This window comes from Magnolia sinica, chromosome 14 (assembly GCF_029962835.1).
Source record: "Magnolia sinica isolate HGM2019 chromosome 14, MsV1, whole genome shotgun sequence".
NCBI lineage: Eukaryota > Viridiplantae > Streptophyta > Magnoliopsida > Magnoliales > Magnoliaceae > Magnolia > Magnolia sinica.
Window position 1 is genome coordinate 57,675,530 of NC_080586.1, and position 72,089 is coordinate 57,747,618.

At 38.6% G+C, this 72,089-nt stretch overlaps 2 protein-coding genes and 1 long non-coding RNA gene across 18 annotated transcripts; 1 reads left to right on the plus strand and 2 right to left on the minus strand.

Annotated features, from left to right (window-relative positions):
* Window positions 1-14,033: 14,033 nt before the first annotated feature.
* LOC131225799 (vacuolar sorting protein 3-like) lies at window positions 14,034-15,008 on the minus strand. The gene is made up of 3 exons (XM_058221393.1): window positions 14,897-15,008; window positions 14,382-14,654; window positions 14,034-14,274 (listed from the first exon to the last, which is right to left on the minus strand). Exons 1-3 carry the CDS (start codon window positions 14,969-14,971, stop codon window positions 14,119-14,121), a joined length of 504 nt encoding a protein of 167 aa, XP_058077376.1. The 5' UTR covers window positions 14,972-15,008; the 3' UTR covers window positions 14,034-14,118.
* Window positions 15,009-28,054: 13,046 nt separating this feature from the next.
* Window positions 28,055-33,936, minus strand: LOC131225801 (structural maintenance of chromosomes protein 2-2-like). 16 transcript variants are annotated; one of them, XM_058221394.1, is made up of 8 exons: window positions 33,128-33,936; window positions 32,994-33,023; window positions 32,808-32,908; window positions 32,332-32,499; window positions 32,188-32,229; window positions 31,783-31,876; window positions 31,590-31,678; window positions 28,055-28,435 (listed from the first exon to the last, which is right to left on the minus strand). In XM_058221394.1, exons 1-5 carry the CDS (start codon window positions 33,234-33,236, stop codon window positions 32,203-32,205), a joined length of 435 nt encoding a protein of 144 aa, XP_058077377.1. In that variant the 5' UTR covers window positions 33,237-33,936; the 3' UTR covers window positions 28,055-28,435; window positions 31,590-31,678; window positions 31,783-31,876; window positions 32,188-32,202. The 16 variants fall into 16 exon arrangements, 3 of the variants coding, with proteins under 3 accessions (XP_058077377.1, XP_058077379.1, XP_058077378.1); XR_009161542.1 differs by lacking the exons at window positions 32,188-32,229; window positions 32,994-33,023 and adding an exon at window positions 32,574-32,721 and having other exon boundaries at window positions 33,128-33,246; XR_009161540.1 differs by lacking the exons at window positions 32,188-32,229; window positions 32,994-33,023 and adding an exon at window positions 32,574-32,721 and having other exon boundaries at window positions 32,808-32,927; window positions 33,128-33,217.
* Window positions 33,937-39,305: 5,369 nt separating this feature from the next.
* Window positions 39,306-40,403, plus strand: LOC131226182 (uncharacterized). The gene is made up of 3 exons (XR_009161673.1): window positions 39,306-39,439; window positions 39,892-39,977; window positions 40,143-40,403. It is a non-coding gene; the product is annotated as an uncharacterized LOC131226182 (long non-coding RNA).
* The last annotated feature ends 31,686 nt before the right edge of the window (window positions 40,404-72,089 follow it).

Below are 72,089 nucleotides of genomic sequence, written 5' to 3' on the forward strand. Positions count from 1 at the left end.
ACACGTAGTGACCAACTCGACCTGCTCTGCCTCAGTGCAGTGCAACGGCTTCAGCATCTTAGAGATGCGGTCAAGCCAATACTCAGCCTCCTCGGGTCTGTGAGTACCCGCAAATGTAGGAGGTCGGAAGCGCTGAAATTGCTCAAACAAGCCACTAGCACCCACGTTTTTAGCAGGGTGCACAGTTGGTGCAGGTGGAACTGCGCTCATATTCTGGGCAAGGGCCCCTGCGATGGTAGTCTATATCTGCTGCTGCTACTACATAGGGAGCATCATCTGCTCCAGCCTATCAGGAGGAGAAGCTGCCTGAGGTACGTGAGGTGTTGAAGTAGACGCACGGTTCTGCTCAGGAACTAATGGTGCAAAAGGAGTTGGCCCATTAGTGGGGCCAGTGGCCGGCTGAGAATCCAACATAGTCTCGTGAGTCGGGCCCAAACTGGGGTTCGAATGGCTATCGCTTAGGGGAGGTGCCCCGTCAATCGAGTTGCTAAGTGTAAGACGTGTCATACTCCATGTGGTCTTAGGTAGCATTCCGTATATACAACATAGGGTACAACACATGTGAGATTTAGCATACAACACTCAATTTCTCAAGCATTCTACGTAGCTAAAAGGTTTTAGCAACGAAAGTTTTCGTCGCTAAATTCGTCGCTAAAAGACCGACGTCGAAGCGTTTTATCAGCGAAGAATTCGAATCGTCGCTAAATGCAAGCTTTTTAACGACGAAAATTTTCGTCGCTAAAAAAACTGTACAAGACTTTTAGCAGCGAAAATTTTCACTGCTAAAAATAAATTACAAAACTTTTAGCGACGAAAGTTTTCGTCGCTAAAAAAACTGTACAAGACTTTTAGCAACGAAAATTTTCGCTACTAAAAAAATCGTTCCATTTTTAGCGACGAAAATTTTCGTCACGAAAGAACTGTTCAAGACTTTTAGTAGCGAAAATTTTCGCTCCTAAAAAATCGTTTCACTTTTATCAACGAAAGTTTTCGTCGCTAAAAAAACTGTACAAGACTTTTAGCAGCGAAAATTTTCGCTACTAAAAATATTGTTCTACTTTTAGCGATGAAAATGTTCGTCGCTAAAAAAACTGTACAAGACTTTTAACAGCAAAAATATTCGCTACTAAAAATATTGTTCTACTTTTAGCGACGAAAATGTTCGCCGCTAAAAAAATTGTACAAGACTTTTAGCAGCGAAAAGTTTCGCAGCTAAAAAATCAATTACAAAACTTTTAGCTACGAAAATTTTCGTCGCTAAAAGTCTCTTTTTAAAAAATTATTCTAGCTCAAAATTTCACACAAAATTCCTGATATACACCTCTTAACAATATATTTCATCATATTCATCCTGATATACACCTGTTATATAATATGTTTCATCATATTCACATTCACATCCATCTAAACCCAAACAAGAAAATCCATCCAAACATAAAACTACATTCATCCAAACACAAACAATTTTATCCGCATCACACTCATTCACGCATAAATACATATAAGTTTAACATAATAAACAAATATACAAAAAATCATCGTCTTCTTCCTATTTCGACAACTTCCTTACCATCTACTTTCTAGTCAAGTTCCATAGCCATGTACACTTGTTTCCTTGTCCTTGCATCTTAACATCATTGCCATCTTTCTCTTTTATCTACACCACCCAACATTTGGAAGGATCATACATGTATTCACTGAAGAAGATATGCTCAAAGATTGCAGGGTCATCCAGAGATGGAAGATCATGCTTCTTTCTAGCTTCACACTTCCCTTCTATCATCTCTACTAGCACACTGAGTGTTTCTGCACTGTAATACACCTGTCAATTGAACTGAAAATCATGTGACATCATTTCTACTAGTCACTGGAAACAGGCATATGATTTGTGACTCCATAACATGTCTGTGGGTTCTCTATGAACTCTAATCACAAAGTGATACCCAAAAACCTGACACACTTGGTGGTCAAACTACAACTCAATGCCAACATGGACTAGCACATCAGCCACTTTTGTTGTAACAGGAATTGTTTGATAACCATGATGAAGAAGAATACTTTCCAACAAAGAGCTACCAGTTAACAGCTAAGAAACTCACCTCCATCGTGACGTGGCAAGCCAAAAGTTGATAAGGCATGTACTTCTAGCCACTGCAAAAAGAAAAAATGAAAAACTGAGTTGTGGCTTTTGGGTTTTCTCAATGACATCATATCTTTTATTCAAGTCACAATAGAAAATAAAATTCAAATCTTTCAAGGCCTGATTGAGTTTCATCGACTTAATGCAAAGATAATCTACAAGCTCAAAACAGAGCTAATCACAGGTTCACCAGGCTAGAAATAATCCATTGATCTAAATGCATCTTTTACGCTGCATTTTGAAACACACCTGAGTTGGATTGCAATTGTTCAGTTCAATTAGGTGGCAATGATTGAACTGTATCGACGGTTAGTGTTATTCATAATGGAGTACAAATTGCAATTACATTCCTTTCTAGTTGAACTTGGAGTAATGATCACACAATACAAATACTATGATAGTTTCAAATTGGTCATTTCAGCTTCACTGAAATGATTATTGCATTTCTAGATGATAGCATGTCCACACACAACCATAGCCTTGCATATACTCTCACCTTGAGCTGTCCTCAAACTATCCATACATATTAACTTTGGAATTCACTTTTAGTTGAAGAAATTGAATGTTAATCTATATGCAAATAGAGATCATCATAGTTCCAACACTTATGTTCCTTGAATGAAAAGAAAAAACCATTAAATATCATTCAAAATATAGAACATGAAAGCAATGAAACACAAGTTCTTCTACAATATTTGGTGGTAATGTCAGTTGTATTAACAACATGCCTGCACTGCAAAAGTTCAATACAAACATTCTACAACAGAAATAACTTTTGTTTTTAAGTTGAGACTATGAGAAACTCTGATATGACTGTGGTACTATCAACATGATCAAGAGATATGGGAGCCAATGGAATTTAAAAGATATACCGTAGTTACTAGAAACCATATCATTAATGAAGTATATAACATAAGTGCTTGTTTTTCACAACAGCAAAACTTCATATGGTTGTTAACATTACTGAGAACAGAAGTTCTTAAAAGTTTAGGAGAGCTCCAATAAAGAAAAGCTCGAAGACATGACAAACTCAATCTTCCTTCAGTGAGCAGATAAGCAACAATTGCGATTCCTTTATCTTAGCGATAGATTGCACCACCGAACTACGAAGAATTATGATAAGATCTACATGTAAGAATTTTTCTTTCTTCCTCTTTCTACAAGAGTGTTTCATAGTGACCATAAGTTTTGGATTAAAACTATATCATTAATGAAGTATATAAGCCACTAAGTTTCAACAGGCTTTAAGCCAGGATTGACTTTACTTCATTGGATATTGCATCTTTACTTTCAAATAAATGAATTCATTGTAATGTAAATCAATTGGGCACAAATCAAACCCTGTAGTGATCAAGAATTCCATTGGGTGGCTAGTAGAATTCCACTAGGCACAAATCAAACCCTATAGTCCTTTCCTATCAATTGGGCACAAATCAAACCCTATAAATCAATTGCTCTCCTAGATTACCACCATTACAATTTGTGAGGCAGCAAACTGTCCAAACTTCATCATTGATTATCCTTCAATTTTTGCGATTGTTCCTTTTAATAGAATAATTTATGGAAAACATTAAGGCCCTTCCAATCTAAACCTCACATCATTTGCATAGAATAAAGGCAATAGATTTCAACCTAAGGAATCTTGTGGGAGTTGCGTAAGTTTATTGTTTTTGTAAGGTATGTAGGTATTTTTCTGAGCCAAGGTTACAATCACATCTCCCAAACAGGAAAGGGACCGATTGATATGCTGTGCTTATTTTAGCCTATCTCCTGTTACTTTCTGATTTATCCACCCTCTCACTTCCTGCATTTTCTAACCATTTAGTGTCACCATGCTGATAAAGTTCTTCACTAAATAGTAAATTTCACAACAATCATCATCAGGACAGGAACAAAACAAATTCATAGAGAAGTTACTTATTGAAATTACCAACCTTCATAGAGAAGAAGTATGGGAATAATTGTTGCAATAACAAATTCATAGAGAAGTTACTTCCGAAGCTCACAATTGCTGCATCAACAAATGCAGATTTCAATATATATAATACAAAGCCTGCACCAAGAATATCAAATATCAAAATACTATCAAACAGATCCCAAACCAATTTCCAAAGAAATGTAACTTTAATTCAATGAAATCATCAATGAAAATAGAGAATTCTGCATGAAAAAACACTAAAAAAGAAATGAACCTTTTTCTATGGCACTTTCTTTGCACCAAGGCCACATCTCTTCTGGTAAGCTTTCACGTCAAATTAATGTGTATGATAACCATCAGTAATTTTTCAGCAATGATCCAGAATAAGAAAGAAAGAACCAACATACAGAGGTGAAAGAGAAGGAATAAACATACACAAGTGTAAGACATGCAAAGTTGTAGGGTCTCTCCAATTACAGCTAGCAAATGTCTTCTTTGCACACACAACACAATTCGATAATGATATTCAGACAATCACTGTAAGAGTCTCTCCAATTATAGCTACAAGAACATTTGTGTCTAGGTCCCATAAAGTGACAATATCCTCTGCAGCAATATAGCTAGAACAGAGCCATCGCCAGAAAATACAGCAGTTGTCATTGACCTTTTCTTGCATGGAAATCAAGTTCTCAATCAGAACATGGACTAGAGCAGTCCAATCTCTGTCATTTTTGGCTCATTGCTCACCAATGTAGTGACAACCGGTGCACAGTCCCAATCACTATAAATAAATAGAAAACGAGATGCAAAAATCTTATTTAAGGCATGCATTTGTAAAACTAAAGCTTTTACATATATTCCAACCATCCACAGTCAAAAGAAAAGAAAAAAAATTGCTAAATTTATGAAGTGACACATTTCATTACAGAGATTATCTGAAAATAAACAATTATAAATAAATAGAACATGAGATGTGAATATCTGAGCTAAGGCATGCATGTGTAGATCTAATGATTCTATATGCAAATCCTCTAGCTTCTTTTCCAGCTTCACTGTTACCTCTTGAGTCTGCAGCACTAGACGCAGATAGTGACTGAGAACTGACTTCTTAGTAGCCTTGATACATAAATCAATCAAGCAAAACTCAATGACCCAAAATTGAATAAGCCGTATTTTCAAAGCACAATTTGACATGCCCGTGCAGCAAATGTTTATAAAAAGATCAATCATTGAAACCTTAGAAATGAGTTGTATATTCACATTTTGAACTTTATCTTGGCAGATACAACTGTACAAGCAAAATAAATTCAGATCAGTGCAACCGCTTTTAGTGTACTATGAAGTCAGATTCTAAGGTTTTTTTTTTTTTTTGAGTGGTCGCTAGTAGCTACTAAGAATTCAAAGAGTGAAGTTTTGTATGAAAGACATATATATATATATATATATATATAACAAAGACACAAAAAAACTATAATAAAAAAAAAAACGGATAGAAATTAGAAAGAAAAAGAAAAAAATCAGATCTTGGAAATTAAGATTCTTGCCCCAACATGTTTGTTATCCCAACCAAAGGGATTGTCGGTCTCATCAGCTCCAAGTGTCTAACCATTCCCTTGAATGTATATAAAAGAGAAGTTAAACATAAAAAAAAAAGGAAAAACAAACCTGATAGCCAGATTAACAAGCTTCACAGCATACCATATGTGCGATTAATCTATTTTGATGCACATATGATATGTCATTGAGGCTCATTCGCATTAATCTGATGGTTGAATTGGTCATAAAATATCAGTTAATGATATAACTCAGTATGCATGGTATTCTTACCTCACCCTCCCACATATAAACAGATTCGATACCTGAAAGTTGCAAAATGCAAATATAGTCTATTAGTTCTAATTCCAGAGGTTATCTGCAAGTTGCATGCAAGTGATAATGGAGAGATCTATGAGCCCAGATGCAATATCCTGATACCTGCAGCCATCAATGGCAATTGTATACACATTAGTACTAAGATTTAGTGACTAAAATCATCCACTCAAAGAGTGATCATCCAAGATCATATCCAAGGCATAATCATAATAGGGAACCTGTCCTTGCAGTCCACATAAATTGAAGTCATCTCGTATATAATCCTCATCGACTTCACAAAGGAGCTCATTTCCTCTCAAGCCACAGAACCAAGAGTTCCCTTTAAAAATGGAGCTCAAAAAATCGACACGCTTTAAAATTCAAATTAAGAAATTTTTGCTAGTTCAAAAGTTCAATTCCACGCCATTACCTGTTGAAAAATGTAGCAGATTAATGAGAACTATATTTTTATTTTACTCTAGAAAAAAATCTCTACATGCTTTCAATATTAAATTAAGTGGTGTCTGCTACAGCCAAAGTCAAATTCTGCGCAAGTGCCAGTTGAAAATTGAGCAGATTAATGAAAATTTTATTATGATTTTTCACAAATAATTAAATGATCCAATATTCCACCCTAACAATTCTCCATTAATTTTTATCTTGTAAAAAAGTTGCACGAATATATCACAAAAACTAAAATAATGGGGTAGATTCATAAAACAGGTGGGTGTAGATATCATAGAGGTGGGTGTAGATATCATAGCACCAGTTTCTACTTTTCGGTATGTAACACTAGAAAAGCTGTACCATTAAATCATGAAACTGGAAATAATATGGTGGAATTATAAAATGGGTGGATGTACATATCAACATCATGACAGAAGATATACATGGCGTTGATTGATTCTAGGAATGACATGAACTATATAAAATAATACTTTATAAGATTTCCCAACAGCACTAATTGTACTACTGCACAAAATTGGAAAGAAAAGGATGGATTTTTGAAAAAAGGGTGGGTGTAGATATCAACACCTATCGACATGATGATATGAGAAGTAGATGGTGTGGATTGATTATAAAATGACATAAATATAAAAATATAAAAATTAATAAGAAGATAGCACTTTTCCAATAGCACTAGTTTCTACTTTTGGTAAGTAAACATTAGAAGAGTTGTACTACTATATCACAACAACTGGAAAGATGGGTTGGATTTATAAAATATGCGGGTGCAGATTTCAATGTCCAATCAGATTGATTCTAGAATAACATGAACTGTTTAATATAAGAATTTAAAAAAGAAAGGAAAAAAAAAAAAAACAAATTCAGCAAGATGCAAATGCAAATTCATAGATAATATCAGATATTATATTATATAATTTTTTATTAAATTCAAAGATCAAACAAACAAAAGACAAAATATAAACTACTAAAAAAAAATCAGAGAGAAGGTTCTTACAGTTCTGGCAAAAAAGCCCCACCACCCAAATTTCAAAAATCCAAAAAACAAAAACTCTCAATCCCTCTCTATCTTTTCTCCTCTTCAAAACAGGCCAAAACTCTCATTGCCATTGTCTCCCACAATCACCGATCGCCTTCTCAGTGAGATCTTGATCAAGAACAGGATAGACAGGGTCTGGCAATTTCACCAGCATATCTCAACTTGTAGCTGATGCAACTGGCTACAGCATCAACGGTTCACAATACATATTTTATGCAGAAAATGTCCAAGTTGATCCTGAAAATACCAGTATTGCCTTCATCAGAGACGTTTATCATAATTAACCGCCAACCAAAGTGTCAAGGATGACTGAAACGCTTATCAAACTGCAGCATTGGTGAAATACTTACTTTTTTGAGTTCCTCTTGCATAATTCAAACCAGGCTCGCTAACACGTTTTGTTTTATTGACCCTTTGAATATGGATGGTTTTGATCATTGGAACATCCTTGCATTGCCGGTCCATGAGGCAACACAAGCTGGAGAGACATAAGCAAACTGAAGTCCTCTTCTGTTGGTCTCATTTATTTATGTGTTTATTTTTAGAGGTGGGATATATATCACACCACTTCCATAGAAATTGTCAGAGTGTAAGTCAAGACTAGCCATTGGATCTGGGTCATGTTACAATCATCCAAGCCACCATGAAAGTTGGACGCCCACCATATGAATCAGGAGGTTATCGGATGGTTGTCCATTGTTTTTTTTAGGTCAGTTGGCCTACCAATGCTCTTTATATTCCATCCACCCCTGCATTACGTGAGCCCCACCATGATGCTCTTTATATTCCATCCACCCCTGCATTACGTGAGCCCCACCATGATGGAATGAGCAAAATATCAGGCCTATAAAATCATCAGCTTCCCTGGATCCCTAATACATCACAGCCAAATCACCCTGCGACACGGCAATCAGTCACGAACATAACCTGCAGTTAGCATTTCCAGCATACTCATTATGACAAAACTCAGCATCTGAAGCCTCTTGCATCAAGGCCAAATAGGCTGCTTTACCGGTAAGGTAAGCGATCAGCCAACAGACTGCCGAAAGTCAGTCCATGAATCCTGCTGTGAATGACTGAATACCCTAAGAATCTTTTCCAAAATCATCTAGCAGCACAAGGAACAGATAAAATGGCAAGAGGACAGACCAAGGTAATATCTACTGACTGAGCATATGATTCAGCAATAGAATGCCCTGACTTCCTTACAAAGCCATATTATCTCTAACACCACCAACATGCAAATAGGATGCACGCGAGTTCAATGGATAAGAGTCCTCAATATGTGAGAGATCCGGACCATTCATCAGGTGGAGCTACCATGAATGTGGCCCAATCCAATAGTCAGACTGGTCCACTCATTTGGTGGGCCCTAAGTACGTGTAAAATGTGAACTTTTAGTCATATTTTTTTAGTTGCCCAATTTTTTGATACAAGCGTCCCACCTGATAAGTGGGTTGAAATGTTCTTTGGGCCAGGGCAGGTTCAAAGTGCTCCCCACCAGATGAATGGTCAAAAAATCTCCCTCGTGTGACATGTAGGTACATGTGCGGAAGAACTCCATAACCTCACTTGTATGAGTCTCGTTAGCAGAGCTACTTGTAACATTCAAACGCAATACTGTGAATAGAATACTGAAACACAGCTCCGTTAAAAAGATCTAGATACTCAAATAAACAATTAGGCACTTCAAAATCAGTTGTACGATGGAAAATCTGAGAATATGAATTTTAATGAAGCATTCAACAAAATTGCTCACATTCTCTGAATCTATCCCATTAAAGTCAGCATTGAGAACAGTGCACATACCTGAAACACTGCTGGAATTGAACTCTAGCGACTAGAGAGGCTTCTATATCCTAGGGCTAGATCTTGCTCGAAACCCAAGTAATTCTTCAGCAAGATTTTCAAAGCTGGAAAATGCTAGGGCTTTGAAAATGGGATGATTGAGAGAGAGGGAGAGAGGGAGAGGGTTTTGGGCATAAAGAGGGAGAATCGGTTTTAGGCAGAGAGAGAGAGAGAGAGAGAGAGAGAGGTTTGGGCGCGCGGCTCTCTTTTCAGCGCGCGCCCAATTATTTTGGGCATGGATTGAGTACCTACGTGGGGCCCACCGTGATGTATATGGTTTATCCCTTCTGTCCATTCATTTTTATAAATACATTTAGTGAATGATCCCAAAATTCAGGTATATTGAAGGCCCAAGTGGACCACACCATAGGAATCACGTGTGATTTAATCTCCATTGTTTACCACGTGGTCCACTTGAGCCTTCGATATACCTCGTTTTATGGAATGATACCCTAAAATTATATTTCAAAATAGATGGACGGATTAGATAGAACACATAGATTGTGGTGGGCCTCAAAAAGTCCTTACCAGAGTAAACTCCGTGGGGTCCACTGTTATTTATTTATTTTATCCACTCCATCCATCCGTGTTAACAGATAACATCCAAAGCTCAAGTGGACCACACCATAGGAAATAATGTGATTGAACCTCTACTATTTAAAATTTCTTAGAGGCCCTAGAAGTTTTTGGACAATTTGATCGGTCTAGATTTTAGGATTATATCTACTATCATATATCCTAACATCATTAGTTTTCAGGATTTCCTCTCATTTTTATTATTTTCACCATATATATTTATCTCTGTGTGTGTATGTAATAAAACACTATATTTTAAAAAATTCCGTGTTCAGCACAGCACCATTGACACTCAATGGAGGTGCGCACGTGGGAGGATTAGAAGGGATTTGTTTTAGGGGCCGGTGATGGGGGGAAAGTGCTTAGATTTGTGGGGCCCACCATGATGTATGTTACTGATCCACTACGTCCATTCATTTTAACGAATCATTTTAAGGGTTGATCCAAAAAGGAGTCATATCGAAGCCGTAAGCAAAGTGGAGACTACCGTTCATCCATTTTGAGATATCATTTTAAGTCATGAGCCGTCCATCCATTTTGAGAAATCATTTTGAGATATCATTTTAAGTCATGAGCCAAAGAATGAGGGAGATAAAAATCTGTAGTGGAGACCACTTAAGTTGTCATGTACTGTGTATATAGGCGCACCCTTAAGAAATAAATCATTGTAAAACTCATTCCAAAACCAAATTAGTTCCTTTTTCTTTTTTTTTTTTGTTTTTGTTTTTGTCTGTTCTCGGCAAATTTTCAAATGATCAAGTGACCCAATTTGTGTGAGGCATTGCATTCCTAAGTTTTCTAGTTTAGAGGTCAAACCTTTGGATTTCCCTGCTTACCACATGGTCATAATACAGTATGCTTACATAAATTCCGTTCGTTAAGACTGCAATTCCGTTCAGTAAGACTACAATTCTGTTCTTTACGACAGACATTCCGTTCGGTACGACAGAAAGCAATTTCTATAAGCTCGTGCAATAAGAATGTTTCAGGTGTCTCTACCCTGGACCTATCAGTATCATTTAGACTATAACACCAGCTATGAGAGGTTCTCGGTAACACGAATCCGAATACATATAGCAGGAGAACGGCATTGAATAGAGCTCGGTGGCTGGTGTTCGGTGCTCTATGGCCCCACCATGATGTATGTATTTCATCCATTTTTACAGATCATTTTAGGGCTTGATCCAAAAAAAAATGATAGGGATATAAATCTAAAGTGGACCACATCTTAGTAAAACAATATTGATTGGATATCCACCATTAAAATCCTCCTAAGGCCCACTGTATTGTTTATTTGACATCCAATCTGTTGATTAGATCATATAGGCCTTGATGAAGGGAAAAAACAAAGATAGCTTGATTCAAATTTCATATTGATCCAAAACTTCTGTGGCCCTATAAGGTTTTCAATGGTAGACGTTCAATCCCCCACTGCTTTTCGTAGTGTGGTCCACTTGATAGTTAGATCTGTCTTATTTTTCATCTTAAGCCTTAGTACGAGCTCGACAAATGGATGGATGGTTTGGATATAAGATATATATCATGATTAGACCCTCAGAACTTGCTAATGTCAATACAGCAGCTAGATAGCTAGTGTGAGGTACACCGGCCAATCTGCTTCCGCCACGAGCCCAGTTGTTATGGAAGCGGATTACGTCCTACCCCACCCGATTCGTCTAGATAGGGCTACGTGGGGCCCATATTGATGTAAGATTTTTATCCACACTGTCCATCCATATATTACAGATAATGTTAGGGCTTGAACCCAAAAATTAGTTGGAACTAATGCTTAAGTTGACCACAAAGTGGGGATTGAACGCTCAACATTAAAAACTTGTTGGGACTTGTAGAAGTTTCCGATCAAGTTGATATTTATGTTTTCACTTCATCCGGGTCTACATGACCTTATGAATAGGTTGGATGGTAAAAAAAACATCATGGTGGCCCTTCCAAAGGTTTCAACTGTGTGCATCATTATCACTGATGCTTCCTTTGGTGTGGCTTACTAGAGCCGTGGACCTGCCTCAATTTTTGCATACTACTGTATATAGATGTAATAAAATAGATTAACAGTGTGAATAAAGTCATTACATAACGGTGGGCCCCACAGAGCCCTGATGGACCGATCATGGTCCAAGCAGGGGTAGGACGTAGGCCACTTTCATCCTCTGTAGCTAACAGAAATGGATTGGCTACTCCCCCTGCCACCAGCTTCATGGCTGGTGATCAGTGCTCTGAGGGCCCCACCATCATGTATGCGTTTCATCCATTCTGTTCATCCATTTTTTCATATCATTTTATGAGTTGACCTCAAACATGAGATGGATATAAATCTCACGTGGACAATAACACATGAAAACAACAGTGATTGGATATCCACCATTAAAATCCTCATAAGGCCCATTAGTCTGTTTATTTGACATCCAATCTGTTGATTAGGTAATACATGCCCAGATGAATAGAAAAACCAAAGAACAGCTCGATCCAAAACTTTTATGGCCCCAAAATGTTTGTAATGGTCGACCCTCATTCAACACTGTTTCCTGTAATCTGGTCCACTTGATATTTGGATATACCTCATTTTATTACTCATATTGTAAAATGATTTATAAAAATATGTGGACAGAATGGATGAAACAAATACATCATGGTGGGGCCCAAAAACCACCGACCACCAGCCATTGGCTGGTGTCAGGGAGAGTAGTCAATCCGTTTCCCTAGCTAACCGCGTCCCTCCATCTCTCCCCAAAATCTGGAAATCCCCAAAATCGCGCGCCCTTTCTACCCCCGAAAATCCGAAAATCCCCAAAGTTGCACGTCCTCTCTACCCCCAAAATCCACACCTCTCTCTTTCTCTCTTTCTCATCGACTCTAATGGCTTCTTCGACTACCGGGCTTGAGGCCATCTCTTACAGCACTGCGCTAACCACAGCCTCTTCTTCCAGGGAAAGCAGATCCATGCCCGGCTCATCCTCCTCTCGGTCATCCCCGAAAACTTCCTCGCCTCAAAGCTCGTTTCCATGTACTCCAAATCCGGCCAAATCCATCACGCCCGTAAGGTGTTCGATGAAATTCCCCACAGAAATATCTTCTCTTTCAACGCCATGCTCATTGCCTATTCTTCACATGACCAGCACTCCGAAGCCCTTAGGCTCTTCTCGTCCTTGGCATCATTCAAACCCGCCCTTAAACCTGACAGTTTCACCATCTCCTCCCTCTTGAAAGCCTTGTCGTTGGTGCCGCTTCCGCATCCGATATTGGGTAAGGAGATTCACGCTTTTGTGCTTTGGCATGGCTTTGATTCTGATCTATTTGTCACCAATGCAGTGGTTACATTTTACCAATGCAGTTGCATGGGCATTGTTAGTGGTGGTTTGGGGACGGGGTTATATTGGGTTGTTTGGTGATTTTTGTGGAGAAGAGAATGATGAGAAGAATTCGCAGACATGTGGGCACAATTGCAGTAGCTAAAAGATCAGGAAGTTCCACACATCAGGTGTGCCATGCTAATATCTTGAATATTATACTATTGGTCATCTTCTTTTTCGTTGAACAGAGCCGCAGAGAGAGGGCAGAAAAGGAGTTACTTGAACTACAAGTGGTCCAGCTGAATGTAAAGAAGTTGGAGGATGAACTGATGTCTTGGAAATCAATGCTGAAAGAGATCCCTGATGTTTCATGTTCTGATGATATACCCAGAAAATTTGCCAGTTTGCAGAAGTATGTCCTTTCCCTTGTTACAATATTGTCAAATACATATCTTGCCATGTTCGGGTTAGCTTTAAAATGGATAAGAGTGCTGCCAGTTGCTGGCTGATGCAGTTGTGATCATGGCATATATACTTTAACGACTTTGCACCATATGTTTGAATGAATTGGGTCTGGGGTCGATAAAAAAACTTAATTTAGGTTGAAGGAGCAAAATTTGCTTTTAAATAACATTCCATACAAATAATTAGCTTGCTTGGTGGTGTCTGATCTTGTGAGGTTTTTATCTATATAGGCTCAAATAAAAGAAGGAAGTGTCATCTTCAAGGACAACCCCACCCGATGATGTTATCTACGGGCTGAAAGAAAGTAAGAGTGTACAAAATAAAGATGATGGTGATGATAAGAATTTGTAATGGGGAATAGAGAAAGGGAAATGAGGGTCATATATTAGCAATCATCAACTCCAGATGATTTTACAGAATCCCACATGCAAGAGGAAGGATCCAGAGTCAAAACAAATTGAAAGACCCTGGTTTAGTTGTATTGTTTTCCTTTTCTTTGAAGTAAATCCTAGCATTTATCGTGCTCGCACAAGAGAGCAAAGGAAAAACCAAACCAGATGCCTTGAATTCTCTTCAGGCATGAAAAATTACCTGGTGAAAGCTGATTGGCCCTTTTCTCTGATGTTAATACTCTAACTGCCAGTTCTTGGTCTATATCTGCAATCTAGCGAAAAGAGCCACCGCCAACTGATTAGCTCATATATCCATGGAAATATTAAGACCATCAATGATCAAAAAGTATCACCAAATTGGTTGAGTAATTTTACATACCCATCCTAGATGTTGTAGAACTATGTCTTGATCAGATATCTCCTCCAGAAGCTTTGATGCTTCAATTGCAGCTATCATTTGGCCAGAGATTAAACTTGTACAGTTATCTCGAGAGTCTCTTTCTGCAGTTGGGTCTTTCCATAAGCCAGCTGAATAATTTCTCGCCAAAATACGCCAGATTGCAAGAGCCTTTGAGCTCATCCCTTTACTTGCATACAGGAAGGCAAGCGTCCGTAAATGCCCAGAGTCATCTAACAGAGTTTCTAACTCCTCCTGCACGGCCCATGCAAGTTGCAGGGTGGGTCATCCTTCAAGCAGCCTTCTGACAGCGGACTTTCTGCCTTGCAATACATAGGAATACTAGGATTCCGCTGCTTACCAACATACACACATAGTGCATGGTCCTGAGGCTAGTAACTCACTAAATTTTGATTGTACATCTAATCAAAATCATGACTGCCTCAAGATGGAACAAGCCAAAATAATAATTGAGGAAACTGTACAACCAGACATACCACAACACAACTGTTTGGGGAGGACGCCAGCTGCTCCATTTCATCTATATGATTCAGAGCTCTATAAAGGTACATTAGAAGAGTATCAACTCCCTCCTTCACCGAAGAATTCAAATCTGCATCCTTTTTCCTTTAATTAAAGTGAACACCCGTAGGGAAATGCTTGTCTTGTATTCTTTATAAGCTAGCATTATACCAAAGAAAGTTGTATAAACTTCTCGCAGAAGGTATGCCGATTCACTCTCACTTATCTCATGATTCTTGTTTTCTATAACCTACAACTTTGCATGTCTTACACCTTTGTATAATGGTTGTTCTTTCTTTCTTATTCTGAATCATTGCTAAAAAATGACTAATGGTTATTATACACATTAATTTGACGTGAAGCTTATCGGAAGAGATGAGGCTTTGGCGCAAAGCAAGAGTGCCATAGAAAAATGTTCAATTTTTTAACATTTTTTCATGCATAATTCTCTATTTTCATTGATAATTTCATTGAATTGAAGTTGGGTTTCTTTTTTGTATGGATTCCAAAGAACTCAAGTGGCAATTTGAATCTTTCATGATTGGAACTACTAAACATTTTGAATTTCAAGAATCAGAGGTAAACCATTTATGGCTTGTAACTTCAATAATTTATATAAACAAGTTACAGTTTTTTTTATAGCTATTTTGATTATCTGTTACTGTGAGTGATGAATTTCTAGTATACTGTGAAGCTTGATCTTCATATACAACAATGCAAAGATATTGCCATTTTTGTTGATTATATTTGTAGCAACCATAATCTATTTGTTTTTTTTCCTTGTACGGATTGATTTAATACGAATTTCCTTCATCCTGCAAATCAATCATCTGTCACTATGGTTTGGAAATTTCTTAGTAGCTTATAGGGTTTCTTGATGGAGCATAAGCCCTTTTTTAACTCCGCCAATGCAACTCCTTGCATTGCCGGTCCCAAGCCCGGGTAAAGGAGGAGGGAGAAGGGCTTTAGAATGAATCGTCAACTATGGAGGAGATCTTGAAAATGTAGTGAGTATCTCTGGTTTTATAGTTTTGCTTGTACATTCCTATATTGATTACTCAAGCATGACGGTTATGCGCATTCTTTCAGGTGGATGTTGCATGTGGGAGGGTTGGAGCTACATATTTCAGATTCAAGCATCTGGTACGTCTCTTGTCAAGAATGCATATGTGTAGTTCATCAAATAATACATTATGTGATATTGTATGCATGATATCTATGTTGTAAGTTTCCTCCTGTATTTTGCTTAAAATCCATGTTTATGCATGATTCTCATGCATTGATGTGGATTTGAGCTAAAAAATATTGAAATGAAAAATTTGAGAAAACAGGGGAGATTTTCTTTTATAAAGTAAGTATTTAGGACCAAGTGGTTATGTATTTTCTCCATTAAATTTGCTCGAAATTAATGGAGCAGACCCGGATGTGCGTCGGAGCTATCCGGATGAGCGGGGGTCCCTAGAAGGTGGGAGCCGCTATTATGACCATGATGAAGCTGTCCATTTCCTATGAACAGCATTGGAACGGCCTGGCCATTTGGACAGGCTGTGTTTATGTATTTGATCAAAATTAATGGAGCAGACCCAGACGTGCGTTGGAGCTATTCGGAAGAGCGAGATTCCTTGGAAAGAGGGAACCGTTATTATGACCATGATGAAGCTGTCTATTTTTTATGGACAGCATTGGAATGCTTGGCCATTTGCGCCGGATGGCCGTGTTTATATCTGTATTTGCAAAGACCATGCCTTTAACCTAAACCTTAACTTATAACTTAACCTAAACCTATACTTATAACCAAAACCTAACCTTTCCATAAATCTATAACCTAAACTCAATTCCATAAACCTAAACCTAGACCTAATCCTAAACCTATAGCCTAAACTCAAATCCCTAAACCTTAACCTTTAACCTAACCTAAACCTATACTTATAACATAAAAATATTCCCAAATCCCAAAACCTATTACCTAAACCTAAACCGTAACCTAATCCTATAACCTAAACTCAAATCCCTAAAGCAAAACCTACACCTAATCCTAATCTCAACTCCCTAACCTAAACCTAAACCTAAACTTGAAAACCCAAACTTAAACCCAATCACGAACCTGAACCCGATTTCCTAAACCTAAACCATAACTTATCCTCAAAACCATAAAACCAAAACCTATAACCAAAACCAAAACCAAAACTAATAACCTAAACCCGAACCCACTCTCAAATCCCAAAACCTATAACCAAAACCAAAACCAAAACCTATAACCTAAACCCGAACCCATTCTCAAATCCCAAAACCTATAACCTAAACCAAAACCAAAACCTATAACCTAAACCCAAACCCATTCTCAAATCCCAAAACCTATAACCTAAACCAAAACCAAAACCTATAACCTAAGCCCGAACCCATTCTCAAATCCCAAAACCTATAACCTAAACCAAAACCTATAACCTAAACTTGAACTCATTCTCAAATCCCAAAACCTTTAACCTAAACCTAAACCTTAACATAAACCTATAACCTATAACCTAAATCAAAACCTATAACCTAAACCAAAACCAAAACCTATAACCTAAACTCGAACCCATTCTCAAATTCAAAAACCTATAACCTAAACCAAAACCTATAACCAAAACCAAAACCAAAACCTATAACCTAAACCTGAACCCATTCTCAAATTCCAAAACCTATAACCTAAACCTAAACCGTAACCTAATTCTATAACCTAAACTCAAATCCCTAAACCTTAACCTATAACCTAACCTAAACCTATACTTATAACCTAAAACTATTCCCAAATCCCAAAACCTATAACCTAAACCAAAACCTATAACCTAAACCAAAACCAAAACCTATAACCTAAACTTGAACTCATTCTCAAATCCCAAAACCTTTAACCTAAACCTAAACCTTAACATAAACCTATAACCTATAACCTAAATCAAAACCTATAACCTAAACCAAAACCAAAACCTATAACCTAAACTCGAACCCATTCTCAAATTCAAAAACCTATAACCTAAACCAAAACCTATAACCAAAACCAAAACCAAAACCTATAACCTAAACCCGAACCCATTCTCAAATCCCAAAACCTATAACCTAAACCTAAACCGTAACCTAATCCTATAACCTAAACTCAAATCCCTAAACCTTAACCTATAACCTAACCTAAACCTATACTTATAACCTAAAACTATTCCCAAATCCCAAAACCTATAACCTAAACCAAAACCAAAACCTATAACCTAAACTTGAACTCATTCTCAAATCCCAAAACCTTTAACCTAAACCTAAACCTTAACATAAACCTATAACCTATAACCTAAATCAAAACCTATAACCTAAACCAAAACCAAAACCAAAACCTATAACCTAAACTCGAACCCATTCTCAAATTCAAAAACCTATAACCTAAACCAAAACCTATAACCAAAACCAAAACCAAAACCTATAACCAAAACCAAAACCAAAACCAAAACCTATAACCTAAACCCGAACCCATTCTCAAATCCCAAAACCTATAACCTAAACCTAAACCGTAACCTAATCCTATAACCTAAACTCAAATCCCTAAACCTTAACCTATAACCTAACCTAAACCTATACTTATAACCTAAAACTATTCCCAAATCCCAAAACCTATAACCTAAACCTAACCTCTCCCTAAACCTATAACCTAAACTCAATTCCCTAAACCTAAACCTACACCTAATCCTAATCTCAACTCCCTAACCTAAACCTAAACCTAAACTTGAAAACCCAAACTTAAACCCAATCCCGCACTTGAACCCGATTTCCTAAACCTAAACCATAGCCCATTCTCAATTCCCTAAAGCTATAACCTATAACCTAAACCTAAACCTAAAACCTAAATCAAAACCTATTACCTTTCCTTAAACCTTAACCTAAACCTATATCCTATAACCTAAATCAAAACCAAAACCAAAACCTAAAACCTAAACCTATAACCTATAACCTAAATCAAAACATATAATCAAAACCAAAACCAAAACCTATAGCCTAAACCCGAACCCATTCTCAAATCCAAAAAACCTATAACCTAAACCTAAACCTTAACCTAAACCGTTAACCTATAACCTAAATCAAAACCTATAACCTAAACCAAAACCAAAACCTATAACCTATAACTTAAACCCGAACCCATTATCAAATCCCAAAACCTATAACCTAAACCGAAACCAAAACCTATAACCTAAACCCGAACCCATTCTCAAATCCCAAAACCCAAACCTAAACCTAAACCTAAACCTAAACCTAAACCTATAACCTAAACTCAAATCCCTAAACCTAAACCTAAACCTAATCCTATAACCTAAACTCAAATCCCTAAACCTTAACTTATAACCTAACCTAAACCTATACTTATAACCTAAAACTATTCTCAAATCCCAAAACCTATAACCTAAACCTAACCTTTCCCTAAACCTATAACCTAAACTCAATTCCCTAAACCTAAACCTAGACCTAAACCTAAACCTATAGCCTAAACTCAAATCCCTAAACCTTAACCTATAACCTACCTAAACCTATACTTATAACCTAAAGCTATTCCCAAATCCCAAAACCTATTACCTAAACCTAACCTTTCCCTAAACCATAACCCATTATTAATTCCCTAAAGCTATAACCTATAACCTAAACCTAAACCTAACCTAAACTTATAACCTTTCCTTAAACCTTTAACTTAAACCTAAACTTAAAACCTAAATGTATTCTCAAATCCTTAAACCCAAACCTACACCTAATCCTAATCTCAACTCCCTAACCTAAACCTAAACTTGAAAACCCAAACCTAAACCCGATCCCAAACCCGATTTTCTAAACCTAAACCTTAACCTATAATCAATTTCCCAAAAGCTATAACCTATAACCTAAATCTAAACCTAAACCTAAACCAAAACTTATAACCTAAACCTTAACCTATAACCTAAACTTAATTATAACCTATAGCCTAACCTTAACCTAAACCTATAACCTAAACCTAAACCTATAATCATATGGTGAGACCATTTCTTTTGTGTCAATTTCATACCTCTTTGAGTTTTTTTTTAATTCATTAAGAAAAAAAATGGTTATACGTAATGCACTTCTTTCACTGTCTTTCTTTTCTCCAATGGGCATTCTAATTTATGAATGACATGACTGTTTGTAGGATGATGGAATATACGAAGCTGTTGAAATTTCAGGGTGAAGTCGAGCACATTTCTCTAATGAAGCCAAAGATTTGTATTTTCAGCATTATTGTAATTGTAACTGTAATTGATTGTAATTGTAATTAATTGAATGAATGAATGATTGTAATTGAATGAATGAATGATTGTACAGGTGGTAATTGAATGAACAGGTGGTAATTGAATGAACAAATGATTTAATTTTTTAATGTACAAAATAGCTACGGATATTGACCGTAGCCACTAGTCAGACAGGTGTAGCCTTTTTAATTTTGGCATATTGCTACGGACTTTCAGCTACAAATAATATCCGTAGCTGTTTTAATTGATATGGATTATATCTATAGCTATTTAACATATAGCTGCAGATTAAATCCGTAGCCACTAATCAGACAGGTGTAGCCTTTTAAATTTTGGCCTATTGCTACGAACTTTCAGCTACAAATAATATCCGTAGCTATTAAACTTATAACATATAACCTAACCTTAATCTAAACTTAAAACCTAAATCTAAACTTATAACCTAAACCTATAAGTGTAGGTTATAGGTTTAGGTTTAGGTTAAGGTTGTTTTTCTTTTCATTTGTCTGGATCACCTCTTATATGTTCTCTCTCTTTTCATTTGTTTTTTTTCCAAAAGATTGTTTGTGTTTGGATGGATCCAGTTTGTGTTTGGACAAATGTAGTTTTTGTCTGGATGAATTTACGTAGTTTGGGTTTAGATGGATGTGAATGTGATGAAATATATTATATAACAGGTGTATATCAGGAAGAATATGATGAATTATATTCTAACAGGTGTATATCAGGAAATTTGAGATGGAATTTTTTTTAAAAAAAGAGACTTTTACCTACAAAATATTTCGTAGGTAAAAGTCTCATTAACCTTTTTAGCGATGAAAATTTTCATTGCTAAAAGTAATTCATTCAGCTTTTGGCGACAAAAATTTTCGTCGCTAAAAGTCTTATCCAGTATTTTTAGCTACGAATATTTTCATAGCTAAAAGTAATCCATTCGAAATTTTTGAAAAATTATTTGCAGCCTGTAGCAATGACAATTTTCGTTGCTAAAAGTCTCAACCACGATTTTTAGTTACGAAAATTTTCGTAGCTAAAAGTAATTTATTAGAATTTTTTGAAAAATTGTTTGCAGCCTGTAGCGATGACAAGTTTCGTTGCTAAAAGTCTGATCTACGATTTTTAGCTACGAAAATATTCGTTGCTAAACGTAATTCATTCAGCTTTTGGCGATGAAACTTTTCGTTGCTAAAAGTCCTATCCATTATTTTTAACTACGAAAAGTTTCGTAGCTAAAAGTAATACAATCGAAATTTTTCAACCACGATTTTTAGCTACGAAAAGTTTCGTAGCTAAAAGTAATCCATTCGAATTTAAAAAAAAAAAAGTTTGCAGCCTTTGGCGACGAAAATTTTCGTCGCTAAAAGTCTGAAATATGTATTGAGCCTTTAGCGACGAAAATTTTCGTCGCCAAAAGTCTCATACACGATGTTTAGCTACGAAAATTTTCGTAGATAAAAGTTTCATCCTAAAAATCTCATACACGATTTTTAGCTACGAAAACTTTCGTTGATAAAAGAAAATAATATTTGGAGCCTTTAGCGACGAAAATTTTCGTCCCTAAAAGGTAACTTTTAGCGACGAAAATGTGTTTCGTCACTAAATCAAGTTGCCAAGTGTAAGACGTGTTGTACTCCGTGTGGTCTTAGGTGGCATTCCGTATATACAACATAGGGTGCAACACATGTGAGATTTAGCATACAACACTCAATTTCTCAAGCATTCTACACATTTCATAACGAAAGGAGTTGCATGTATTTCATTTAATAAAATTTTTCACAATAAATGAGATATAGCTTTACATGAATCATGACAGGGAATGCATGCGAGCTAATCTAATCAAATCCTTAAACACCAAACACATCATCAAACCTACCCTACTGCTAAGCCTATGAAGGCTATAACACAAGGAACAGAAAAGCAAGAAAACCCAGAGATGACTACAACATAGGACTAGTCGTCAGAATCTGGTGCACTCTTATCCTGCATGCAGCACAGGAGAGCCTTCAAGGTGCGAGACACCTTCTTGAATTTCTGTTTCATGAAGGCCTGACTCTCTTCAAGCTTGGCCCGGGTCTCACTGACCTCCTGTCGCAGGGTGACTTGGCTCTCCTCAATCTGAGCCAAACGGGTCTCTATGGCAGTCTGATTATGGCGGTGCTCAGGTGTAGCAGGAGGAGAGTCCCCATCAGAGTCTTGGGCCTCCTCTTCTTCCTCCTCCTGCTCAGCTTTTTCCTGATCTCTCCCTTCACCACTGCCCTCATCTTCATTGCCTTCCTCACCACTTCCTTCTTCTTCGTCACTTTTTCCCTCACCGTCACTTCCTTCAACATCATCACTTTCTTCTTTTATATTATTGCTCTACTCCTCAAGACGGGCTTGGCGTCGTGTATGGCCAATGCCCATGTTGTCTAGCGTGTTTTTGCTGATAATGTGGATCGGGGCGACGTCCTCCATATGGAGTCGAAAACAGTAGTGGCGGGCTATCTTACAAATAAGTCGACCAAAAGATAGCGAGGAGTTCTCCCTAGTAGACCATGCAGTGCGGATTATATGGGATAGGACAAGAGTAAGCAACCATACTTTCTCTCCTTGTCCAACTCTATATAAGAAATCCAACATGAACCTTGTGCATTTGGTGCGATTACTCCACCTAGGATACAAGTTATATGTGCATATGTGGTAGAGCAGGCGGAAGTCGTCCGTTATCTTAGATGAAGCAAGGCTATTTCCCTGCCTCCAACGCTCGAGTCGGCCACATAGGAAATGTGTGTGGAGTCTCTTTTCTCACTCACTAGTGAGGTTCTTCTCACTGGCATGTACCACACCTCTTTCAACTCCCATAATGAGGGCAATCTCGTCCACACCAACAATGATCTCCTGCCTTCCCAAAGAGATAGCAAACTGGAGAGGCTTCAATAATGGATTCCGAATGAGGGCGTAGAAGGTGCACACAGTGCCTTCGCTCGCCTGAGTGTTCCCTTCAAACATGGTACCCCACCCATTTTCCAGGAGAAAGTCGATGACTAGATACGTCCCAAACATCTTCTCATCGACATGTGCCTCAAATACGACCTTATGGCTGCGGAACTTACCAAGGTTGACGTTCGGCATTTGTGATCTCTCTAACGAAATTTAAGGATCGAGGTCTTGCTTGGACCTCCGTTCACGCTCAGCACTTATAGTGGCTTTGGAGTCCACCCTCCTCATAATACGGCGTGGTCGGCTTGGCCTGGCCTCATCCAGGGCTGCTGTTTTCTTTCCCATGAGAGAAAGGAGTATAGAGATTAAGAAGATGGCGGCGACAACCTCGAAAAGAGCCATTGGAAACGGAATGCTTGAAGGAGGAGATGGGTTGATGGGTTTTTATTTTTAGAGATCTTGAGACACAAAAGGAGTGCCTTTGTGCTGAATAGATGGAAATAGGGAAGAAAGGGAGAGGAGAATGATAGTTTCAAGGCAATAGAGGTGGGTAGATGTGATGGGTAGAGGATGTGGAAGATTATGAGACACAAAAGAAGGCTTTTGTGTTTGAATGAGTGAAAAATAGAGAAGGTGGGGAGATGGAATTGAAGAATGAGGAGGTAATGATGAACCAAATAGGAGAGTTGAAGGTTGGAAGTGTATGGAAGGGGGTTTGAGAGGGAAGGGGTGCTCTTTTGGAAGGTTTAGAGGGCTAGGGGGTGAATGAAATGGCAAAAAGGGAGGTGAGGGGGTTCAAATAGGGGCCTCACATGTGTGCATGAGTCCACTTGGCCGGCCGGTGCACCGCCCAGGTGTTGTGAAGTCGGGCGGTGCACCACCTGGGTGTTGTGAAGTCGGGCGGTGCACCGCCGACCGGGCGATGCCGCCGCCCGGACTCTGGACCGTCTGCGGTGGCTCCACCTGGGGGCGGTGTCCACCCCTCCTTGGGGTGCTGAAAACAAATGGGACCCCCCTTGGGTTCTCCTGTAAATTACGGTGTGGCCCCCACCTCCGTTTGAGGTGCTTTCGGACTTCAACTTGCACGTATCCACACTTTTTGGTGTGTTTGAGCATGGGATTTACCGAGTTATGCCCAATCCCATCGATTGACGGTCTAGGAAGGGGTTGGGATCATTTTTACATGGTCTTATACGCCTATAAGGTGAAATTCAATGGTCAGTTTCGCTTCAACGGTCATATGATCACCGACGGGCGAAACTTGGGATCCTATGATCATTTCTACATTTTTGGGGCCCACGATGATGTATGTTTTATATCCACACCTTTGGAGAGCTCATTTAAGGGCAATATCCATTTGGAGAGATCATTTGTAACATCCTGAAAATCGAGGGTTGAGCAGATGCTCAACTCCCGAGTTCTAACGCATCACTTATGCAACATAGATAATGATGATTAAATGTTGTCTATATTTATGCATTAAACATGAGTGGGATTATACCAAATCAACATATTATACAGCAAAGGCGATTAAATTAAGCAAGCGGAAGATTGTGATAAATATATAAAGTGTGTAAGTGGATATAAACCTCATAGTATGATCATGTCACCAGGCTGAATAATTACATGTATAGTTCCAAAATATACAAAATGATAAGTGTAATGTCATCTAATCCATATCCTTATAGCCCCAGTGACGTAACTCCAGGTCTACATAGACCCACCAAAGAGTTGTAGGTAGGAGAACTCCTCCTTGTCGTCATAGAAGGTCGGCTCCAACTTGTAAGCCGCAACATCATCTGCAACTATAACAGAGTCTGGATGGTATTTTAAAATACCGTCCCAGAGTGGGAGTGAGTGATCAACTCAGTAGAGCTATAAGGTAAAGGTTAACATGTTATCAATTCAGTCAAGCAGTAATGATAAAATAATACAACAAGCATTCCTAAGTACTCTGGTTAATGCAAGGATGATATGTATTAATGATGCATGCCCTCGCCTGCACTCCCTCTATGACATCATCTCATGGTCGCGCATGCTAAACTCCCATTGTGCTCAACACCCACGCTAAAGGCACATGCAATGCGGTGCATGGTCGTGTTAGCCAAGTTCTTGATTATACCTATTCATACAGCAGATTCAAAAAGCTAAGGTACCTTCCTTTATATCATTTACTTAAACAATAATCTATATAAGGTCATAAATCCTAGTTAATCACATATGATAGGCAAGTTCGCGAGTTTACACTATAGGTTGCTACAGGAGGCTCGTCACCTTAGATAGGCTTAATTCATACTCGGGGTCGCTATGAGGGGCTCGTCACCCAGTCGTAGGCCTATTTTATGCTTGACTTCACTATGGGAAAGGCTCGTCACCTTAGCGTAGGCCGACAGCTCAAATACAGTGTCTCATACTACCATATTCGGCTCACAAGTTTGGTTTGCTCACTGGACACTACGGGGAGGCTCGTCACCCCAGCGTAGGCCGACAGCTCAACCACGGTGTCCCATACCACCATGCCCGGCTCATGATCTTAGCGAATTGTGGTACCAAGGTTAAACAGGTTTTTCAATGGTAAGCAGTACCTTAAATTCAAATAGTAGCTTTTATACATGGTGAACATACATTAGGCCAATCGGGTTACTTAACAAGCTCGACTAGTACGAGTATATGTTGAATTAATCGATATGGAGCGTGTAAGAACTCCACGTGGCCTAACCACTGTCGACAAACAACGTACGACTCGGATTCATCGAACGTGTCTTGCATGACGAAACGACCTCGGCCACTAGTTTGGGAATCATTACCGATTACTTGGACTACACAGTCGTCCCAATCATATTCAAACACAATAGGCATTCATATTGGATAGTCCAAGCATCATGTGACAACCAATTTAAACATAAATCTCACTTGAGCCTTTCAACAAACACATAGTGTACATGTTAATATACATAGGCATTTCATCCATAAATCATATAGTAGTAAGAGAGATTTCATAAAGAAAATTGTAGCTATAGATATGGTAATTGAGAATCCTATCTCAACACCCTCATTAAATACATTTCAACAAGCATTTTCTCATTCAGGCATTTTATTAAACACTTAGACTACACATAACACATACATGTAATAAATTTATTATAGCGTATATTATAGCAAATCCTTTCACAAAGGAGTTGTCACACATACAAAAATCATGTATTTACAATTAATAATCATGGCAAGCACGAATCCAAATTCCATATTCATTCAAACATTTCAACAAACACATGGAATGCAATATAATCAACATAGTTCGTATATATATGTAATACAAAGGAAACATCGCATCTAAGCATATGTGATAGCAATCAAGTTAGTCATAAATCATTAACTGACATTGAAAGCCTTGAAAACCATAACCTAAATGTTTATAGTCTGCACCTTCCGTCGGTAAACTCGTATCGAACTCAATTCGAACACTATGCCTTTATCTAAGGCACAACGGCTACCTAAATTATGAAATAGGTTAGCTATTTCACCGATCTACCTATCTGGATACCTAAAGCAGATTAGGGTTAGGATTCCTTACTCAAAAGTGGAGTCAAAATCGCCATTATAGTGACACGGATGAGGTAATTCAGCAGGTGGAGTGGCGAGATCGAATCCCAGCAACTATCTCTCATTCTCTCTCACTTCTCATCACTTTCTCCTTCTCTTTTCTCTCTTCTCTTTCTTAGGGTTTAGGAAATTCGTATGGAATGAGAGAGGGGTAGGTTTAAGGTCTTATATAGGCCCAGAAGTAAAATCAATAGCCTAAGGGCCATAATATATTTAGGTTATAGCCAAAATTCGTTTGTTTCGGGCCAACGGAGCTCATTCAGAGGCCCATTTCCTGCATATGGTCCGAAGAAAGTTTCTTGGCAATGGATCTATGCTAGGTTGAGATTTTGGTCCGATCGAATTTATGGATCGACCGCGATGGATCAGTTTCAGTTCATCGGTCATCGACACTCGATCAGGGCCACAAGTACATTGACCCGTGTATGAAAATTTCCCTAATCTAAGGGTGTAGTTAAGTCAGAATCTGATAGTTAGAAACTTTAGGCTTGGCCTGCAAGCGAACGACCCAGATTACTTAAGTTTAAATTTATTTTCTAAAGATATTCGCATTTCTCACATACTTCACTCTGAGTTCAAGTTGTGCGTTTCTAGATACTATTTGGACTTGATTTCCAGAATGGTTGTCAAGCCCAGTAAGGCGATCATAACCATATAGTTTCACGGTCATTGGACTTTCGACGCGCGGTCTAGGTCCAATACGAGGTTTTATGATGCTCCCAAGAGCAACTGAGTTTTGAGATTGATCTTAAGTTTAGGTAATGTAGAGTTAGCGATTCTACTAGTTTTGAGTCTTGCAGTTCGTATAGAAAACGGTTCAAGCTAATCTACTGATTAATTCAGTTTAGTACTTAATTACTTTTCATCTAATTTCTAAAGGATTTGGTCCTTACACTACAAGAAAAATGGGCAAAGGCTACAGCCAAAAACCATAGCAAAAGTCCTTTTGCTACGGATATGATCCGTAGCACGTCCGTCACTATTGGTGGGGTAGCTAAAAGTATAACTACGGATTATATCCATAACAATAGATACCAATAGCTACGGATTATATCCATAGCAATACCTTTAGGTACCCTACTAATAGCGACGAATGTGCTACGGATCATATCCGTAGCAAAATGGATTTTATCCGTAGCAATAAATACCAATAACACTAATAATATCTGTAGTAATAGATACCAATAGCTACGGACAAAAGCCATAGCTATAGCTACAGATTATATTTGTAGCTATTTTAAAAAAAAATAAAATGAATTAATACGACCTGTTTCCATTGCAAGAACCTGCTGTGATTGATAACTCATCTAAGCTTAATGCTAATAGAAATAGTACATAAAATGCAATAAAAAATGATGCATTTATTACAAATAGCAATCAAATCATACAATGCATCCTACATTCACATTTCTAAATAAACAATACTTCACTTTGCTCAACCTATCATAAGAATTACAACTAAGGCGTGCCCTCATGTGCAAGAAATAAATACACTCCAACACAATAAACACCCACCATATGCATTCAATAACGCTCACGTTTTCATAGAATCTTCTTCCTTCAGACGGTCAATTTCAGCAAATGTAGAAGATAAAGCTTTTTCTTTCCTGAAAACTTCAGATGTAACTTCTGTGGACTTCGACACAAGATCGCTTTCAAGTTCTGAAACCCTTCCCTTGAGAAAATGAATTTCATCCTCCACTGACTTCTTTAGCTGGTCAGCTTGTATAAAACAGCATTTGTAAACACAATCAAACAAGCATGCCTTTGTACACATCTCAAAAGGAAGAAAGACAAAAAAAAATACTTATATATGAAGAAATAAAAAATCTACCTACAAATCTTCTAAACTATGGCAAAATCCAACATGAGTAATGTGTTCAAACCTAGGATGGACTTTTAAACTCAAAACCTAGGTTTAGGTTAAGGTTATAGGTTTAGGTTTAGGTTTTAGGTTTAGGTTAAGGTTATAGGTTTAGGTTAGGTTTAGGTTATAGGTTATAGGTTATAGCTTTAGGGAATTGAGAATAGGTTACAGTTTAGGTTTAGGAAATCGGGTTCGGGTTCGGGTTTGGGATTGGGTTTAGGTTTGGGTTTTCAAGTTTAGGTTTAGGTTTAGGTAAGGGAGTTGAGATTAGGATTAGGTATAGGTTTAGGTTTAGGTTAGGGAGTTGAGATTAGGATTAGGTGTAGGTTTAGGTTTAGGGATTTGAGAATACATTTAGGTTTTAGGTTTAGGTTTAGGTTTTAGGTTATAGGTTTAGGTTATAGGTTTAGGTTTAGGTTTTAGGTTTAGGTTATAGGTTATAGGTTATAGGTTAAGATTTAGGTTATAGGTTTTGGTTTAGGTTAAGGTTATAGGTTTAGGTTTAGGTTAAGGTTTAGGTTATAGGTTAATGCTTTAGGGAATTGAGAATAGGTTAAGGTTTAGGTTTAGGAAATGGGGTTCAGGTTTAAGATCGGGTTTAGTTAGGATTTTCAAGTTTAGGTTTAGGTTAAGGAGTTGAGATTAGGATTAGGTGTAGGTTTAGGTTTAAGGATTTGAGAATACATTTAGGTTTTAGGTTTAGGTTTAGGTTTTAGGATTAGGTTAAGGTTATAGGTTATAGCTTTAGGGAATTGAGAATAGGTTAAGGTTTAGGTTTAGGAAATTAGGTTCGGGTTCGGGATCGGGTTTAGGTTTGGGTTTTCAAGTTTAGGTTAGGGAGTTGAGATTAGGATTAGGTGTAGGTTTAGGTTTAGGGATTTGAGAATACATTTAGGTTTTAGGTTTAGGTTAAGGTTAGGTTATCGATTATAAGTTTAAGTTATAGGTTATAGGTTAAGGTTTAGTTTATAGGTTTTCGTTTAAGTTAAGGTTATAGGTTTAGGTTTAGGTTATAGGTTTAGGTTAAGGTTTAGGTTTAGGTTATATGTTATAAGTTATAGCTTTAAGGAATTGAGAATAGGTTAAGATTTAGGTTTACGAAATCGGGTTGGGGTTCGGGATCGAGTTTAGGTTTGGGTTTTCAAGTTTAGGTTTAAGTTTAGGTTAGGGAGTTAAGATTAGGATTAGGTGTAGGTTTAGGTTTAAGGATTTGAGAATACATTTAGGTTTTAGGTTTAGGTTTAGGTTTTTATTTATAGGTTTAGGTTATAGGTTAAGGTTTAGGTTTAGGTTATTGGTTTTGGGATTTGAGAATAGGTTTAGGTTTAAGTTATAAGTTTAGGTTTAGGAAATCATGTTCGGGTTTGGGATCGGGTTTAGGTTTGGGTTTTCAAGTTTAGGTTTAGGTTTAGGTTAGGGAGTTGAGATTAGGATTAGGTGTAGGTTTAAGTTTAGGAATTTGAGAATATGTTAAGGTTTAGATATAGGAAATCAGGTTCGGGTTTGAGATCGGGTTTACGTTTGGGTTTTAGGTTTAGGCTAAGGATTTAGGGATTTGAGAATACATTTATGTTTTAGGTTTAGGTTCGGGTTTTACATTTAGGTTAAGGTTATAGGTTTAGGTTTGGGTTATAAGTGTAGGTTATAGGTTTAGGTTTAGGTTAGGTTATACGTTACGGTTTAGGGAATTGAGAATAGGTTAAGGTTTAGGTTTAGGAAATCAGGTTCGGGTTCGGGTTTGGATTCGGGTTTAAGTTTGGGTTTTCAAGTTTAGGTTTAGGTTGAGGAGTTAAGATTAATATTAGGTGTAGGTTTAGGTTTAGGGATTTGAGAATACATTTAGGTTTTAGGTTTAGGTTTAGGTTATAGGTTTAGGTTTAGGTTATAGGTTATAGCTTTAGGGAATTGAGAATAGGTTAAGGTTTAGGTTTAGGAAATCGGGATCGGGTTTAGGTTTGGGTTTTCAAGTTTAGGTTTAGGTTAAGGAGTTAAGATTAAGATTAGGTGTAGGTTTAGGTTTAAGGATTTGAGAATACATTTAGGTTTTATGTTTAGGTTTAGATTTTAGGTTATAGGTTTAGGTTTAGGTTATAAGTGTAGGCTATAGGTTTAGGTTTAGGTTAGGTTATAGGTTAAGGTTTAGGGAATTGAGTTTAAGTTATAGGTTTAGGTTATAGGTTAAGGTTTAGGTTTAGGTTAAGGTTTAGGTTTAGGTTTTGGGATTTGAGAATAGGTTTAGGTTAAGGTTATAAGTTTAGGTTTGGGAAATCGGGTTCGGGTTCGGGTATAGGTTTGGGTTTTCAAGTTTAGGTTTAGGTTTAGATTAGGGAGTTAAGATTAGGATTAGGTGTAGGTTTAGGTTTAGGGATTTGAGAATACGTTAAGGTTTATGTTTAGGAAATTAGATTCGGGTTCGAGATCGGGTTTACGTTTGGGTTTTAGGTTAAGGGTGTGGTCCTTGCAAATACAGATATAAACACGGCCTGTCCAAATGGCCAGGCCCTTCCAATGTTGTCCATAGGAAATGGACAGCTTCATCATGGTCATAATAGCGATTCCCACCTTCCAGGGACCCCCGCTCATTCGGATAGCTCCGACGCACATCCGGGTCTGCTCCAAATGGTCAGGCCCCTCCAATGCTGTCTATAGGAAATAGACAGCTTTGTCATGATCATAACAGTGATTCCCACCTTCCAGGGACCCCTGCTCATCCGTATAGCTCCGACGCACATCCGGGTCTGTTTTATTAATTTTGAGCAAATATATAAACACGGCCTGTCCCCGAGATCCACCAAATTTGTCTGATCTAGGGATCCAAGGAAGGCGGATACTATAATTTGGGCCATAGTTTCAGCCATCTGAAACGCTAAAATCACGCACACTAACATAATCCAGAAAGAAAATTTCTTTCACTGAAATATACCAACAAAAGTAAATGGCATTTTTGATTTTCAACTAGAAAGCACAAAATATGAACTGAAAAATGAGAGCAGAGAAGTGTTGACTCACTTGCTCACTTTAACTCAAGTAACTTTTAGTGTTTCCTTCTTCTTTTCATCAAGCTCTTCAATCACCTTCTTGATTTTTGACTTATCATTCTAAGCAAGAGAAGAATACAGTAAACAAACAACTTCAGATATAAACAAATTCAATTAAAAAAAAAGGTGAGATCCTTTACAAGATAAGAAATACAGCAATATACCTCAATGATGTTTTTGTTGGATAATAAGTCATTGTATTCATCTTCAGCTTTCTCGAACATTGCCATAACTTTTTTGTTGACCCTCTTCTCAAGGCTGAAAGCAATCAATCAGATTAACTGAGATGCATGTCCATTAACCTTCTTCTTTCAAAAAATATGTAAAACCAAACATCAATTAGGTGTTGAATCATACTATTTCATTGTTATGGAAAAAAAATAAAGAAGCACAGGAAACAACACAACAAGTAATCTAATCACACACCCAGATTGTTCAGCTTGAAGTTTCTCAAGCTCCTCCCTTAATTTACGAGGATCACGAGATGAGAAGTCATAATCTGTCCCACCTTTTCCAAATAATTGTTTCTCAGTTGCAATCCAACTATGTCTTTCTAGTAGTTTATCTACCTTCAGGGAACAATCTTACTGTTCCATCTCCATTCGCTTAATCTGTGTGAATGGGAAAGAGTGGGTTTTTGTCAAGAACACATACACAATTTCATAGATTAAGCAAGTTAAATAAAATAGGAACAGAATAACCACTGCAAGTACCTTGTTTTCCAATTTTTTCCTCTCAACATTTGCATCACTAATTTTATGTTGAAGCTTCTGTTGCTCCTTGACAATGGCACTGATCTCAGCATCACATTCTTTCATCTTTAAACGACTCAAATTGAGCTCAAATTGGGCTTGATCATATTCCTTCTTTATGGAACTAACCTGCAATAGGAAAGGCAATAAAGATGCGTGCATTTTGTGTTCAGCAAAAAGGGTTAGATTGTAAGTTTAAGCACCTTGCTTGTAAGGTTATCTACTTCTGCAGTGAGGCTGTTTATCTGTGTCTGTAAAGAAACCAATTGATTTTCCAGGGAAGCATGCTCTTGAATGACTGCGTCCTTCTCCATAATGAGCCTCTCTCTTTCATTTTCAAAGTCATAAATCCTTTCACAATTGAATGCATCGAAATTTAAAAATAAACATGTGCAAGAATGCACCAATTACAATAAGAAGTGTATGCAAGAATGCACCTTGTTGTCTATTGAAGATGGAATTGAATCAGTCTTGTTTTTGTTGGGATTGCTTTTGCCTACGTTGATGCTCAAATGCGAGACACATCCCATGGAAATATCTGCAGTTCCAGATCAAACCTATAAATCAACAGCAAAACAGAAGTGTAGTTTAGGTAGTATCGCACAAGTGAGCAATGTACATACCAGCTGATTTATCTATGAATTCAGGCTCCACTGTAGAAAAACGAGATAAAGCCAAAAAACTACCAACTGATCAATATTGTACATACCAGCTGATTTATCTAGTTATTCGATGTTTTAAGTGGAAATGAACTAACCTTGAGAGCTTTTTTCCTCATTAGTATACTGAAATACCGACATAGAGAAGATGCCTCCACTGAAAATGTAGTCCTCAACCAGAGCTTGCAACTTATGAGAAAACGCCATAATGAAATAGATAAATTAAACTTTGAGAATAAAAACATTAGTATAAAGTAAAAGGAATCAGAACAAAGAAATCACTGCTAGCAAAACATCCTACATTTGAGAAACTCACTGATATTGAATTCAATGGAAAAAAAACTGCATGCACAAAGAAATCAGAACATCCAAATGCAGACTCTAGGGGCTGAGGACAATAATATCTATGACTGCTAGAAGTGCCACCTTTTTTTCTTTTTCATTTTCTTTTTTGTCAAAAGAATGAGGTGGGTTGGTGATCTTGGTAACATTGGAATGGACAATTGGTTCCGCACCTAGGTGACATCAAACATATCCATGTCAAGTCCATGAGCTTGATATGCTGACGCATTTGCAGGGCTGAGATTGCATAGGTGGTTTTTGGTGCATTAAAATCATAAGCATATATGATGATTCAAATGCATGGATTGCAAAAACTCATAGAATATCTATACACATCTAAATCATACTATAAAGGAAAGAAAGCATATCTGAATCACGTGTAGCCAGGCTGCAAGCCCCAGCCTCATCCGCATCCTTAGGCTCAGCAGTAATTTCATTTTATTTAATAGAAAATGTATGGCCTAAATGACAGTTAACCAGCCTGAAATGAAATACACTCACTACCAGGAAAAAAAAAATCTGATGACTCAACATCTGAAAACAAGGTAGCATAAAACCTACACCAAACTGAGGCTTGCATTCAATAACTATAAGTTTATAACTAAGATGGTGGCTTTTGAGCCCCAGAAGCAACTTTACACATGTCACATGTTGCCAGCCAACAGCCTGTTTTAACGGCTGCGGGCAAAGGGTCCTTTTCTAATAAACAAAAAAATAAAACATAAATGCTTATCCATTTGCCCAGTATCTCCCTATCTCCCTCGTATTTATCTTCTTTCCTTTTTTTTTTCCTTCTTGCAACACCCGCCAGCAGCGATAAAGGTGAAAGCTCTGGAATTTTTCTCCGACCCGCTCCCTCGATTCTCTCAGAAAACCCTACTACCGATTTTCCATCTCTATCTCTCTCTCTCACTTTAAATGCTGGAGGAGAGAGCTCTCGTTTGGATTCGCAGATCTCAACGAGCTTAAGTTTTCAAAGGTGGACCCGTTTGGTTATCGCGTTCGCATCGGATCTAGGGTTTGTTTTACTTTCTCGCTTCCCGTTTTATCGATTTAAGGTAAGAGCAAACGCAATCTTTTCGATCTCGTCTTCCCGCATTGTAAGGTTAAGGTTTCATTGACCTGCATTATGTTTTCTACAGTTTTTTGAGTCACATTTGTGTTCTGCAACGATTTTTGGGGGTTTCTGGTGCTGTATTTTGATGTTGAGATCGTTTCATAGGATTTTTATTTTTATTTTTTAAAAATTTTGTCTGATGTTTTTCGTTTGTGCTTTGATGATGTAGATCTTTTGAATATTAATTAATTTATTTTTTAAAATTTTCTTTTAATTGAGGGATTTGAAATTTCTGGGGAGGAGATCGTTTTTTGGTGTAGTTCTTTGATTGGGAGGAAAAACAGAGAAATTGAAAAAAGAAGGGAGTCATGTAGTGGTCTAAGCTAATAAATTTTTTCTTGAATGTTTTTCCCTTCTTTTTGGTTTTTTCATCACTGCATGTGACTGATGCCTATCGTGTGTTTTTCCCCTTGTGATTTGGTTGTTCGATGCATTTACTATGTAATATTTTTTTCACTTACGTCAGGTTTCTTGATTTCTCCTTCCCCTTTTTGGATGGATCAGTGCCTTTTTTTTGAATTAGATTGAGGACCAAACTGCGTTTTTTCTGATCAACCAACTGTGCTTATTTGAATTAGATTGGGGACCAAACTGCATTCTTTCTGGTCAACCAACAGTAAAGGCGGGATTCAGCTTTTACTCGTGTGGATTGATCATCTCATTGGCTTCATAATGTATCTGTCCTAAGTGGGATTCTGTAGCAGAGACACTTGATGGTGGGCCAATTAGATTGACAGACAACAAAAAGGTTTCAAATGGCCTTTTTGCCCTATGGAGCCATCATATAGCTGCTTGGTTTCATCAATCAGATCTATTTCTGTTCAGCAGCTACTTTAGCAGTTGAAACTGATTGAAGCCAGTCTTGAATTGGGAGAGCTTTATGTGTGGTTGCTGTTTCAAAAATAATAGAAAAGGCATTGTCTTTTATGTATTTTCTTTCTTTCTTTCGTTTTTTCTCTGATGTGCTTAAAAACCTCTGCCTTTTTTTTTTAACAGAACTATGTTTTCTAGATCTGGTTGCTATTGGTATTCAATATCCATTGAATTAAATGCTGACAATCCAATCAATGGATCATCTTATTGAAGGGCCTGGCCAGAATATTGCACCAATCAGATGATTCTTAATTCCTGCTGTCAATGGAATTTTATTTTGCCCCTAATTTTTCCTAGGCTGTCCGATAGTAGTTTTTTTTTTCCCTTGGATTGATATCTATAGGCTAGTAATCAGATGTGTAACATGACGTTTGTGCAACTTGATGTGATCATTGATTGAATGCTATGGATCTCTCAAACTTGTGAGTGTGGCTGCTAATCCTTGTTCTTTAGTGTAACTTTTCCAAGCATTTATTCAAGACTGGTAAGTGGCACATTCAGTGCCCAACACTGTATGAAACTTACATGCAATGAGTGTTATGTATGCCCTTTTCATAAGTTTTCAAATTCTAATTTTGATAAAAACACAACAGTGATTAGGGAGGAAAAAATTACCTACCTTACCATGAAAAGATTGAAAGAGAAATAAATGATTACGGAGAGTGAAAAGATTGTAACATGTATCTCTTTAATAGAATCCTAAAATTTTTAGGAACATTTTAGAAAACAACAGCCATGTTTACTTGTGTTACTACAAGACCATTTTGAAAAGGAAACACAAAATTTATCAATTTTTCAACAAAATATTGAAATGAAAGAACAAAAGATAGAGGACTGGAAGAGTGCTAACCTTTCTGATACGGTTGGTTGCGAGCATTGAAACTATGAATCCAGAGAAATCATGTACTTGTATAAATTGAAGTTATAGGAATCAGGGAAACGGGATGTGTACAACATAGTAAATCGTGCCTTTTGGACCCTAGAGGGGGTGACAGTTTGAATTTTGGAACCTTATTTAAGGAAGACATTAACTCTTCTGAGTTTTTTTATTGGCATAGACCTCTATAGATTAGTGACACTACAAGAAAGTGGACCATTACCGACTCTTTTTTTTGCCGATGACCAATACGAACTGCGGGCAAAGGTAAGAATTGTTGGGCTTCGTGTGGCTGCTGACGATAGAACTGAAATGCAGATGAACTGTTTGATCCTTGGCCCCAAGATATACAGCATACTCATTTTCAGTTTGTGTAATGTTCTGTTATCTAGACCGTTTGTCAGCTGGGCCCCACTTTGGAAGGACCATTGCTTGAAAAATTCTCCTGGATAGGACCATCCTAAGTTCAATAATTTGGCCTGCAAAGTGACAGTTTAGAAGTGAAATGCGGCAATGGTCCACATTCGGCTTTCAATCTGGGAGGGTTGGGAAGTGTAGTCCATCCACAGCAGGTCACATACCCAAGAATATATAAAGCATGCTTGAGTCTTCAAGTTAAGCTTCCTTTATTTCAGGTATCGTCAGATTTCAAGGAGTGGGGCCTAGGACTGGATATGAGCTCAAGTTTTTTGCTGATTTATTTGGGCTTATCAAGCCAAAATCTCTTTGAAATTCGTGTGTGTGTGTGTGTGTGTGTGTGTGTGTGTGTCACCATCAATGTAGAGATTTAGTTTATGTATGTGGTCTCTTTACCTTTATTTCCTGAAAACTTGGCTGAGGAGAAGTCCTGTGCTCAACTATGGCTATTATGATTGGATCTGCCCATTTTTGGTTTTTCCTTTGTAATAGGGGACTTCACTTCTTTATATTTTACTGCGTCGATGCTTGTCCATTTCTGTGCACCCAACAATCCAGTATGCGGCTCATATAAAGATTGCATTTACTTGATACATTAGTCTGGGTATCAACCTTGCCACTGCAGATGTTATCATTCTCTATGAAAGTGATTGGTACATTTTCCATTTTTCTTTGCTAGTAGCATTTTAAATTGGTATTTTTTACTGTCTGGGTTCATCTCTCTTATGTATATGCCAGTTTTTCCAGGTTGAGAGAAAAATCAATTTGGTTTATGGTGGTGGAAGGAAGTGTAGGCTAATGGGTCTAATTTCTCATGCTGTTTTTAATGGTGGATGCCATGCTCTTGGGTATATATGTTTTTCATTGATCTAATTTTTTGTAGAAAAATAATGCCGCCTAGATGCCTAGCGGTGTTGATAGCAATCAGGTTGTAGACCTTTATCCACTACGAATGAATCTCTTGATGTTCAAAACCATTTATTTGTAGGTTACCACACACATCCTAACAATCCAATTATTTGCTCGTCGTGAAGCTGATAGTAAGAGGCATAACATTGTTGTCATTTTTGAAAATAAGGGGTAGTTGTTCATACAGAAATCGTTTGTTGCAATCAAAATATAGAAATCGTCATCATCCTCCATGGCATGACCCATCCACCTCCACATGGCATAAATGTATATATGGAGATTCTTACATGCAACCTGAACCATCCAAATCATGAGGACTCTTTTAAATCCTGGATTTCAAATCCTCAAAAGGGCCTCTTTTAAAATTCAAGAGAAAAGGAGTGCAGAAAATCCTGAATTTTCAATCCTCTTCAACTGTCATCATTGAAGATTATTGTTGGTTCTTGTTTTGGTGGGTCACTTGAACTTCGTTGTTTCTTTTACAAGTGCGCAACTGAGCTAGGATTATTGCTTGCACGGACAGCAAGTACCCACATATAAAGGGTTATTTTGGTAATTTAAGCTGTAAATGCGTGTTAATCTTTAGACCAACGGAGTTGGCATTATCCTCACGGGTGTTCTGCCCACATTCTACTCATCTTTTCCTCTCTCTCTCTCTCTCTCTCTCTCTCTCTCTAATAGAAAAGCTCTGATACTCTGGGAGAGTGTGATGAATGATACTCCGGCACTTCCAAATTATTTAGAAGTTACACACGTGGCATACAAGTAGTCAATTTGAACAGTACAAATTATGTTACCCTGTGTAGACATATCATGAACAAGAATTTAAGCTTATTCGATTATCAGATTGGTGAACATCATTGGACGGTTAAAATGAAAAATATCCAACCGTTCTACAACACAACTTGATACTCACCATCAATACATTGAAACAAATTTTCTCAGTGACAAAAAGTTGCTATACATGTTGTCTTCTGATATATCTTTTTGGTGATGCTTTTATTCTTCTTCATGTGTAATTTGTTAAATTTCATCTGTCAGTGCTTTTGTTTGACAGTATGAAGCTATAGAGTGATTTTTTATTTTTGCAGAGAGAGTGCAAGCTCCTCAGAACAGCATTTCAACGGCCGCATTGCTTCGGACATTGTTTTACATACTAGTGTGGTACACTTTCAGCACATGTTTGACACTGTGAGTGGTTCATCTTTCACACCCAACTGATATTTGTTGTTTCTTTTTAGGAAATATAAAATGTTATTGCCTTAGCCGACCCCAACTAGTCCCGATAAGGCGTTGTTGATGATAGATGATGGTGATGATACAATGTTATCGCCTTCCAACAAAAATGTTGTTGGGCCCACCTTTTGGTGATTCAGATGCTGATATCGTGGAACAAATGGTGGATGGGCACCACTCAGAAGATCTTTCATTGGATGATCTTAAACATCTGATGTGGCTGCCATCAAATGAGGGCATTCCATGCAACTGAAAATTTCTTTGGATGGCAAAGATCATCTGAAAGAAGAGATGGCACTGAGACGTGTCCCAATCCATGATGGGTCCACTAGAACAACTATTCAGATGATCAAAAGGTGGGACCCATCTGTACTATTCCTGGGTAGAGCATAATGCATACCTTCTTCCTTGTCAATTTTATGCTTGTTGATTTGTGCTGAACAGGTCTCCCCTTCTCTTCTGTGAGCAGGTATAATAAAACACTCTTAGGCGATAAATTAGGGAAGTTCCCAGCTCCCTTCTTGATGAATACTATTCATTTTGGCATGCAAGCCATTTTATCCAAGGCCATCGTGTGATTCTGGTCTCAAAAGTTGCAACCTAGTGTAAAAATGTCATGGAGGGATTACTTTCTCAAAGGTTTTCCATTATCTCTGCTTCTCATTGCCTGTGTTTTCTGATCTATATTTTTTCATTATCATGAATTACTTAAGAACTATCTATATATATGTTTTCAAGAAGCTGGCGGAGACAGTGCAGTGTGTGTGGGTGATCCAGGGTTCAAACCCTAGTAGTGTTACCTTTCAAAAAGAAAAATGTTTTCAATGAGCAGATGCTTGGCTTTGCCTTTTTTCGTACTCAGGTTTTGAATTTGAGTATATGTTTTCCTACCTTCACATTACCTTTTTTGGGTTTACCATTGTTAGCATGCATGAGCACTTATGGGTAACTCATATCTGTGCTCCTATGTATCTCTCTTATTGATGAAAACACGATTTAGCCTTTAAAGAAATACCGTATCACTACTCTGGAGGAACTGCCAGGTATTGAGGCCAGTTGCCTGATGCAAAGATGTGCTTTCTCTTTTACAGTTGTACCAATGGCTATTGGAACAGCGCTGGATATAAACCTGAGTAATGTCTCCCTTGTTTTCATCTCTGTCACATTTGCCACTATGGTCAGTTGTCTTTTTCTTCTTTGTAGTAATTTTTGTTATGATGACTGACCTTCTTTTGAATGGAATTGTCCTTTCTGCTATGTACGTTGTACACATTACTTATGAAACAACAAGATTCCCAACATAAAAGTGATTATTTATCCTATATGCTCCTTTCTTTTGCAGTGTAAATCCGCCTCTCCAATATTTCTCCTTCTGTTTGCTTTTGCATTCAAGTGAGTCTCTATTTGTATGACCTCCGTAAATGATATGATTGTTCCATTTGCAGTCTGTTTATGAAAATCCTGCCATGCAAAAGTTTCCTGTATTTAATTTCATTACCATTCAAAAAAAGGAGTTTCCTGTATGTCTTAAAACCTTTAGGTAGTTGGAGGCATTGAGACAACAGACTAAAGTAATTTTTACTGTTTCTTGTTTAATCTTTTTTGGAGTACAATTTGTCTCACTGTAAGGCTATTTTTACGACTATCATGCTACTATCAGGATTCAGAACTTGATAGATACATGTTTTCATATTTATATCGATCCTCTTTTGTTACTTTGATTTATTCAAGTAATTGGATGAAGATGTTACTTGATGTATGAGTCTTCTCCTTGTGGTTTCTTTTCCTGTTTTGTCAAATCTATGGATTTATGGGGGGTTGGAATTGGTAAATCCACAGGTCCTGTAAATCTTGACTATAAAACAAGTTGAGGAGATTTGAAATCTGTGGATTTCACTAATCCATGATCCTGATCCCTCACCCAAAACAACTTAATATGCATAATCAACCTTCATAGGCTTCCTGGTCTTGTTTGCAGATTAGATTAGGCTTTTAGGCCCATGACATGGAGATGCAGCTTTTGCTTCCTGAGTCCATGACTTGGAGATACCAGTTTCTCCAGATGGTTAAACAGCAACAATTTGCATTCTACAACTAGAATCTTCCAATCCATGGGAACTTTTGGTTCATTGGCTAACCATGACCAGGCCCAGCATATTAATGGATTGTATCACTAAACCATGGCCCCACTTGCATAAACTAAAAACCCAAATGTGCTGTATTTAAAAACCAAGTTGAAAAATTGGTGGGAACACATCACACTTAAAGTCCTTTAAAGAAGAAGAACATGTATGTTTTCCTCATTAGAGAGTTAAAACTACAATTCATGCATTAATTTTGAATTCTTTCCTCTCTAGCTTTTCTTAATATACAGATGAAGGCATTGCCTTCTTTTTTTGTGATTGGTTCATATTTAAAGATCCTTCTGGTGTTGTTGTTACAACCCAGGCTGAAAATGTAAAGATTCTTCTTTTGTGGGTCACAGATATCTGATGTGGTTGATTAGGAAGTCTGCAAGCTAGATGAAAAGTTCAAGGAAGGGAGTCATGTTCGAGTTCGTGTTCTTATCTTTAGGCATCTATAAGGATTGACAATGGATGTTTTAAAGGTAAACTAGTTTATTTTCCCCTAGAATAGCAAAAAGTGTGTTTGGTCCGGTCCCATCCACTATTGATCCATTAGATCAGCATTTTGGATTATCTACATGGACCCCACTTCTCCAAAATCAATGGTCATAGTATTACTCTAGAAAAAAAGTTATATTTTTGTTTTGTTTTTTGTCTATTTTCTGACTTAGACCTTGAATCTTTTCTTTTTTGTTTTTGTGTGTGTATGTAGTGTTTCTAATTGTCTTACAAATTCTCTGCTTTATCTTCAAACAGGTGACACTGGCACACTTCCTTTTCTCTGCCATTATTATATTATGTCAAGGTAAATTCAAGACGGATCAGTGTTTTACATGTCACAGCCACTCAGAACACAATGAATGGTGATTTGGAGTGTGAGCTAATTTTAACTGCTAACTAGTGTTGCTACACAGCTCACCAAAGATCGACAGAAGAAACCAATCCCTTGGAAACAATGGCAATCATTGGCAACAAGGAGATCATTGACATTGACCAAGGTATGTCACCTTTTCTTTTCTTTTCTTTTTTTTTCTTTTCTTTTTTTTTATAACTTTTTGATAAGAAAGAATTTCACTGTGGCTACGGATTGTCAGTGGCCATGACATCTGTAGCTACGGATATAAACCGTAGTAATGTTTTCAAGAGCTAGGCACCAATGGCTATGGTCGTTCATTCTATGGATTTTAACCGTAGCTTCTGACCATGTAGTGGCGGCCAGCACAACTGTCAGCAAAGGTCCTGACTGCCGGTAAAGCCTTTACCGACTGAGGCTTTACCGGCTGTTAGTTGACCGCGGGTAAAGTATTTGGCGGTGGTTTTCTGGGTCTTTGCCGGCGGTTTATAACTAAGATGGTGGCTTTTGAGCCCCAGAAGCAACTTTACACATGTCACATGTTGCCAGCCAACCACGTGGATGGACATCTGATGGAATATAAGATAAGAGAGACCAACCATGCAGGTCACATGGTTCAAGAATATGCCACTCGATTAATCAAGTGGCTTCATGTGGATGCCAAATGTGGACTGTAGGCAAATTTTTGACCTTCCATGTTTTTAAAAGGGTGGCCAATCTGATAAGTGAATACCCTGATTTTTGTGCCAGGTCATCTACAGTGTGGGTCCCAAGACATGCATAGATCAGATGTGCCACACACATCACCATTTGACATATAAGCCTCCTGTGGAAGTGCGTGTGTGGCTAGCAAACATCTGAATAAGATACATAAACCTCTCAAAGAATAAATATTTATGAAACAAACATCTCCTTCAGACATTGTTAGATTAAAACAGAATTGTCTTCCTAACAAATTTTCCATTATAACCCCAACTTTGGATCTGTGAACTTTTCAAATCAACAAAAAAGAAGGAAGCTGTTATTGCAACTTATAGCAAATAAAAGAAAACATAGCATCAACAAAATCCTAATATCATTTTGACTTGCGAATCCAAGACTATGAGAAACAAAACAGCCAACTTATTTGCATGAAGCTACTTCCAGCAATGTTTCAATATGCAGTTATGTATAAAATTAAAGTGCTTTTTATTTCTCAGCAGAAAATAGTTGGTTTTCTTGATGAACAGGTATCAAAAGCGTCCCACAAAGCATCCAGCAACCATACAGGCAGGCCCACCTTTCTGGGACCCACATTGTTAATCTTTGTGGAACTGTATGAACCACCAGTAGTTTACAGTTCAGACATTGTGGGGCTGTAAATACCAGATTGAAGCGAGCCTGCTTGAATGAAGACCTTGCAATGTGGAGGTCCTGAAATATGCCTATAACTAAATCAATATTTCTATCTTAAGGAATTAAGCTGACAAATGAAATACCAAAAACAAATTGTCAGATTTTCTGAGTCAGGATTAGAAAAAGGCCTCGTAGTTGAAAATAGGACAATACCTCTTTTAAGACAGCAGCAACATTCGACTTTGTACCTTTCCTCAATGATAGAAACTTCTCATGAGCCCGTAACACAAAAAAGACATTGCAAAATAAGCCATTTGATTTCTTATTCATGTCTTCTTCATGCAGAGGGGATCCAGAAAAAAATCCATGATCCAGCAGACTTCTTGGTAAGAGACACCTCATTTCAGCCTTTTGTAAGATTGATTCAGATCCATTAATATTACAAAAAACAAATTACTTCTGAGGAGAGAGCTAATTCCAACCATTTCTCACTCATCAGAATCATAAAAACCAAGTATTAGGCTATACGCATAATATTCCCTGAAAATTGAAATACTAAAACCAGGAAATATTTTGGAGAAAAAGCTAACCTGCATGTATTTCTAGAAGCTGCACTTTGGAATCAGCTATTGGAACACTCTGAAAGGCTTCCATTGGATAATGAACCTGTACCAAATTGTAATCAGATTGCCAATTTTTTCATGCAACTGCATGTTGATTAGTCCTGGATAAATAACAAGAGAGTAACTTTTTCTTAGAAAAAAATAAATGACAATACTCATCAATCTATAAAGCTAAGTAAACAAAAGTAAGACCACTGCAAGTGTGAGTGATCCAGGTTAGATCCCTGGTTATCTTACCTTATAATACCTTACTTGTAGGCCTGCCAATAGGCTAGGAAAAATTTAAAAAAAAATTAATATGCCCAACTCAGAAAGTTCAGAATCTAGGGCAAAGCTAACCCCAAGCTAGCCCCTAACAGCCTTACTTGTGCCCAAAAAGGAAAAAACCACCTACCACCTTTCAACAAAACAAAATGTATCAAATCCGAAAGATACATCTTAAAAATCCTTTTATAAAATAAAAGAGTGGAATCTGCAGCTTAAAACAAACCTAAGGCCCTGTTTGGTTGCCACTTAAAAATGAGCTCATCTCATTTTAGTTGAGATTTTATTCGACTCGGTAATCAGTCTTTAGATGTTTGAGTTCGACCCAACCAAGTGAATGAAAAGCACATCAGTTGTTCTTGTGGAATAGGATTTGGCAGAGGCAATGGTCATAGACCAACCAAACTGAGTTAACCCAGCCAAGTTCCCGGTGGACCGGCTCTTGTTGAACATTACTAAAAAGGGCTGTGCTGCAGGAAGTGAGGATGGAGTAGTCACCTTTTGAATTAGCTGGAGAGCAGTCACAGCCAAGTTTGTGCCTATACGGTGGGCAGGAGGGTATTTACACAATGCATTGTCCATCTTACATACATAACTCCATATACCCTTTGCAAAAGCAAGTTTTGCCATCTTGACGTTCAGGCCAGCATCTTCTTAGTGCACCATTGCAATCTTGCAAAGCTTTTGTGTATTTGAGACAACCTAAAGGGGTTGAATATATAGAGATTACAGTATCTATACAAGGAAAGAAATAAAATCAGAATCATCTACCTATGGAAAACCAACTATATAAGGTATGCTAGCTATACAAGGTATATTTCAATCTGTCTAACATCTCCCCTCAAACTAATGCGGGACATCGACAAGTAATAGTTTGCCAACGAGAAATGAGTGACGTGCAGAAGTTAGGGACTTGGTGAAAATGTCTGCAATTTGATCATGGGATGCAACATGTGGTAGAGAAATGAGCCCAGACTGAAATTTCTCACGGATAAAGTGACAGTCAACTTCAATATGCTTCGTCCGTTCATGAAAAACCGGGTTAGAGGCAATCTGAATGGCACTGAGATTATCAACATACAGTGGAGTAGGATTCTTCACAGGAATACCCAAGTCGGAAAGAAGTCCACGTAACCAAACAAACTCACTACACGCAGCAGACATCGCTCGATACTCGACTATGTGCTTGATTTGGAAACAGTTGCCTGCTTCTTACACTTACAAGAAATGAGAGAAGTGCCGAGAAAAACACAGTAGCCAGTAGTAGATCTTCATGTGAGAGCGCAACCAACCCAATCAGCATCCGAATAAGCACGAAGGTCCAGAGTCGCAGTGGAGGAGAAGAACAGTGATCGATCTAGAGTTCCACGTAAGTACCGCATGATGCGTAACACCACAGTCATATGAAGAGTCCGAGGAGCAGAAACAAACTGACTGACGACTTGGACAGCATAGGCAATATCAGGGCGAGTCATAGTTAAGTAAACCAGACTCCCAACCAAACGACGGTATAAGTCGGGCTACGCAAGTAGATCACTATCGTCGCGGCCATAATGAATGTTAAGTTCTAAGGAAGTCTGAACAGTCTTCTGATCTGTCAATGATGCCAAAGCGAGAAGATCCTTGGCATATTTACGCTGGCTGACCAGGATCCCACGTTTAGAACGTGAAATTTCAAGCCCAAGAAAGTATGTGAGATGGCCGAGGTCTTTCATCTTGAAGGAAAATTGCAGAACTTCCTTTAAAGTCGAGATGCCAGCAGTATCGCTACCAGTCAGTAGGAGGTCGTCAACATAGACCAGAACAATGACAATTTCGTGAGCAGTGATGCGCAAAAATAAGGATGGGTCATGACCACTTTGAGTAAAGCCAGCACTCATAACAACATCGTGAAAGCGTTGGAACCACGCCCGAGGTGCCTGTTTGAGGCCGTACAGGGCTTTCTTTAGGCGACATACCTTATTGTCAGGGATTAAGGAGCCAGGAGGAGGTTTCAAATACACGGTTTCTTGAAGATCTCCATGAAGAAAGGCATTTTTCACATCCATCTGAGCGAGTGGCCATGAGCGAACAGAAGATATAGCCAGAAGGGTACGAACAGTTTTCATCTTGGCCACGGGAGCGAAAGTCTCATCATAATCAATTCCGTATTCCTGTTTGTATCCCTGAGCGACAAGTCGAGCCTTGTATCGATCCAATGATCCATCAGACTTGAGTTTGACCGAATAAATCCATTTGCTACCAATTAGCTGTTGGTCAGCAGGTCGAGTGACAATGTCCCACGTATGATTATCTTCCAATGCTGCAAGTTCTTCTGCCATAGCCTTCTTCCAACAATCATGAGTGGCTGCCTGAGAGTATGAAGTAGGAATAGAAACGGTATCCAGAGTAGCATTCATGGCAGACATAGAGCATATCAACCGATCAGGCGCTCGATGTTCACGAGCGGAACGACGGATCGAGGTAAGTTCGGGATCGGCAACAGGTACAGTAGGTTCGGGTTGAGTAATAGGTGGTGGATCTGTACGTGGTCGACGTGAGTAAACCTGCAACGGACGAGGGAGAGTACTTGAGGCAAACGGAATTTCTGGAAAGGCAGTTAGACCAGGAGAGTTTGGAGTGTGCGGAGGAGGAAGAGATGAATGAAAAGCAATGTGCTCAAGAAAAACAACATGTCGTGAAACCCGAACACGACGAGAAACCGGATCATAACATCGAAAACCCTTCTGAGTTTCCCCAAATCCCAAGTACATACATTTGACTGATTTTGGAGATAGTTTGTTACGTTCACGTGAAGCCAAGTGAACATAACAGATACAACCAAAAACACGAAATGTGGAATATGCAGGAGGTAAGCCAGTGAGAATAGAGTAAGGAGATTTACTGTTCAGAACTTTGATTGGCATCTAGTTAATCAAGTAGACGGAATGTAACATTGCTTCAGCCCAAAAAGAACGAGGAACACTCATAACTGTCATCAGGGTGTTGGCAGTTTCAACAATATGACGATTTTTTCTTTCAGCCACCCCGTTCTGTTGTGGAGTATCAGAACAGGTGGTTTGATGAATAATTTCATGCCCTTGAAGAAATGTACGAAAATCAGTTGAGAGATATTCCCCCCCTGAGTCAGAGCGGAGAGTTTGAACTGAAACCCGAAATTGAGTCTCCACCATAGAGTGAAATAACTTGAATTTTTCAAAAACCTGTGACTTCGATTGCAGAAAGTAAATCCAAGTGTAACGTGTGAAATCATCAATGAATATAACATAGTATCGTAACCCAGAGAGAGACATAATTGGTGAAGGACCCCAGACATCCGTATGCACAAGTTCAAACATAGAAGATGATTTTGTAGTACTTAGGGAAAATAGAACACACTTACTTTTTGAAAGACAACAGGAAGAACAAGAATAATCCAAATCATTTTTATTAAGAGAAATATTCCCTAACATGCCAGATGAAATTAACTGAAGTAACCGATCGGAATGTGGATGACCCAGGCGAAAGTGCCATAGTTTCCACAATTTATTTGCCGAAGAAATATCTGATGAAGAAGGAGAAAAGAAACAACGAGCCGGAGTGATAGATGGATCAAAATCCAGCACGTACAGACGACCATGCCGCCTACCCCTCCCAAGTACCTTCCCCGTCACCAGATCCTGCACAAAACAACAGTTGGGAAGAAATATGACTAAGCAGTTATTTGATGTGAGTTGACCAACTGAAATTAAATTGGAGGAGAGGTTAGGGACATGAAACACATCACGAAGGGTGAACTGGCGATGAGCAGAAGGAGAGAAAGTCAATGATCCAACAGACTGAATAGGTAGTCTAGTGCCATCCGCAGTAGAAATAGCCTGATTGCCGGTGTAGGGACGAATGTCACGAAGATGGGATACAGCACCGGTCATATGATTGGAAGCACCCGAATCGAAGAACCATGTAGAAGATGGGGATATACCTGACATACCGGCCGCAGAAAGGGCCTAAACGATTTGCTGGAGCATCGCAGGAGTCAACGGAGATGAAAGACCTTCAGCAGAAACAGTAGATGTAGAATCAGTAACAGTCGGCTCGGAAGAAATAGTGGCAGCAGTAGCAGAAAGAGCACGACCACGGCCACGACCACGACCACCACGTCCACGGACGGAAGAAGATGCATATGCACGTGTACGACAGTCTTGAATACCATGACCAGTTCGTCGACAATAAGCGCACCATTCTTTGCATTGAGTGACAACATGACCCACCTTATTGCAGCCGCGACAGGTTAAAGAAGAGGAGCCACGTGTTGGTGTAGTGGTGAACACAGCAAACACCATATCAGATGATCTCGGAGTCGAGGAAGGAAGTGATAGAACTTTCAGTCATTGTTCCTCAGCCAATAGATCATTAATAACCTAATTCAATGAAGGAGTAGGGCTACGGTTCAAGAGAGCAGCTCGACAATGCTCGAATTCCGGACGCAGTTTCATAAGAAATTGGCGAACTTGCGCACTCTCGCGCATAGTTTGGAAAATCCTAAAGTCATTAGGAAATATTGGATCCATCAAGGCCATCTCAGTCCAAATTGTGACAATTTTAGAATAAAATGATTGAATACTGTCATCACCTTGAGTAAGATTAACGAGATCCTGTTCCAGACGATATGACCGGGCCGCATTACTTTGTTGATAAATTGTCTGAAGATGGTCCCACATTGCCTTAGCCGTGCGATGAGGTGTGAGGCCAACAGCAATGGACCGATCGACCGAATCGAGAATCCAGGTAATAATCCGTCCATTGTTCATTTCCCAATCAGCCAATTTATCGGCATCCGTGGAAGTGGGAATAGTAACAGATCCATCAATTAGTCCTCACAAACCACGACCCTTCAGGAAGTTCTGAAAATGGATGGCCCATAGTGAATAGTTGGTACCATCAAAACTACACCTTGGGGCCTCTGTACGTGATGAGTTCTTGTCCATTGATCGGAATTAATATAAAGCACGCAAAGAGTTGCAGCAGAAGAATGTTTTAGGTGTACCGTACAGCAGGAGATATCCAACGGGTAGCAGTATCTGGATCTTGGCGGAATAGGAACAGCAACAGGACCTCTGGATCTGGAAAATGTAGATCCGGCGACGCAGAAGCAAAGAATGATCCGGATGGGAGCAACAAAGAATGATTGTCAACAAACGGATGGGAGCAACAGATCCGGATGAGGTTATGGAACTCAAAGAGAACGAGCAATAGAGGTGACCGGGCGACGCTAGTCGAGTAGAGGGGCGACGCTGGACGAGCAGAGGGGCGACGCTGGACAAGCAGAGGGGCGAATGGATGAGAAGTGGTGGTCGACGGACGGCCTGACGACGCAGGGTGGTCGATCAGCAACAGGGGTTGCTGGAACTCGAACAGATCGATCAATAGAGGTGACCGGGCGACGCTGGACGAGCAGAGGGGCGGTCGGACCAGTAGAGGGGCGGTCAGACGAGCAGGGGGTGGTCGGACAAAGCAACAGGGGGCGCGGGACGAGCAACAGGGGGCGCTGGATGAGCAGAGGGATGGTCGGATGATGCAGCAGGGGTGGCCGGAAGACGCAAGGGTGGTCAGACAAGCAGAGATGGTAGCCGGACGCAGCAGGGATGGTCGGATCTAACAGGTGGTGCCGGATTTAGATCAGTGAAGCTCCGATACCATGTAAACCGAGAGGAGCTGAAGGCTTTTGTATATTTGAGACAACCCAAATGGGTTGAATATATAGAGATTACAACATCTATACAAGGAAAGTAATAAAATCAGAATCCTCTACCTATGGAAACCAACTATACAAGGTATGCTAGCTATACAAGGTATATTTCAGTCTGTCTAACACTTCTTAGTGCACCATTGCAATCTTGCAAGCGTCTCTACCAAGGACTATGATCAAAATCACAAACTAAGCAGCATTAGAAAAGAGAGGCGGGGTGCGCGTGGGGGAGGGAGAGAGAGAACTGCCATGAAACAAAGAAATGCAAACTTGAACATTGATTTCACAATCATCATGGTCCACTGAATGTCGATTTTCCATTTCTCTATCGTCAATTAAACAAAATTGCCTGAGAAAAAGTTCTAGTAAACAATTGATAAAGGTTGTTTTGACAGGACCAATGATGTGCAGAGTACAGGCCGGACTAGGAGACTGTTCTTTCAGTTTCAACATTTGGCTTGGCCGTGTCAAAATAAAACTTGCAATAGAAGAATAATTGACTTGGGCTTGGCCAATCAACATTTTTTTCAGCCACCACATAGGACAGTTCCAGTGAATGATGCATCATGAGTCACCATGAATTGCAACATGTCATGAGATGGATTGATTGCAAAACGTAATCAGTCATCTTCTCATTTTGCAAATTGCCAGAGCTAAATGAATCATAAAATTCAATGGCATCAAAGAGCGACAAATGGCATAGTGACAGAACTATAGCAGAGACAAAAATGAACTGTATATTGGTACTTCAAAACACAGCTGGCTTTTTTCTAGAAATAGATGCAAGTTCAAACTTCAAAACTCAGGGTTCATTCTGGAAATTAAGTCTTTCAATTTCCAAATTCAAACAGGTCGGTTGGTGAAAGAGTTCCCTATCCCACAAAAATGGCCATGCCCCACCTTTGACACAGATGACTTTTTATGAAGTCCATGTTCACTATGCACTTGGAATAAGGGTGAACCGAGTCATAGGTGAGCTTTAATCTATGGTATACGGACAATTAATTATTTCTAAACTAAAAGCTACAGTCCGCATTCCAGTTCAAGTTCAATTCACAAAGGAGTTCCAGTTGACAGATTTGTCTGGAGTTTAATCTATGAATCAGTTGAAAAATTAGATTAGGATCTGCTGCAATCACATGATACAATCCAGTTCACATGAGTGCATGAATCAGTTTACAAATGAGTGCAAGAAAGAAAAGTAACCATTGATTTGGAAAAATAACCATTAATGTGCATCACTTCACAAAAACCTGCGACCCATCACTGCAATCACAGAATAAGTCAATGAATCACTTCACAACCATCCATCGATCTGCATCACTTCACAAGCATGTGCATTAGTTACAAAAGTCTAGGACCTGTTGCAATAAGGAAAAGTCAATTAATTCCACAAATAAGTTGATGAATCAGGCTACAAATGAGTGCATGAAGCCTAAGTACTACTCCTACATGTGGTGACAAGTCTGCATCGATGGCTATCAATTTAGAAATGAGTGCACAAAAGGAAAGTAACCATTGATACAAACCACTTCACAAAACCTGCAACCAAACTCAGCAATCACAAAAAAAAAGGTTAATCTATGAACCACTTAGCATGCATCTCTACTAATCTGCATCACTTCACAAGCGTCTGCATTAGTTTCAAAGTCTAGGATCTGCTGCAATCATGAAAATTCGGTCAATGAATTAGCGCATGGATAAGTTTTTACCATTTGCATTTACAGTTTGTAATAGGAATTACAGAACTTTCAAAACCACATTTGCATTCATTTTAGTGATTCTGAAATGTGTTCATGTCACATTCCCAACCCTATTTACATTTATGAATCAGAAGTTTCACATTCCCACACATGAATATAATGGCAATACAGAAAACTCAGTCCACATGCACATTTAAAGAACCATGACATCTTCACTATTTGTTATCCTTAAACAACTATGAAGTAAAAACATGAGATTGTGCATTTATGCTCAGTATAGGTAACCTGACCATGATCATAGTTTTAAAACTCGCCAACTCAACTTGCTGACCACCCCAACCAGCAAGGCCTATTGAAAGAATTTGTCTGTGGGCTTTTAATCCTAGAAGAACTGCGTTGATGTGCTCTACCAAAATCTAGCCATTTCATCAAACAGATAACATGCATGGAATCTAGTCATTTCATCAAACAAATAGCATGTCATTTCATCCAGCCATTTCAACAAACAGATAACATGCCATTTCATTAAACATTTAGCATGTATCAAATCTGAAAGACAGAAAAAAAGACACAAAGAGAAGAAGATATCAAACCTATGGAGAGGAGCTTCATGGCGTGTGTTTCTTCGGGTAGGAGTTTCACGACTACTGCAATGGAGAGCGATAGAAGAGATGGTAGAGAGAGCGACGAGAATGAGATATGGAGCAGAGATCGGGAGGGAGAGAGAGGATTGGGAAACAGAGAGAGGGAGAGAGAGAGGGGATTAGGGAACAGAGAGAGAGAGAGAGAGAGAGAGATGAGGCCGTTTTGGGCGCAGCTCTGTTTTGAGCGCGCGCCCAAAATTGGGCATCATTTCGTGAGATGGACCATGGACGGTCCTGACAGGGGCTTCGTGGGGCCCACTATGATACATTTGGTTTATCCACTCTGACCATTAATTTTATTAAATTATTTTAGTTTATGATACCAAACTTAAGATAGATTTAAGACCAAAATGGACCACACCATAAGAAGCAAATGTGATTTAATCTTAATGTTTCCTACCGTGTGGTCAACTTGAGCTTTCAATCTAGTTGATTTTTGATGTCATGCGCTAACATAATATTTCCAAATATATGGACGGCTTAGATAGAAAATATATTTTTCTAAGGTCCCATATAGCCCCTTACAACACCGTTAATTATTAATATGTGTCAACTTTTCAGCTACAGATTAAAACCGTAGTAATTTTAACTACAGTTTATATCCATAGCAAAAAATTAACGTAATCTGTATCCTTTGCCCCTTTTTTTGGTAGTGTTAGTGATTTCTACCTGAGGTGGTACTCGAGTATTTGTACGGATTTTTTCGAGACGTTACAACTGGGTAAGGAATGATATATTGAGCTCTGTAAAGGAGCCGATCGACTTTGGCTTGAGCTGCCAATACCAACTCTGAGCAGACCAGGAGAGAGTTATCGAGAAAGCCCTGCACATCATGGCGTCCGTGGCTGACTGGATTTGCATCCAAGGGTGGTAGGATTCCACATGTTCTGATGGGTCCCCAGACCCCAAGTACTGGATGACTGGAGGCATCCTCAACCTCGGCGGCATCAGCTCATTTATGATTTCTGAGGTGAAGGGAGGCTCGGTCTCTTCCATCATCGCTTGTAGCGCAGTTGGAATGGACGCAGGACGCCGATTCCACTGTAACGTCTTGATCTGGTCGCGGAGTTCCTTAACTTGTGCTTCTAAAAGATTTTAGTTCTCAGCTACTGCTTCTCGGGGAGCCTCCACTGCCTCGGGCGCTCTGCCCTGTCTTCTCCTCTCCAGCCGATGGCGAAGGTTAGTTGGGGCCAGAGCCGAGGTCACGGACACATAGGATGGTTCCGCGTCCCTAGCAGGATCCGGGACTCAGACATACCGATTCTGGGACGCAGCGTTCTGCGTAGGATTGGGAGCTCATGTAGACTGATCTTGGGACACCCTGACTCGAGAACTAACTTGCTACGGTGGTTCCTCGGGTGCTGGGGTGGTTGCTGACTTTGTTGCGCCTTCATCCAACTGATTTCATCTCTCAACATTTGAACTTCATTTTGTAACGCTTTATATTTCCCTCCTCGGCTCTGAGTCCGTTGGGACGGCCCTGTTGGAGTCGATTCAGTATGCAATAGTGACAATGATTAATGTTGTCCACTCAGTTCGGGCTCCACTGTTGTCACCTTTTTCTTCCCTTTCGCCATTTCTGGTAAAGCTTTCTAACTCTTTGTTTGAGTCCCACAGACGGTACCAAAAAATGTTAAGGTCAAAATCTGGACCACCCTCCATTCAATGCTGCAAACTCAAAACTGACCCTGGTCCTGCATAGAAAGGGTGAGCAAAGGAGACCCTGGCTTAAATAGGGGACCCTCCAATGCCTAAGTTAGGCTAGGGAATCTGGACCTAAGTTGCGTAATGTAGAGAGAGGGTGCAAGATATTGCGTACATGTTGTAATGGGTTTCTCTGGTATTTATACCCTTGAGGCAAAAGGATCACGGCTGTCAATCTCAGCACGATTTGCTCAATCAAGCGGATGTCGTGCTTGCAGGAATATCGGTCGATATCTTTAAGTCGTGCATAGGATCATGGATTAATGGGACGAATCACCGGGGGTGATCTTCGCCCACGTCCATATTTGGGTCAGCCTCATGACTTTGTACTCCGAGCTCATGATCGGACCGAGCCTTCCTTATCCCGACTCGAACTCAATCCATTCGAGTCCACAATCGGATCCCCCTAGTCGGAGCACAGAACTCGGAGTCCGTTGGGCGTGCCTTCTTCTGGGCTCACCGGCCCCCAGGGTCGAGGAAGAGTCGGTTGATCCAGGGCCGTAACTCTTCAGATGAGGACAAGGACGAGAGCTTGGCTCTACCAATCCTCTTCGAATGAGGACAAGGACGAGAGCTCGGCTCGGCTGACCCTCTTCGGATGAGGACGAGGACGAGGACGAGAGCTCAGCTCTACTGATCCTCTTCAAATGAGGACAAGGACGAGAGCTCGACTCGGCTAACCCTCTTCAGACGAAGACAAGGACGAGGACGAGAGCTCGGCTCTACTGATCCTCTTCAGATGAGGATGCGGATGAGAGCTCAGCTCGGTCGATCCAGGGCCGTAGTTCGGATGTCTGCTCAAGTCCGTCGCGATGTTCTCTTTCTGAGGCCCTACCAATCGATTCGGTTCGCTTGAGTCGGTTATTATCGGGTCTGCTCACATTTTCCCATAACAAGAATAATGAAAAGAACATTTTCAATGGCTAGCATTCAACTCTAAACATCAAAGGCTGTGATCATCATCAAGTATGAACATCGGATAGTAGGTTTTTTAGGATAGTACTAAAGGAAGGTACCGTTCAAACCAATGGGCCATATTAACACGTGGCTCAAGTAGGTGGCCACATATGACGTGGACTAGGTGGTCTTGAGCTCGGCACAGGCAGGGGCTCTGTGGGGCTGCCGCTTTGATATTTATGGGTTTCATCCACACTGTTCATTCATTTTTCCATATCAATTTAGGGCATGAGCCCAAAAGGTGAGATAGATTGGAGGTTCAAGTGGACTACACAGTGGGGATTGAAGTCTCAACGTCGAAAACTTCTTGAGGGCCACAAAAGTGTTGGATTAAGGCGATATTATTTTTTCCTTCATCAAGGTCCATGCTACCTTATGAAAAGGTTGGATGGCAAATAATCATCATAGTAGGCCCTAGGAAGGATTCAATGGTGACCGTCATTATCACTGCTGGATGAAAATAAGCATCAGGAAGTTTTTAATTTCAATCACCACTGTTTCCTGTGGTGTGGTTCATCTGAGATTCAGATCTAATTCATTTTTGGGCTCATGCCCTATAATGATCTGAAAAGAAATGGAAGGACGGCACGAATAAGACACATACATCATAACATCATGTGAGGCCCATGGAGCTTCTCCATCACCGGCTTCTACCGGCTCGATACTGGAGGGGTCAATACGGAAGTGAAGTCCGCTAGAGCCGAGCTCGAATAAGCCGGCGTAGTCCGGAATCTGCGTCCAGCGATATACACGGTCGTGAGCCTCACGACAGAGAAGAAGGAACACTTCCAGCAAACTTTTTGAAGGTTGACCACGACGGAGACTCGGGCGGAGTCATGCTTTACACGGCCCTTTATCTGGATAAGGTACCGTAAGTGAATTGAGTAGAAAAATATTAAAGACGTGATTAGCCGTACTTGTCGGCATCTCACACGTTTACAAGATTAGATCATACAATTAGCCCTGCTTTGAATTTTTATATTTATTTTTTATTTTTTTTAATAGCCAGCAAAAGGCTTTTTGAATTTTTACTGGTACGAAAATGTCCCTCCGTGTGTCAGGGATGATGGCGGGAGGATTCGGATTACATGCAGCGTAACCATACTGGGTAAACTATGGGGCCACTATAGTGTTTGTTTGAAATCAACACCGTTTACATATTTTGCCAAAGCATTTTATGCCATAATTCCAAATATGAGATGAATTCAAAGCTAAGTGAACCAGAAAACAGAAAACAGAGCTTATATGTCTACCGTTGAAATATTATTCGCGGGCCTGTAGCAGCTTTCGATCACGATAATATTTTTATTCTTTCAGTTGATCCCAATAGTAATGACCTTATGAATAATTAGGTCACTTTATGAATGGTTTGAATTGCATATAAATATCATGGTGGAGCCCATAAAACTTTGAACGGTAGGTAACTCTTTCTACTATTTTTAGTCATGTGGCCCACTTCAGTGTCAAATCTGTCTTATTTTTGGTCTCTTGTCTTAACCTAATATTCCAAAATGGATAGACACTGTCAATTTATAACAAACTTAATTATGAGCCCCATATACTGTGAGTTGGGTACCTTATTTAAATGTCGCCTAAGCCAGCTGTAATCTCTACGGCTCTAGAGACCTCAGGGCCTACCTTGGTATACCAATTGTATATCTACACTGTCTATCTGTATTTTTAAATTATATTATGCCATGGGCTAAAAAAATTAAATAGATCCAACTCTCAGATAGACCAAAATATAGAAAACATGGTTTTTTTAATCATTAAAAGCTCCTTGTGGGCTAAATTGTTTACTTGTTTGTTTGGTTTTTTTTTTTTCCTTTCATCTAAACCTTTGTCACCTTATCAACCGGTTAGATTGAAAGTAAACATTAAAGAAGGCGTTATGAGTTTCTAATGGTGGATGTTCAAAGTGTTTTATTTGATGGGGTCTATTTGTTTTTTTCCCTTCATCTAAACCTTGCCGCCTTATCAATTGGTTGGATTGCAAGTAAACATTAAAGAAGGCATTATGAGTTTCTAATGGTGGACGTTCAAATAGTTTTATTTGATGGGGTCTACCTGAGATTTAAATCTGCCTATGAATTTTTGGGTCATGCTCTAAAATGAGTTAGCTAAAAGGATGGACCGCGTGGATATATTTACAATTGATGCATCAAGGCGAGCCTCTGGCCAGGGCCGCAGCCACGTCGCTAGTTTCAGGGATGCAGCCAAGTCACGTTTGCATGGGGAATGCTCCTGCGAAAGCGTTTCGCAGGAAATTCCTGCGCTAGGAACCTAGGTGGGGCTTGCCATTATGTTTTTAAAAAATCCACCCTATGCATTTGTTTTGTGAGCACGTTTTAAGATTTAAGGCAAAAAATGAGTTGGATCCAATACTCAAGTGGCTGAAAACGTGAGGGTTAAATGTGCACAATTGAAATATTTGTGGGGCCACAGAAGTTTTGAATCAGGCTAATAATTGTGTTTTCAGTACATCCCATTAAGATTGACATTATGAACAATATGGATGGCATGTAAATATCACTGTCGACCGCAGGAAGGTTTTAACGGTAGGAATTTCCTTGCCCAACTTTTCCTTTAGCGCGACACTGCTCACTTTTGATATAAATCTTAAAATGAGCTCAAAAAACAAATAGACCAGATGAATTTCTCACAAACATCATGGTAGGCCCCACCTAAGTTTCCTAGGCAGGAACTTCTTGTGAAATGCTTTCACAGGAAATTGTCGTCCTCGCATGAGATGTGGATTTATGCACTAGTTATTATTTTGCATGAAGTTCCTGCATGTGGAAGGGCCCACCGTGATGTTTGTGAGAAATTCACCTCACCCATCCATTTTGCAAGATCATTTGAGGACATGCCAACAAAAAAGAGGCAAATCGAAAACTCAAGTGGGCAACATGAGAGGAAAAACTGAAAAAAGAAATGTACTTCCTAGACAACCTCAACCTTTAACACATGACAACCTCAACACTTAACACATGAAAACCTCGACTCATGACAACCTTGACACTTAACACACAACAATCTTAGCTCTTAACACATGACGACCTTGACCAATGACTACCTCGACCTTTAACACGTGACAACTTGGACCCGTGACAACATTGACCCTTAACACATGACAACTTATGTCGAGGTTATCATGGGTTAAGGGTTGAGGTTGTCAACAAATGTTTCAATGATGGGCATTTCCCTCTCAATTGCCCATTTAAGTTTTGAATCCGGCTCATTTTTATTTTTATTTTTATTCATGTGCTAAAATGATCGTGCAAAATGGATGGATGAGGTGGATTTCTCGCAAACATCACGGTGAACCCTACATTTAGGGTGACATCATGTTAGGTGAGATAGAGGCCACACCTAATCCATTCCACATTTGTTACTATTTCTAATGGTATATGCTCCACCTGAGATTTAGGTCTTATTAGGGTTTGGGATCGCGTCTTAAAATGAGATGAAAAAATAGATTGATTGTATGGATATGCAACAAATACATCAAGGTGGACCCCACATGGTAAGGGTGTTGGTAACACCCATTAAGGTTTAACCTGGGTAACAGGTAATCTGCTCCCCACGAGCATGCAGTGGGTTGGGTTGGGCCCCACCATGGCCTAGTTAACTAGGGATGGACTGCAATGTCAGAGGCTCTATGAGGCCCATCATCATGTATATAATTCATTGATGTCGTTTATTTATCTTGATAGATTAATTTAGAGCATGACCCCCAAAAGGAGGTAGATTGAAGGATCTAAGTGGACCACACCACAAGAAATAATGGGGACTGAACTCCTACAGCCGCAAACTTTCCTAGGGCCCACCATGATGTCTATTTGCCACCCTACCTATTCTTAAGGTCATGTAGACCTGTATGAAGGGAAAAACATAAAAATCAGCTTAATCCAAAAATTCTTTGCTACCAAGAAGTTTTTAATCTCACTGCCTTCTACGGTGTTGTCCACTTGAGGCTGTAATATGCCTCATTTTTTGCCTCATGCCCTAAAATGATTGACAAGATCATCCGTCTCTAGCTAGGTTCACTGGAGTATTACCCCATCTGTGTTATGTCCCATGTAATGTTTGTGAGAAATCCACTCCATTCATCCGTTTTGAAACATCATGTTAAGACATAAGACAAAAAATTAGATCTAAAATTCAAGTGGGCTATATGACTGGAAATAGTGGAAATGAGTTGCTACAGTTCAAACCTTTTTGGTAGAAAAAAAATAAAATCACGTGTCAGCTTTGTGATTTTGACCTGGTTAAAATCTGGGTCTAGTCGGGTTTGGATGGGTCCACCATCATGGACACAGTTAAAATCAACATATACTAATGGGGCTAACATTAGAATAAGATTTGCTGAAGCGATATGCATGGAAGAGAAGCCTTTTACACCATGCATGTGACACACATGTGTATTATCTAATCCATCTTTTTGGATAAGTTTGACCATGTAAATTGTCCTTATAATTTAAACCCGAATTGAATCTAAAGTCCAATTACCCGATGGATGCCCAATGGGAAACACCAACCGATGGTTCTAAGTCCTAAGTAACAAGAGTCGGAATCCCAAGGACACAAACCTGGCAATACCTGACGTGGATCCGCAATCTCTAAGTGCCCATCCAACCGCCGCAATCTCTAAGAGCCCATCCAACCCAGATCGGTCGACAGCCCTAGCTGTGAATAGATACATCCCGTTGTTTAGTCCACTTGAGATTTGGATCTGCTTCACTTTTGAATCATGTCCTAGAATGAGCTGGAAAAAGTGCTGGACGGCGTGGATATACAACACATGCATCGAGTAGGCCCCACAGTGAGGGCAACACATAATAACATATTACTCGGGTAATACATAATTTGCATTCTGCTAACGTGGTCAACTGGTTTAAGGCGCATGATTATTTTTTTTGTTAACTGCATTCGTTTTGCCTATCTCTCCACATAGATCCAGTGTGTGGCGCCATCTACTGGGCCACATGGTCAGTATTTTGGTGATCAAAACCGTACATGTAGTTTAATACATGTTACCCGGACAATCTTAAGAAAATACACCGGAGTGATTGTGACTATCACCATCTGTAGAAAGATTTACAACAATGAAATGAGAATTTTCAATTGATCACATTGAAAGGATCATCACTGAAGTGTGATTACGGGACAATAGCTGATTTACCATACTTTATCTGATAAACCCTCTGTCGCTGAAAAACGCCATTTGATTTCAGCCCTTATGGATATTCTAGTGAATGATGAGAGTATTCCCATCCATACTTTATCTAATAAACCCTCTGTCGCTGAAAAACATATGCTGACAAAGGACTTATGCAATTTGGATGTATAATGGACGCATAAAGGGAATGCGTTTCCCTCAAGGTATTTGTTACCCAAATACAGAGTTCTTCACAAAATCTTTGTGTCTAATTTGTATCCTCGGTCGGGTAATAAATCTGAATTGACGTCTTTTATGGTTCGTATTCTTCATTCTATTATTAGAGGTGTTAACATTTGTTTACCATCCTTGATTTGTCACTTCATCATTCAGTTTCGACTCCATCCTGGTCATAGTGACATTCCTTTTGGATATTTGATGACTATGTTGGCTACACATGTCAGTCGACATGCCGGTTGGAGAGGCCCCTATCCATCATCTGATATTTAACAATTCCAATATCAATAAGATAAAGTTGGATTTCCTTCCTGGCCAAGGTGATAGTGTTGGCAGTGCTGAAGCTGAACATGAGGAAGAAGCTAGTGATCTTCCTCCTGATGATATTAACATGGATGATATTTTTGAAGAACTTGAGTCCGATTCTACAAATGATCCAGATTATGAGCCTTCTTCATTTGATGCACGTCTGAGTGCATTGGAAGATAAAGTTGAGAATCTAAATGTTAAGATGGAAAACATGTCTGTTGCCCATGATTTACAGTTCAAATATATGCGCAAATATCTTAGGCGCTTGAACAAAGGCATGCATCAACTTGATCCTTCCATTCCTGCTCCTTCATCTGGTTCAGATTAGTATTTTTAAAATTACTGGTCTGTAATATCTTTAGTACTCTTAACTAGTTTTGAGTTTGTCACTCTCTTTCACTTAGCTCAGTCTATAAATTATGTGTGTTGCTTATGCTATGTTCTCATATCTTGACTAGTTACCTCTCATATTTCTCATTGATTATTTCTCCTCAGCCATCTGTTCTGTGCTTCCTTTGTCCTATTGTGACAAAAAGGGGGAGTATGGATATGTTATGGATATGTATATGGATATGGATGTTGTCATGAGGAGGGAGTAGCATTGTATTGTATGGTGTTTTATGAGTATGTTACTCAGGGGGAGTATGTGCAGAGGTGTGAGCAGAGGTGTGCAGAGGTGGACTGTATGTTGAATAATATTGATTTACAAGTCTGCAGGATGCCGGTTGATAACAACTGGTGCATGATTCTTTAATCAGATATTCTGTGTTATGTGACATATCTTGAAAGTGTGTTTTGTCACTAATTTGACAAAGGGGGAGATTGTAAGTGCCATAGTTTATAGCCCTTTGTGTTGTCAAATTTGTGGTGCCAAAGACACTGTTATGAAGCTTGCATCTGTGAAGAACAATGCTCTACTCAAGATCAACTTAGGTTGGCAAGCACTGTTCACAAGTCAAGAATCTCAAGAAGCTTTCAAGTTCAACCTCAAGATCTCAAGAAGCTTTCAAGTTCAATCTCAAGATCTCAAAAAGCTCTCAAGTTTAAACGACATCAAGACTTCAAGCTCCATTACTTTCAAAGGTCACTCGTCTCTAAAGTTTCAATGTCCTTACTTCACTATTGAGGTATGACTGACCTTAGGTTGACCTTTAGAGTAGGCCATTTTGGATACATAATTCATATGTTTTATATAAGTGAGTTTGGTCTATTCTAAGACTAGTCCTGGACTTTGTTCGACTAGTCCTAGCATTGCTTTGACCTATCTAAACATTTCCTTGGTCAGTCGTAAGTTTGTTACAAAAATTGAAAATTTTCTGTTAGGCTTCGACTAGTCCTGGGGATTGTTCGACCAGTCGTAGGAATTGTGTCGACTGCATCTTCGACCAGTCGTAGACCTATGACTCAAAGAACAACGTTGAAATTCGGCCACCTACGACCAGTCGAAGGGATCCTACGACCAGTCGAAGGAGACCTATGACCAGTCGTGCGACTGTCAAATCTTATCGCGCCCGAATTTTCAAATGTCTGTTGGTTCTACGACCAGTCGTAGAGGTCCTTAGACAAGTCGAAGGCGTGATTTGCTCACCTATAAATAGATCACGAATCTCAGAATTATAAATGGGAAATTAAAGAACTTCAAACTAAATTAATTCGGCCTTCTGAGAGATAAGTCGGTGCTCCATATAAGCTAAGTGTGCATATTTAATATTCTTTTTCTTTAGCTTTCTTAATTGATTTTGTTTCTTGTATTCCAATCTAATCTGAAAAGAGGAATTGTTGTTTTCCTTTTTCTGAAATCAAAATCAATTAGAGCTAGCCCTTTTATTTTAATTTAAAATCTATTAGAACCTAGAACCATTATAAAGTGAGTATTGGACATTGAACTTTGACATTCAAATCTTTACTCCGACTTGGTTCTTCTGTGCTGCTACAACGAAGGAGAAAATCAGGTATTTTACAATTTCTGTAATTTACATTGCTTGATTTTATTTGAAGTTATGCTAGAAAAATCTCAAAGTTGTTGGTTATCTGAGGAGAGCCGAAAAACTCAGAAGTGAAGGTTTTTGAATTGTGTAAGCCCTTTGAAAAAGACATAATTGTGAAGGTTTTGGGTGAACCTGTGAAAACCTATTTGATAGTGAATGCTAATATCCCCTGTGTGAGGATATTAGGAGTGGAGTAGCATTCTTTGTGGCTATTGTTTAACAGTTGGTGAACACAAAGGCGAACCACTATAATTCTTTGTGTTGTGGATGTGTGATTTATATTTCCTATCTTTTATCATTCAGAATTGTGGATGTGAATGTTGTAAATTTTACATTTCAAGCACAGTGGGGAATGTTGTAATAATTTAGATTTACATTTCAGTATTATATTTTTGCTATCTCTTTATTACTTTGAGCTTCAGTTTCTCTATTAGTTCTAATAAGGTTGCCCTGCCATTTTTATGGTGCATGGTTGTCCTTAGAACTATCAATATTTTGAGCTAACATTCAGTAGTGTGAATTGATTTATTTATTCAGTTCTATCTTTCTATATTTCCACTGTATTTATCTTAAAATTTGGCATAGTCCTATTCACCCCCCTCTAGGACATATAGCTTGGTCATTTCAAGTGGTATTAGAGCCTAATAGCTCACTCTTATTGCTTTTTATTTGGATTTAATTCCTGAGCTAACGATCTCAGCTATATAAAAGATGTCAAATTTTGATAGCCTATCAGTCACTAGGCCTCCACCCTTTGATGGCTCTAACTATGCCTATTGGAAAGCTAGGATGAGGATCTTCCTCAAATCCATGGATGAAAGTGTGTGGTTATCCACAGTGAATGAATGGACCCCTCCTACCATTGAAGTAACCGAGATTGATGGTTCAAAATTTATGAAAATTACACCGTATTTCTCTTGGACCACACTTCAGAAAACTGAGAGTAGTGCAAATGCTAATGCACTAAATGCAATTACTTGTGCACTATCACCGGATGAATTCAAAAGAATTATATCATGTGATTCTGCAAAGCATGCTTGGGATATATTGGAAATGACACACGAGGGTACTTCAATTGTTAAGAAATCTAAGATACAAATCCTCACAACTAAATTTGAGAAAATACGTATGGAAGAAAATGAAATATTCATGGACTTCTATACCAGATTAAATGACATTGTAAACTCTATATGAGGTCTAGGTGATAAAATTCCTGAAAACAAGATATGTGCTAAAATACTATGCTCACTTCCTGAACGGTTTAATTCTAAAGTAACCGTAATCCAGGAACTTCGTGATATGGACAATATGAGGGTTGAGGAATTAGTTGGCTCATTACAGACTTATGAGTTAACCTTTAAAGCTCCAAAAGGTAAATCTATTGCTTTAAAAACTTCTAAAAATGGTTTTCATGAAAATGATTTAAACTCTGATTTAGAAAACTCTGAGGATGATATGGCTCTTTTGGCAAAGAGATTTTATAAAATTTTTAAAAGTAAAAAGAGGGTTGATTTTCAAAAAGCATTTGATAAAAAGAAACCTAAACCTAAAACTAGAAAATCATTAAAAGACAGTCAATGTTACAACTGCCATGAGTATGGGCATTTGGCTAACAAATGTCCTAATAAGGGCAAGTCAAAAAAGAAAAGTATGATGGCTACTTGGGATGAGTCCTCTGATTCTGAAGTCTCTTCTGAATCAAAAGATTCTGAAACTGAGTCAGGGTGTGATGTTAAGGCCCTTATGACTCTAGCCAAATTCACTTTTTCAGATAATGATGACTCGACTAATGAAGAAAATCTGAATAGTGAATATGAAAATGAAGATGATCTTCAAGATGCTTACAATGCCCTATACAAGGAAAGTTGTAAAATTGTTGTGAAATTGAAACTTCAAAAAGAGAAATTTTCTAAACTCAAAGAAATTTATGAATCTCTTGTTTTAGAAAAGTCTCATATTTCAGACTGTTTTGAAAAGACAAAATGCGATTTAGATTTTAAAACCTCCCAGTTTGAAAATCTTAAATCTGAAAACGAACAACTAAAACATGAAGTCTCTTCTCTCTTGAGTTTAAAGGAAACCTGGAAATATGCCCAAGGTGATCCTAAATTAGAAAAACTCTTATCTGGATCGAGAAAATGTGGCGATCGATCCGGTCTGGGCTATGACAAGAGTGTTCCTCCTAAACCGAAGAATACTTCTCCCACGTTTGTAAAGGGAGAGATCTTAAATTCAAAAGGGAAAGATCAAATGTTTTCTAAAAACTTTAAATCTTTTCAAAAACCTAAAAGACATATCAACTATAAAAGAAAAACCAAAGTCCTTTGGCAGAAAAGATAGTTGATTTACTTAAGGAGCTTCTAAAGTCTAACTCACTAGGTCATACTTATAACTCTTACAATCGAAAGAAGACCTACTATCCTCCTAAACCCAAAATGGTTATGAAATGGGTTCCAAAGGTCACTTGCTTGGTTGCCCACACCACTTTCAAAGCAACAAGCCATTCTAAGTGGTACCTAGATAGTGGATGCTCTAGGCATATGACAGGCGACAAGGCTTTATTCACCGATCTCAAAGACATGACTGACGGTTCAGTCACATTTGGAGATGGCAGCAACTGCAAGATTATGGGCCAAGGTACGGTTCAACTCTATAACCTTCCTTTGATTAAAAATGTGTTGTATGTTGAAGGACTGAAACATAATCTTCTAAGCATATCTCAGATTTGTGATAATAACCATAGTGTACGGTTTTCTAATCAAAGCTGTGAGATTCTAATTGGACGTAGAACGTCTGAAAACTGCTATATTGTTAGCGAATCTAGCTCATCTAATCAATCATGTTACATGGTCCAAACAGACGAGACTGATTTGTGGCACAAACGTCTTGGACATGTACACTACCGAAATTTACATAGATTGAGCAAATGGGAACTTATAAGAGGTCTACCCAAACTACAAAAATTAGATAAAATATGTGGTGAATGCCAGATTGGCAAACAAACAAGGAACTCACACAAAAAGGTGAATTCCAATACCACATCAAGACCACTCGAGCTTCTCCATATGGATCTAGTAGGACCTACCAGGACGGAAAGTCGAGGTGGCAAAAGATATATTTTGGTAATAGTAGATGACTTTACCAGATATACATGGGTTGTCTTCTTAAGGGACAAATCAGAAACCCTTGAAGAAGTAAAAAAGGTTCTCAAAAGGATTCAAACTGAAAAAGGTTCTCAAGTCAGTAAGATTCGTAGTGATCATGGATCTGAATTTGAGAATAGCGGTTTTGAGAAGTTCTGTAGCGACCAGGGAATATTACATGAATTCTCAGTGCCTAAAACTCCACAACAAAATGGTATAGTTGAAAGGAAAAATAGAGTGCTTCAAGAAATGGCTAATGTCATGTTGAATAGTATGAAGCTCTCTAAGAATCTTTGGGCTGAAGCAGTCAATACAACTTGCTATATTATTAACCGGGTTTACACTAGTAAAGGTAATAATAAAATGGCTTACGAAATGTGGTTCGATAAAAAGCCTACTGTCAAATACTTTTGAGTTTTTGGCAGCAAGTGCTATATTTTACGAGATCGTGAACATCTGGGAAAGTTTGATATGAAGAGTGATGAAGGGATCTTTTTAGGATACTCTTTAAACAGTCGAGCTTATAGGGTTCTGAACAAAAGGACCGGTGTGATTCAAGAATCCATCAATGTGGTCATTGATGATCACTTAAACACACCAGTCTCAAATTCAGATAATGATGAAGTACTAGTAATTGATAAATCTGATATTTCATCTAATCAGACTGATTCTGAACTGAGGACTATTAAAGATCATCCAACCACACAGATTCTTGGAAACCCTCTCACTGGTGTTCGTACTCGTAGACAACTTGAGGATATATGTAATTACGTATGTTTTACATCCCAGATAGAACCATCTAACATAAAAGAAGCTCTTGCTAATGAAAACTGGATTGTTGCAATGCAAGAAGAACTTAACCAATTTGTGAGAAATGATGTTTGGTATCTCGTACCTAGACCTAAAGATAAACACATCATTGGAACCAAATAGATTTTCAAAAATAAGTCTGACGAACTTGGCAATATAATTAGAAATAAGGCTAGACTAGTGGTACAAGGTTACACTCAAATTGAAGGTATTGACTATGATGAAACCTTTGCACCAGTAGCACGTCTTGAATCAATCAGACTCTTTATATCCATTGCGTGTTTTAGAAAGTTTAAGATTTACCAAATGGATGTGAAAAGTGCATTTTTAAATGGCGATCTACATGAGGAAGTTTATGTTGAACAACCAATGGGTTTTGAAGACCCCAAAAATGCTGATCATGTGTATCATCTTAAAAAGGCACTTTACGGTTTAAAACAAGCTCCTAGGGCATGGTAGGAGAAACTAACAAAGTTTCTATTAAGCTATAATTTTCAAATGAGATGTGTGATAAAATTGTGTTTATTAAAAAACATAAGGATCACATCTTGTTAGTACAAATCTATGTTGATGATATCATTTATGGATCTACCTGTACTGACATGACTATTGAGTTTGCAGATTTGATGAAATCTCAGTTTGAAATGAGCTTGGTTGGGGAATTGAATTATTTTCTCGGGTTGCAAGTAAAACAAAAACCTGATGGAATGTTCATTTCTCAATCTAAATATGCTATGAACTTGATTAAGAGATTTGGATTTGAGAATGGTAAGAACTTTGATACTCCTATGAGTACAACCTTGAAACTCTCAAAAGATTCTACAGTCATTTATGTGGATCCGAAATTATATCGAGTATGATTGGTAGTCTATTTTATTTAACTATTAGAAGACCCGATATCGCTCTAAGTGTTGGTATTTGCGCTAGATATCAATCTGAACCCAAAGAGTCGCACTTGACTGCTGTCAAGCGGATTATACAATATGTCACAAGTACTGTTAATCTCGGTCTCTGGTATCCTCATGAGACTAGTGTTCAATTAGCTGGGTACTCGAATGCTGACTGGGCTGGTAATCTTGATGATCGAAAATCAACCAATGGTGGTTGTTTTTATATCAAAAACTGTTTAGTTTCTTGGTTTAGCAAGAAACAAAGTTCTATATCACTTTCAACAGCTGAGCTGAATATATCGCAGCTGGTAATGCGTGTACCCAGCTTGTTTGGATGAAACGTATGCTAAGTGATTATGGAATTAAATAGGATTCTATGTTATTATATTGTGATAATTCCAGTGCCATAAATATTTCGAAAAATTCAATTCAGCATTCTCATACTAAGCACATTGATATTAGATTTCATTATATTCAGGAATTAGTTGAAGAAAAGGTTATATCTTTGTAATATATCCCTACCGAGAATCAACGTGCTAATATTTTCACTAAACCGCTCGACAAAAGCAGGTTTAACAAAATGAAATTTGATCTCGGCATGTGCATTTTAAAATGATTAATTATGCCTATTTGTATCATAGTGTATATATTTGCTAGTTTAGTTTTCAAATCTTGAAAAATATGTAAAAATCAGATTTTTTGGCCTATACTCGATCAGTCGTAAGTATCCACAACCAGTCGTGAATCGCATGGATTCACTTAAAATTTGGGGGAAGTCATCTTCTTCTTCATTTCAACTTCACTGTCCAACGAGCCGACACACGACTAGTCGAACCCATCTTCTAAAATCTTCAAGATTAGTACTCCATTTGCATTTTGCTTATAGATTTGTGTCTAGATTGCTTCTACTTCTCTCTTGGAGTTGTCTATTTCGAATTTAGTTGAGATTTGGGGTTTTTCTTTTGAAAAATCTGATTTGAGAAAACCCTTTTCTCAATCCTTTGCAACTCTTTATATTCTTGAAATCCTTGTTGCATATGGCTTCTAGAGGAAGAAAATCAACGCCCTGTGGTCCGTCTTCTTCTTTCAGATCGGCCCCTATCACTGAGCGTCATCTTAGGGCTCCTGAGGACGATCCATCTTATGTTCGGGACATCAGATTGTGTAATGTTATTGTTGAGCATCCAGTTGATATTAATCATGTTGCTCCTTTTGATATTTTTCCTATGCTCCAATCTGTAGGTTAGAATAATTTATTGCTTTGGGGTGGGCCAGCATACCGGTCCATTGTCCAATCCATGTTTGCATGCATATGTGCTTTCTCACTGGAAAATTTAACTTTTTTTATCTCCACAAGAGAAGGGTCATTTGAAGTTGATCGTCATTTGATTTCAGTCCTTATGGATATTTTAGTGAATGATGAGGGTATTCTCATCCATACTTTATCTGATAAACCCTCTGTCGCTGACAAACGTATGCTAACTAAGGACTTATGCAATTTGGATGTATAATGGACGCATAAAGAGAATGCGCTTCCCTCAAGGTATTTGTTACCCAAATACAGAGTTCTTCACAAAATCTTTGTGTCTAATTTATATCCTCGGTCTAATAAATCTGAATTGACGTCCTTCATGGTTCGTATTCTTCATTCTGTTGTCAAAGGTGTTAACATTTGTTTACCATCCTTGATTTGTCACTTCATCATTCAGTTTCGATTCCATCCTGGTCACGGTGACATTCCATTTGGATATTTGATGACTGTGTTGGCTACACATATGTCAGTCAACATGCCGGTTGGAGAGGCCCCTATCCATCATCTGATATTTAAAAATTCCAATATCAATAAGATGAAGCTGGATTTCCTTCCTGGCCAAGGTGATGGTGTTGGCAGTGCTGAAGCTGAACATGAGGAAGAAGCTGGTGATCTTCCTCCTGATGATATTAACATGGATGATATTTTTGAAGAACTTGAATCTGATTCTACAAATGATCCAGATTATGAGCCTTTTTCATTTGATGCACGTCTAAGTACATTGGAAGATAAAGTTGAGAATCTAAATGTTAAGATGGAAAACATGCCTGTTGCCCATGATTTACAGTTCAATATATATGCGCATATATCTTAGGCACTTGAACAAAGGCATGCATCAACTTGATCCTTCCATTCCTGCTCCTTCATTTGGTTCAGATTAGTATTTTTAAAATTACTGGTCTGTAATATCTTTAGTACTCTTAACTAGTTTTGAGTTTGTCACTCTCTTTCACTTAGCTCAGTCTATGAATTATGTGTGTTGCTTATGCTATGTTCTCATATCTTGACTAGTTACCTCTCATATTTCTCATTGATTATTTCTCCTCAGCCATCTGTTCTGTGCTTCCTTTGTCCTATTATGACAAAAAGGGGGAGTATGGATATGTATATGGATATGGATGTTGTCATGAGGAGGGAGTAACATTGTATTGTATGGTGTTTTATGAGTACTGAAAACGTGAGGGTTAAATGTGCACAATTGAAATATTTGTGGGGCCACAGAAGTTTTGAATCAGGCTAATAATTGTGTTTTCAGTACATCCCATTAAGATTGACATTATGAACAATATGGATGGCATGTAAATATCACTGTCGACCTCAGGGAGGTTTTAACGGTAGGAATTTCCTTGCCCAACTTTTCCTTTAGCGCGACACTGGTCACTTTTGATATAAATCTTAAAATGAGCTCAAAAAACAAATAGACCAGATGAATTTCTCACAAACATCATGGTAGGCCCCACCTAAGTTTCCTAGGCAGGAACTTCCTGTGAAAGGCTTTCACAGGTAATCGTCGTCCTCGCATGGGATGTGGATTTACACACTAGTACGTTATTATTTTGCATGAAGTTCCTACATGTGGAAGGGCCCACCGTGATGTTCGTGAGAAATTCACCTCACCCCATCCATTTTGCAAGATCATTTGAGGACATGCCAACAAAAAAGAGGCAAATCGAAGACTCAAGTGGGCAACATAAGAGGAAAAACTGGAAAAAGAAATGTGCTTCCTAGACAACCTCAACCTTTAACACATGACAACCTCAACACTTAACACATGAAAACCTCGACTCATGACAACCTTGACACTTAACACATAACAATCTTAGTCCTTAACACATGACAACCTTGACCAATGACTACCTCGACCTTTAACATGTGACATCTTGGACCCGTGACAACATTGACCCTTAACATGACAACTTATGTCGAGGTTATCATGGGTTAAGGGTTGAGGTTGTCAACAAACGTTTCAATGATGGGCATTTCCCTCTCAATTGCCCATTTAAGTTTTGGATCCGGCTCATTTTTATTTTTATTTTTATTCATGTGCTAAAATGATCTTGCAAAATGGATAGATGAGGTGGATTTCTCGCAAACATCACGGTGAACCCCACATTTAGGGTGACATCATGTTAGGTGAGATAGGGGCCACACCTAATCCATTCCACATTTGTTACTATTTCTAATGGTATATGCTCCACCTGAGATTTAGGTCTTATTAAGGTTTGGGATCGCATCTTAAAATGAGATGAAAAAATAGATTGATTGTATGGATATGCAACAAATACATCAAGGTGGACCCCACATGGTAAGGGTGTTGGTAACACCCATTAAGGTTTAACCTGGGTAACATGGAATCTGCTCCCCACGAGCATGCAGTGGGTTGGGTTGGGCCCCACCATGGCCTAGTTAACTAGGGATGGACTGCAATGTCAGAGGCTCTATGAGGCCCATCATCATGTATATAATTCATTGATGTCGTTTATTTATCTTGACAGATTAATTTAGAGCATGACCCCCAAAAGGAGGTAGATTGAAGGATCAAGTGAACCACACCACAAGAAATAATGGGGACTGAACTCCTACATTCACAAACTTTCCTAAGGCCCACCATGATGTCTATTTGCCACCCTACCTATTCTTAAGGTCATGTAGACCTGTATGAAGGGAAAAACATAAAAATCAGCTTAATCCAAAAATTCTTTGCTACCAAGAAGTTTTCAATCTCACCACCTTCTACGGTGTTGTCCACTTTAGCCTTTAATATGCCTCATTTTTTGCCTCATGCCCTAAAATGATTGACAAGATCATCCGTCTCCAGCTAGGTTCGCTGGAGTGGTACCCCATCTGTGTTATGTCTCATGTGATGTTTGTGAGAAATCCACTCCATCCATCCGTTTTGAAACATCATGTTAAGACATAAGACAAAAAATTAGATCTAAAATTTAAGTGGGCTATATGACTGGGAATAGTGGAAATGAGTTGCTACAGTTCAAACCTTTTTGGTAGAAAAAAAATAAAATCACGTGTCAGCTTTGTGATTTTGACCTGGTTAAAATCTGGGTCTAGTCGGGTTTGGATGGGTCCACCATCATGGACAATTAAAATCAACATATACTAATGGGGCTAACATTAGAATAAGATTTGCTGAAGCGATATGCATGGAAGAGAAACCTTTTACACCATGCATGTGACACACGTGTATTATCTAATCCATCTTTTTGGATAAGTTTGACCATGTAAATTGTCCTTATAATTTAAACCCGAATTGAATCTAAAGTCCAATTACCCGATGGATGCCCAATGGGAAACACCAACCGATGGTTCTAAGTCCTAAGTAACAAGAGTCGGATTCCCAAGGACACGAACCTGGCAATACCTAACGTGGATCCGCAATCTCTAAGAGACCATCCAACCGCCGCAATCTCTAAGAGCCCATCCAACCCAGATCGGTTGACAGCCCTAGCTGTGATTAGATAGAGTTGGCAGTGTCCATGAGCTAGAT

Coding starts and splice junctions, on each gene's coding strand:
- LOC131225799 (XM_058221393.1), bottom strand. CDS start 14,971: ATGTACCTTTATAGAGCTCTGAATCATATAGATGAAATGGAGCAGCTG. Junction 14,655..14,896: donor CCCCAAACAGTTGTGTTGTG/GTATGTCTGGTT, acceptor TGGGCCGTGCAG/GAGGAGTTAGAAACTCTGTT. Junction 14,275..14,381: donor TTCTACAACATCTAGGATGG/GTATGTAAAATT, acceptor TCTTTTCGCTAG/ATTGCAGATATAGACCAAGA.
- LOC131225801 (XM_058221394.1), bottom strand. CDS start 33,236: ATGGCGTTTTCTCATAAGTTGCAAGCTCTGGTTGAGGACTACATTTTC. Junction 32,909..32,993: donor ATTCATAGATAAATCAGCTG/GTATGTACATTG, acceptor CTGGAACTGCAG/ATATTTCCATGGGATGTGTC. Junction 32,230..32,331: donor GGAAAAAATTGGAAAACAAG/GTACTTGCAGTG, acceptor CCATTCACACAG/ATTAAGCGAATGGAGATGGA.